At 39.8% G+C, this 72,089-nt stretch overlaps 2 protein-coding genes across 2 annotated transcripts; one reads left to right on the forward strand and one right to left on the reverse strand.

Moving 5' to 3' along the window:
• The first annotated feature begins 7,155 nt into the window (after nucleotides 1–7,155).
• On the forward strand, nucleotides 7,156–32,349 carry LOC141321976 (uncharacterized). Its single transcript, XM_073833404.1, has 5 exons — nucleotides 7,156–8,681; nucleotides 8,718–9,321; nucleotides 23,792–23,906; nucleotides 24,365–24,555; nucleotides 31,271–32,349. Exons 1-5 carry the CDS (start codon nucleotides 7,686–7,688, stop codon nucleotides 32,098–32,100), a joined length of 2,736 nt encoding a protein of 911 aa, XP_073689505.1. The 5' UTR covers nucleotides 7,156–7,685; the 3' UTR covers nucleotides 32,101–32,349.
• On the reverse strand, nucleotides 19,729–23,047 carry LOC141340389 (uncharacterized). Its single transcript, XM_073845342.1, has 2 exons — nucleotides 22,549–23,047; nucleotides 19,729–21,201 (listed from the first exon to the last, which is right to left on the reverse strand). The coding sequence occupies exons 1-2, from the start codon at nucleotides 22,634–22,636 to the stop codon at nucleotides 20,264–20,266; spliced, it is 1,026 nt and encodes a 341-aa protein (XP_073701443.1). The 5' UTR covers nucleotides 22,637–23,047; the 3' UTR covers nucleotides 19,729–20,263.
• Nucleotides 32,350–72,089: the final 39,740 nt, after the last annotated feature.

Here is a 72,089-nt window from a genome sequence, read left to right on the forward strand (position 1 = left end):
TTCCTAGGCAATAATTTAATTTCAACCAATATAATTTTGTCTTTAACAGTAATGATTGTCACACCTATGGACTGTCCTTGTGTTTGTTTTTGTTTCCATGAGCTCCTTGTCCTTGTTTTTCCTGATGTTCTCTAATGCCCATATTTGGTTTTCCTGTTCCTGTTTCCATTGATTTCAGGAGTGTCTTGTCTTTCCTTTCGTTTAGTTGAGTATTTAAGAGTGATCTGTTTGTGGTTTTCTCCTCTGATGTCTTACGTCCTTCAAGTGAATGTCTTTTAAGTTTTAAGTTCACTCCTGAATTTCCTCATCTCCTCGTTTACCGCTCCGTAGAGTTGTGAAATATGACAATGATAATGAAATGATAATAAATAGTAAATATCCAATCATAAATTTGGAAAAGAGGATTTTGAGTGCCTTACCAAATTGCTTAATGTACCTGTGTTAAAAAGTAAATATTTATTTTTTGAAAGTACAAATAGTGATTATATAAACTTAATTCTTCAAGATTCTTTACACATAAAGGCAAATGTATACGCCTTTATTTATACCCAAACTTAGTCAACTGTGAGTAGTACTTCATTACTATTTATGAAAAATATGAATTGCACATGTATTTGCACATGTTTATTAAATCTTGATATTCTACATTATTTGGATTTTCATGATTTCCAAGTTACAAGTTGTGTAAAATCATTAGAGTCAGGAGTGAAGGGTCAGTAAAGCAGACTCAGTGCTATGAATGGACTTAAAACCTGACTGAAATTTTCCAGAAGTACTTAGAAAATACCAAACACAAACTGTTCTAGTACCTTAGGTTAAAGAATTTTAAAATAAATATATTTAGCTTTAGGAGTGTGTGAACATGAATGTGAAATCATGGTAAGTGTCATCTTTTGTCTTTATTGGCTGTTGATGTTTCTGCCTCATTTCTTTAATTGGTGTCTTTGTTTCTGATCAATATCTGAGTTAAATATAAATGCAGAGGCTGAAGGTGAGACTTTCCCTGATCTCTGTGATAATGAGTCTATAGTTCTGCTGATTGGATTAGAGTCGCTGAAAATCTGGGCAAATTCCTGTAACTGCTTACATCCTTTGCATATTTTATCTTCTAATGACGATCCTGAAATCTGTCTAAAACTCCAGTGATTGAGTGTTTAGTAAGTCTGGATGACTGCAGCATCACACAGTAACATCTTGTCTCCTGATCTTCTCTTCTGAGTTTACTACAGGTCTGACTGGATGTTGCAGGTATTTTGGTTTCAAAACTTTTAACTTCACTAAAATCATAACTCTAATATAACATGAATGCACTTCTAGAGAGCAGGTATTGTATCTTGTATTTATTAACTGAACTGTTCACTGTTAAAAGGGAAGATGAGTAACAGCTGAATATGTCGATATGGTTTTTGCCAATTAAAGATGCAGAAAAGGTCATAATCAAATTTAATAAAGGAATGGCAGAGAGGATGGCAAAAGGAAATCAAGGGTAGACACATTTTTGTTCAATCTAAAGTTAGAAACAATTGTTTTTGTACTTGTCCATCCTGTAGGGACTCAGTTTAACTAGATTGAGGTTGGGGCATTGTGGGATAAATACTTTTTTGTATATTGTATGTAGTATTTCAGCGAGAATCAGACAATTTAGGAGACTCGATCAGAAGTTAAAACACTTTTACATCTACACACTCAAATTCCACAAGAGGCCTCCGTCATAAATCTGACGTTTCATAGCCTGACGCCAGAACGCCAGCCTGAAGCAGACCTAACTAACCAAGAACTTGCAAAATTAACACAAAGACACTTCTTCATAATCAAATCCTTCGAATAAGGAGATTGTCAAATTTGGAGCAAGTAACCAAGATTAATGGTCAAAGAGATGCACATTTTGAACATCACATGATTAAAGTCATTAGCGATATGGTTGGTTTTCCCCCACACACAGGACACAACGGAAATTCCTTCCCTAAACTTTTGACCTCCCAGCTTAGAGAACAGACCCTCACAGAAGGGCACAGAAAACTGTCTATTGATGTACATATGCACCCAAAATTATGCTTAAAGGACTCATGAGCAACTCATCATTTCTCTGCATAATTTCCTATTCATATATGTAACCCATACATTTGTCTATTATGTTTTAATCACTCATTGTGTATGTCCCTTTTGATAACTCTTGAATAGTTTAATGGTTTATATTGATGTTTGATATGTCTGAGTTGGAAATCGCATTCTCAAAATGTTCCTGTAATTCAATTCTTTGCGAAATGTATTATAGTCTTGTTATAGAAATCATGTCCAAATTTATCTCTGCAAAGAGCGGGAATTTGGGATCACGGGACTAATAAGATAACATTGTGATTTGTGGTTTGGAAGGTGGAACCAGCAGCCCACCGGAGTTCAGCCAATGTTCTAATTGGTCAAGACATCATTTTGGGAGGTGTCCAAAAGCTGAGTTTAAATACCAAGGACACCCTCAAATCTCGCTCTTATCTCTTGCAACTTTTCTTACTCCTTACAACGCTCTTCACGTGCTTCGCGCCGCCGCGTCTCGACGCCGCCTGGCCTGCATGCCAGCCTCCTCATCTAAAGGAAACATGAGGAGATCATTCCACTTCTGTTTTTTTCTTTAATCCTTTTTATTTCTTTCCGTTGAGAGTTTCGTTTCTAGTTAAGTTTGTGCAAGCCGCGACCGACCTAAACGTCTCCGCTGACCTCAACTTCAACAGCACGCAACTCTCATATCCAGCCAACGCCCAAGAAGACATCACATTGACCGAACCCCAACCAATCAGCAACCTCGGGAAAACCCTTTCTGGAACGAGCGACGAAAGGAATTCCCTTCACAGACAAAGGCAACGCAAGTAACTTCCAGGTTCTAACTGAACTGGTGCATTTGATAAAGTTTAATAACCTCTTTGAGAGACTCAATACGAGGGTTAATTAAGTGATTGATGGTTGTTCAGGTCTAAGCAATTGCACATTGCTATAACTTGGGATTTCATATGTTCATTCCTTTAAACTCATTCTTTCCTCACTTTCTCTTTCTGCAACCTGTGTGAATGCGTGTGTTTATGTTAGATTAGTTTGTATGTGTTAGGTTTATCCAATAAATTCATATTTTTATTAAGTATCTTGTGTTTCGTGCTTACAAGTTATTGCCTTAAACTGCTGATTTTGCTACTGTGCTTATATATAGTGTTTTCACTATATTCTGGATAGTAATATCCATTGCAGAGTTTCTGTTAGACGACTTGTGAATGAATCGCGCGTCGACTCTGAAACAGCCGTAAAACAGCGATTCTGTTCAAATTCCCTATTGAATCATATTCGATTCCCTTTGAGCTAAATTATAAATTATTATGTAATTAATCCCTATTACAATCTTACATAACGATGAAATTAACGTGAGAATGTGCGTTGATCCACGCCAACTCCATGTCTGGCGTACGTGTATTTTTTGTGCGTGTGTTTGTTTTATTTCCCTTGGCGACTCCTAGAGGCAATTATTTTAAATTGCACACTACAAAGTATCGCACCAACACATGTGGAAAACATTGTTATTAATTTATAATTGATAAAATGGGTTAATTGAGACAATTACCAATTATGTGATTTAGAACAGTGGTTCTCAATCCTGGTCCTGGGGGACCCCTGCTCTGCACATTTTGCATGTCTCCCTTATTTAACAAACCTGATTGAAATCATCAGCTCATTAGTTCAGTTTATGGATCTCTCTCCTAATGAGCTGATTATCTCAACAGGTGTGTTGAATAAGAGAGACATGCAAAATGTGCAGAGCAGGGGTCCCCCAGGACCAGGATTGAGAACCACTGATTTAGAACATATAAAAGCATTTGCAAATGTATACATCCCTTAGTCTATGGCAATGGCAGTGTTGGCCTTATTGGAGGACATTGTCAATGGCCAAATCCGAAGGGAACGCTTTTTTAGGGATCACAGTGATTTTCTGGCCCACGATGATGACTGGCTTATAAACTGCTTCAGATTTCCAAGAGCTATCCACTTGGAGCTCTTTGCTGAGTTGGGTCCAAATTTGGAGACAGCGAGGAGCCACGCATTACCCGTTCCCTTGCAGGTGCTGATAACGCTTGGTTTCCTGGCAAATTGTTCTTTCCAAAGGGAACTGGCAGATCGCTCGTGGTTAAGCCAGTCGTCTTTGAGCCGTGCAATGCCAGCTGTATGGGACGGGATCATCCGCATGTCTAGCAGGTATATAAGATTTCCATACCATGCAGTTGACCAGCCAAACAAAGCGCAATTTGCAGCAATCACCGGTTATCCTAATGTAAGCGTAAGCGATCGACTGCACGGACATTGCTATAAAGGCGCCATCTGAAGAACAATTTGGATACGTGAATCGGAAACAGCTAAGTTTTACATTATTTTATTTTATTGAGCGTAATTATTTAACTGCATATCAGGAGACCGCGGTTATCCATTAAAGATGTGGCTGTTAACCCCCCCCTCAACAACCCACAAACTGACCAAGAGCGCAGATACAATGATGCCCATTCTCGCACTTGTAGAGTGGGCGATTGGGCAGCTGAAATGCCGGTGGCACCAGAGCCGTGCACAGACCTTTTGAGGGGCATGTGCTGAAACTGAAAAAAAGGGCACCCCCCCAACCCCTCCACCACCAAAAAAAACACACAATAATATTCTTATTTTATATTTAATTAGTATTAATAACTTTTATACAGATAATATACATATATATTATATCTATAGGGTATGTAAATATCTTATATATATATATATATATATATATATATATATATATATATTATGTAAACTAATTCAAACAACACTGCGATCCACTGGGATGTCCCTCTCAATGGCTATATAGGCTATATAATATGATGAAATGTTAATAAATTACATCATGTAATTTACAAGCATCAGCAAATTCAGCAGATAACCATAAAATCAAAATAGAAATTTCTTATAAAATATTTTACCTAGCTGACAAGGATCACTCGGTTGCTTTGTGTCAAACTAAATCACATTATGTCAACATCACACCGTGTGGTGATGCATTATATGAACCTTTATAGACATAGGCCTACTATTGTTTATTTCATAAAGACAACGTTGCACTTATTCAAACAAGATATTTTACCGTTACAAGACAACGATGTTCATCTGCTTGCGCTCTATGACTCTGACTGATGCGCTGAAACGTAGGCTAAGTCGCCGATGTTCTCCACCCGCACCTTTACATCGGACCATTTCTTTTTTAATTCGTTCACAGTGCGATGTTCAAACCCCACTGCGTTAACCGCGTCAGCTAAACTCTCCCACTATTTTTTTTATTTTTTTTACAAACTTGCAAATAACAGTTTTTCTCCGGTCTAGCGGTGAGGAGCACCTTCAAATCACATTCTGTTAAGTTTCTCTTGCTTGCTTTTTCGTTTGGTTTTGCCAAAGTGGAGTCATTACCATATTAATACGGGGGAGGAGGCAGGGAGGGGTTTTGCGCTCGTGCATGTGCGCTCAATTTCACGTTAATTCAGATGTACAAAGAGATATGCGTGGAATTCCGCGTACGCAGTGTTTCATACATCTGATTTTTTTACTGCGTACGCACATTTACAGCTTTGTCCGTACGCTATGTTTTAGTATGAATTCAACGCAAGTCTTTGTACATGAGGCCCCAGGTTAAGACGATAATCAAATCAACACAGAAGGGCTATGGGAGAATGCAAAGTTAACAGAATGACAGGGGGAGACAATGGGAGAAACCAAATCAGAAACAGTGCAAAGACAGGGTAGACAAGGATACATGTAACATTACACCCCCCTCCCAGTTGGTCAACAATACTACCGGGGAGAGAGGTTGGGCGTCCTGGAGGCTGCTATGGGACAGGAACGTGGTAGTCTGAGAAAGCCTCGAGGGCGGATCAGGGAGCTATGGCGGATCTGGGAGTTCAGGAGGCCATGGCCGGGCAGCCATTTCATGAGGCCATGGCCGGGCAGCCATTTCAGAAGGCTATGGCAGATGGGGGAGTTCAGGAGGCCATGGCTGGACAGACAGTTCTGGAGGCCATGGCGGATCAGGGAGTTTAGGAGGCCATGACCGGGCAAAACAGTTCATGAGACCATGGCGGATCTGGGTTTTTTCTGGAGGCCATGGCCGGGCAAACGGTTCATGAGGCCATGGCAGATCGGGGAGTTCAGGAGGCCATGGCCGGGCAAACGGTTCATGAGACCATGGCAGATCTGGGAGTTCAGAAGGCCATGGCTGGACAGACAGTTATGGAGGCCATGGCGGATCAGGGAGTTCAGGAGGCCATGGCTGGACAGACAGTTCTGGAGGCCATGGCGGATCGGAGAGATCAGGAGGCCATGGCCGAATAGACAGTTCAGGAGGCCATGGTGGGTCAGCCTCCACGGCCTTGGCCTCAGCATTCGGCCCGGCCCCTACTGCTGTAAACCTATGCCCCCCTCCATTAAAAATTTCTTGGGGGAATTTAGTGGCTCAGAAGGGCCTTCTAGCAAAGCGGGCTCTGGAGGAGCGAACACTGGAGGGAGCTCGGGAGGTAGTTCTGGAGGGAGCTCGGGAGGTAGCCATCTTGTCCGTGTACTTTGTTGAGGCTGCCATCTTGGCCGGAAACTCAGGTGCGACCGCCATCTTGGGTGCAGACTTTGATGTGGTGGCCATCTTGTGAGCAGCTGGCGGTACTGGGGTGAGGTTGGCAAAGGAGCTTTGGATGATGTTGGGGTGTTCGGGGCGTGGCAGGCAGTCTGAGCTGTTGGTGCGGTAAGTGGAGGTTCTTGGCTTTGGGGGGGGGACTGACTATCATCCTCTATTTGTTCGATCTCGAAGTTAGAGCCGATTAAGTTAAGAATGATGTTGATCAATTCAATCAAAGGGAAATTGTGAACAGGGAGATCGCAACAAATTGAATATTTAGGCGTGAGGCGTCGGGCCAGTTCACCTGATGGTACAGCTCAATAAAATCCGCCACATACCGTTCCAACCTCTGACCGCCCTGCCACATTCTCCACAGCCGTTCCTCAGCAGTCATTGTTTCGGTGTCTTCTTCTGTGAGGGTTGCTGGTTGTGAAGTGCCAGATTGAAACTCGAGGAGTCCAGAATAAATCAAACAATGTACTTATTAACTCCAAAAGCTGGATTCAAAGGAACGCACAACCAAACATAATGTTAATATTAAGAAGACACAAAGAGACTGAGGGACTATGAATGTTTCATCTGAAGGTTGAGTGGGGAGTTTGTACTTTTTACTATTTTTTTTAGTTTGGTCTCTCTTACATTTGTTGCATTTGATCCCCTAGGAGATTGAGATCAGTCTGTATCTAGGTTTCCTTAACAATTAGATTGAATAAATTGTATAGCAGCCAGCTTAAACTCTATAGGAGACCAGGCGACAATGATCAGGTTTGGACGCCATGATATGAGATCTAGCATTCATGCATTACATAACTATGTTTTGGTGTTACCTGCTTTGTGGCATTAACTTTTATTTCCTTGTTTTCCCACCTTAGGCCCAACAGCACTGAAAGAGGAGAGGGAAGTACTGATTGGAACTGAAGAGAAAGATCAGTATGAGAATCTCCATGATTTCATAACTGGAGAAAAATCATTTTGTTCCTTACAGTCAGAAAATACTTCTACACAAAAAAGAGCTCCAAAGACAAAAACTATGGGTTTTTTCACTTGCTTTCAGTGTGGAAAGAGTTTCAGTGAACAAGGAGAATTTACAGTCCACAAGGAAACTCACACTGGAGAGAAGCCTTTTATCTGCCAACAGTGTGGAAAGAGTTTCAGTGCAAATAAAAAACTTAAATTCCATATGAGAATTCACACAAGAGGGAAGCCTTTCACCTGCCAACAGTGTGGAAAGAGTTTTGTTCAAAAAGGAAACCTTGAACTTCACATGAAAATTCACACTGGAGAAAAGCCTTTCATCTGCCAACAGTGTGGAAAGAGTTTCACTCGAAAGGGAACCCTTAAAAGGCACACGAGAGTTCACACAGGAGAGAAGCCTTTCACCTGCCAACAGTGTGGAAAGAGTTTCATTCAAAAAGGTAACCTTGAACTCCACATGAAAATTCACACTGGAGAGAAGCCTTTCATCTGCCAACAGTGTGGAAAGAGTTTCACTCGAAAGGGAGCACTTAACAGGCACATGACAGTTCACACAGGAGAGAAGCCTTTCATCTGCCAACAGTGTGGAAAGAGTTTCATTCAAAAAGGAAACCTTGAAGTACACATGATAATTCATACTGGAGAGAAGCCTTTCATCTGCCAACAGTGTGGAAAGAGTTTCACTGCAAATAAAAACCTTAAATTCCATATGAGAATTCACACAAGAGGGAAGCCTTTCACCTGCCAACAGTGTGGAAAGAGTTTCAGTCAAAAAGGAAACCTTGAACTTCACATGAAAATTCACACTGGAGAGAAGCCTTTCATCTGCCAACAGTGTGGAAAGAGGTTCAGTGAAAATAAAAACCTTAAATTCCATATGAGAATTCACACAAGAGGGAAGCCTTTCACCTGCCAACAGTGTGGAAAGAGTTTCAGTCAAAAAGGAAACCTTCAACTTCACATGAAAATTCACACTGGAGAGAAGCCTTTCATCTGCCAACAGTGTGGAAAGAGTTTCACTCGAAAGGGAACCCTTAAAAGGCACATGAGAGTTCATACAGGAGAGAAGTCTTTCAACTACCAATAGTTCGGAAAGAGTTTCATTCAAAAAGGAAACCTTGAATTTCACATGAAAATTCATACTGTAGAGAAGCCTTTCATCTGCCAACAGTGTGGAAAGAGTTTCAGTGAAAATAAAAACCTTAAATTCCATATGAGAATTCACACAAGAGAGAAGCCTTTCATCTGCCAACAGTGTGGAAAGAGTTTCAGTGAAAATAAAAACCTTAAATTCCATATGAGAATTCACACAAGAGGGAAGCCTTTCACCTGCCAACAGTGTGGAAAGAGTTTCAGTCAAAAAGGAAACCTTCAACTTCACATGAAAATTCACACTGGAGAGAAGCCTTTCATCTGCCAACAGTGTGGAAAGAGTTTCAGTGAAAATAAAAACCTTAAATTCCATATGAGAATTCACACAAGAGAGAAGCCTTTCATCTGCCAACAGTGTGGAAAGAGTTTCAGTGAAAATAAAAACCTTAAATTCCATATGAGAATTCACACAAGAGGGAAGCCTTTCACCTGCCAACAGTGTGGAAAGAGTTTCAGTCAAAAAGGAAACCTTCAACTTCACATGACAATTCACACTGGAGAGAAGCCTTTCATCTGCCAACAGTGTGGAAAGAGTTTCAGTGAAAATAAAAGCCTTAAATTCCACATGAGAATTCAGACAGGAGAGAAGCCTTTCACCTGCCAACAGTGTGGAAAGAACACGGAAAGGGTTTCACTCGAAAGGGAACCCTTAAAAGGCACATGAGAGTTCACACAGGAGAGAAGCCTTTCAACTACCAATAGTGTGGAAAGAGTTTCATTCAAAAAGGAAACCTTGAATTTCACATGAAAATTCACACTGGAGAGAAGCATTTCATCTGCCAAAAGTGTGGAAAGAGTTTCATGCATAATGGAAACCTTGAATTTCACATGAAAATTCACACTGGAGAGCAGCCTTTCATCTGCCAACAGTGAGGAAAGAGTTTCACTCGAAAGGGAAACCTAAGAAGGTTAAGATGTTAAGATGCCTTAAGATGCCTTAACATTCACATGAGAATTCACACTGGAGAGAAGCCTAACACGTGCAAACAGTGTGGAAAGAGTTTCAGTCAACGAGGAAGCTTTGACAAGCACATGAAGATCCACAATGGAGAGAAGGCTGACAGATCTCCTCAGAGTGGAAAGAGTTTTGATCAAAGTGGAAACTTTGACGTCCACCAGAAAATTCACATTATAGAGAGCCTTTTTACCTGCCAACAGTGAGGAAAGAGTTTCACTTTAAAAAGAAATCTCAACAGGCACATGGAAATTCACAATAGCGAGAAGGCTGCCAGATACCCTCAGTGTGGAAAGAGTTTCAACCAAAATGTATCAAATGGACTGTCCTTGATTCTGATTGGTTGAGACACATCTGAAGCTGTTGTAAATTGTAAATTACTCTACAAATGTCATTCTTTGTTGCCTATGTGCTGCTCGGAAAAAAATCCAGACCAATCAGACACACAGTTCACCAAATAATAAATTCTTCATTAGATTGACAAATGATCACAAACCCCCTTCACCCAATCCACAACACTGGCTGCCGTGATGTCTACAAATAGTCTTACTATGGCATCCAGGACTCCTCTGCCAGACCAGATAATCTTTACGACTCAAAATTATTTAAAAAAGAATTTTCCCCAACTAATACTCTAAAAAAAGGACACATACTGCCATAGGAACTGACATCTTTCATTAATTCTTCAAAACACTTTTCTGTGAACAAACACATATTCTCAGATCGTTGTGTAAGTTACTACTGTAAATTTATTTTGTCTTTTGTATTGTGCAATGTTTTTATGCATGTGTTATAATAGATCACTAAGTAATATAATCACACATATAACATGATTAGTCTGGTTGAATTAGTTGATGATCTAAAAGATGGTGTCATATCTTTTGATACCTATGCAACATTATTAATGTTTTAAGAATCTTTAGTAGTTTTTACATGAAATTCCAATCCCAGTACATATGCAAATACCATGCTTACAGACAAAGACCGTAAACTTTCTCTCCAAAAGCAAAAGTCACCATTGGCTCTCTCGCATCTCAATGATCAATTAACCTGGCCTCCCAATTACCTTTATATCCTAACTGCGACCCCCATAGGAGATAAAGGCTTCACACAGTGACTTGCCTCAATTCTCCAGGGTTTTCTCGGTTCTTTTAGTCCTGTGTCTCATCACCTTGCCATCTTCTGGTTGATATGTCCCAGAGTCGATGCTTCTGCACCTGGGAGGCCTTAAACTCCTAGGAAGATGAGGAAAATGAGCTAGAACTCTTCAGAACCCTAAGCCTGTGCCAGGCCCTGCAGCCTTGTCTTTTCATTCACATCACAGGATTTCAGCTGGGTCTCTCTCTCTCTCTCTCTCTCTTTTTTTTTTTTTTTGTGGCCAAGAAAATATCATTGCTTAGAGTTGCTGTGAAATTAACCTGAATTATCGCTGGGCGAACAGATTAGTCCATGGCGATATTTAATTCTGCTAAAGTAAAAACTGGCAGCTGATATAAATAATTGTAATCATAATTAGTCATAAATTAATTATTTATATACATTTCCCTCTTGAGCTAATTCACAACTGATTGTGAGGAACTACAGATAAAGTCAACAGTTTATATTTCCTTTTCAGAATCTGCAAAATATTCCCTTGTAAACAAAAAAAAAACAAAGGATTCTAATTAGAATTTCTATCATGTTTTGGAAACGTTCCTTGGATTCCATTAGGAATTGTCTTATAGGACAAGACATAAATGTCCTGTAGGATCATTTCTACATGATTTTAATGGGATTCAATTTGATCTTGAATCTTAAAAAAAAAAATGAAGAATACTACTTTTTCAATGTATCTACCACTAAGTAATAGTTTTTGCAGTTTACTTAAACTCACCTTGATGTACTTTGTTCAATTGCAAAACTTACATTAGTGCACAGCATTAGTGCAAACATTTCTAAGGAACTGATAAGATTGATAAAAAAATAAATACATTTAAAAGTATTTTAACTCTTTCCCTGGCAGCATTTTTTTTAAGTTGGCAGAAACTCCCAACATTTTCGACAGGACCGTATTTTAGAATCGCACAATATGTAGGATTTTATTTCATATTTGCTGGGTTTTTGAGAATTGTACACCCTGAAAGTGAGGTACCCACGCCACAGAAGTATCCTCTCATCAATGAATATTGATGCATTAGGCTGATACGGTTCACGGAATTTGGACAAGAGGTAATTTAAGACAGGACAGCCTGTCAGTGTCATTGGCTGGCCTTGCTGTATTATCATTAAAGTGAAGAAAATGTGTGCTGACAGTTCATTTCATGCCACTCATGAAGAGGTTCAGGATCTTCAGCTGGATGGCTCACAGTGGACCATGTTGACATGGTTCACAAGTCCGACCTCTGCATTGTTGCTGTGTTCTACCTGTAAATAATTATATGAATCATATGTGTATTGGTCACCCCCATACTACAACATTTCACTTGAACACCTGACAACTGGACAATCTTTTTGTTTATTAGTGTATTTACTGATTCAGGAATGAATGTCATTGAAGGCATGTCAGAACTGCCTAGAAACCTTGTTATTTACTCCGTTATGCTAATACTTTTTAGAATTTAATACATTGATGAAAAACTATTAGTAGCTAAGTTTGACTGTAATGCATGGTTGTCTGTTGTTGCTTTGGTGGTTGTCACATCCACTGCTGCTCTGAGCTCTGTATCGGCTGCTGTCCGTGGTGCTGAAGCTCCAAAGCTTCACAAATCAAGAATTAAGCCAGACCTGCAGCTTCCTTGACAGGGATAGGAACGAAGATTTCTTAGCCTGATCACTGTCTGGTGATTTTCAAGTAGGCTGTTTTGCAGAGATATGTACTATTTTCTCTGGGTTTTTGTGCAGCAAAGTCACAAGTCAAAAGTCAACAATGATTATGGTTATCCCAAATCCAGCTAATCATATAAAATCTGAGATTAACAAAAATTAACAACAAAACGTATAATTTTGCGAGAGATACAGATATACAAATAATAATACATACACCGCGTTCCAAATTATTATGCAAATGATATCTTTCTCTGGTTTTCATAATTAGTCAATGCAAATGACAGTCAGTATAATTTTTAAGTCATCAACCATTAGGGTATAATTCGAATTTTATTAAACAAACCTCCTAATGATAACAGTATTTATTTCAAAAATAAAAAACTGAAAATGCACTGTTCCACATTATTATGCACAACAGAGTTAAAACATTGTATAGGTTGTAGGGTTGGGCATCTAAGGTATAATGCCGATCCGATACGCATCTCGATACAAAGTATCCGATCCGATATATTAACGATACATTTGTGACATATTGCGATGCAATACGATACGATTCACACCCATATCACGATACGATGCGATAATTCAGCACTAACTAATTAGATCAAGTTTATGTGATGATGTGAAAGAGGATGCGGTGCCAGTGAATGAGTCTGATTATTTATTAACCAAGTAAAACCAAGACTTTTTGATTATGTATGTATATATATATATATATATTAGACAGATTTAAAGCTCCTGCATTCTTTTATTCAGACATTCTAAACAACTACAGAGTACTTTTTCTAAAGTAAGTGAACCTGCCAAACAGAACAACAGGGAGATGCCAAAACACTAAAAACAGATGCCACTCACTAAACCTGTCCATTTGAACTGGACTGACCGAATATCTTCTGTTTGTATCCATCATAAAATGAACATACAAATGAAAAATACAGGAAATACATACTATATCTGTTGATGCTGGTGCTCATATGTGCATAAACACCACTGACCCTTACAAGATCCACCTCTATGGGTGAGCATCCATTATAAAACACTCACAAGACATTCATTTTGACAACTATGCAAATATTTTGAAATTTCACACAAAAATACTATGGATCGGAGCCCCGAAAGCATGACTAGTTCATGAATCAATAGCGGACTTATGCGTGCCTAGACTCCGATATGCAAGAGTGTCATTGTTACTATTACTCTGATCGTCTTTACTTTTACTTTAGTGCGAGGGTTTGTTTCATGCAGTCAAGAGATGAAGTAGAGACCCGTTTTTCCGCGGGGGTATAGGTTACTTTTATGTGGGCTTTTGCTGGTGGGAGTGGGACAAAATAACATACATTTCTGCAGGAGCGTGCAGGAGTGGGACTAAAAAATCAGTCCCTTGCAGGTCTCTGATGATGTTTGGGTGCCGCGGTTGAAAGTTTTGAGCCGCCGTTCAGTCTGTATGCGATGAGGCTTGCTGCGACAAGTCCAAAGCAATCAATCACAGAACACAAAAGAGGCCGTGCTTTGACCATTTTAGAATAAAATTTAAGTTAATTTTAAGCCATCGCGCGGGCCACCGGTTGAGAATCCCTGCTCTATGTGACTTTCTGGACACGCCCCGGTCTCTGTAGTGTTGTGATAGTCTACGTCATTCACGCAGCAGTGAAGGGAGACGTGCTTGCGAAACAGGGGAGAAAACAATCTAACAATATTTTCCACTTTCTAAATAATAAAAGTATGTCTACTAATAAAAGTATGTATGTCTACTAATAATTATAAAGAAATAAATCAGGATTTACCGATGCAGATATGTTAGAAATGATGCATCGCGATACAAATGCCAATTTGTATCCGATGCACACTTTTTAAACCGATGCATCGCATCGTTAACGTTTTAAACCGATGCACCGAGTGAATCGGGGAATGTTCCCATCCCTAATAGGTTGTAAAGAACTGAAAATGGGCATTTGCTGAATTTGCAGCATTAGGTGGTCATATTTACTGGAATCTAAATCTATTTCAATCAAAAACATCCTAACTGGGCAAGTTACATCTTACCATAGGACCCCTTCTTTGATATCGCTATCACAATTCTTGCATCCATTGAATTTGTGAGTTTTTGGAGAGTTTCTGATTGAATTTGTTTGCAGGATGCCAGAATAGCCTCCCAGAGCTGCTGTTTTGATGTGAACTGCCTCCCACCCTCATAGATCTTTTGCTTGAGGATGCCCCAAAGGTTCTCAATCTGGTTGAGGATGATTTTGCTACGGAAGGCACAGTTTTTCTTTTTGTACCATGAAAGAAAGTGGTAAGTCAAAAACTCGACATACTTTGCCGAGGTCATTTTAATACCTTTAGGGATCCTAAAGGGGCCAACCAGCTCTCTCCCTATGATTCCGGCCAAAAACGCCACCTCCTTGTTGTGGTCGCAGCCTTGTTGGGACATGTTCCATCCACTACTCCATCCATCTGGACCATCCAAAGATGCACAACACTCATCAGTAAACAAGACTGTTTGAAAATGAGTCTTCATGTATGTCTGGGCCCACTGCAACCGTTTCTGCTTGTGAGCATTAGTTTGGAGTGGCTGAATAGTAGGTTTATGCACAACTGCAAGCCTCTGGAGGATCCTACACCTTGATGTTCGCGGGACTCAAGAGGCACCAGCAGCTTCAAAAACCTGTTTGCTACTTTGTAATGGCATTTTAGTAGCTGCTCTCTTAATCTGATGAATTTGTCTGGCAGAAACCTTCCTCATTCTGCCTTTACCTGCACGAACCTGTCTGTGCTCTGAATCAGCCTCAAATCTCTTCACAGTACAATGATCAAGCTTACGTTTTCGTGAAATATCTAATGTTTTCATACCTTGTCCAAAGCATTGCACTATTTGACGCTTTTCGGCAGCAGAGAGACCTTTTTTCATTCCCATAATTGTTTGAAACCTGTGGCCTGCTTAATAATCACAGGTGTCTGAGATTAATTTCAGTGATCCAAAGAGCCATGAGACACAATACCATCCATGAGTTTAATTGAAAAACAAAAAACTGTGTGTTTATGACACTTACATACAATTTGCATAATAATTTGGAACGCGGTGTAATTCACAAACTGGCAAACACTGATTGATTACAGACATTGTCGGTAGCTGGAGACTGATGCAGAGAAAAACACAGAGAAGATAACACAAGGACAGCTAGTGAATGAAAACCAAAGATACGGACAATGAGAGACGGGTAGTTTATAGGTAAATGTAAGACTAACATATTCATACTAAAAGCATGATGTAGTGTGTTTAGTTTGTGGATTTTGCTCTGTGTTCCTGCTTGTACCCATCCAGAAGTCATTAAGCATTATAATGTTGGACTTTAAACTACATGTTACATTTCAGGCATTCTCTTTGTACAGAATTTCTGTGGAATTAATGGTAGATGATGCCTAAGAGTCTTGTTTGTGTTTTAATTATTGCACTTTATTTTCATGCTGGGAAAGTTTTTTTTTTAAAAATAAGATATTTAATAAAAAATACTAATTATAGAAGTTGTACTTATTACTTATTCAAAAGTTAGTCAAAGGATTAAACAGCTAATTTAAAAAAAAATAATATTTTCATGAACCGGAAATAAAAACAATCAACAGATTAGTTGACTAATCTAAAAATTAAGCGATAGACTAATCTACAGACAAAGTAGTCGTTAGCTGCAGCTCTAATTCAAACTAGTAACAAAGGCTTGGGCTTAGCTGCAAACTGTGATTTGAAGTAGTTCTGCACAAAAGAGGGGTTTTAAAGACACTCTAATGTTGTTTCTTAAGTATTTACACACTTGTGCCATCAAACCGTTGTTTAAACACAATATCACACTCGTAGACGAGAGATATGGCTGTATATTGGCACAATGTGATTACCTTCGGCCGAATGTGATGTTGCTCATATATATATATATATGTGTGTGTGTGTGTGTGTGTGTGTGTGTGTGTGTGTGTGTGTGTGTGTGTGTGTGTGTGTGTGTGTGTGTGTGTGTGTGTGTGTGATATCAAGTGCTGGTGTGTACAGGGTTAAAAGCTCAGAGAGATTATGAGGTGCCAGATCATGCAAAACCTTATAAGCAAAAGCATTAGGATTTTATTGAAGGTGAAGCACCTTGTAAAATTGGGGCCCGACCAGAAAGACCCCCTCGAACCTGGCGTAGGCCTGGGTCACTGTCTTCGCCGTGAGGTCATCTGTGTGTGCCACGTACCTGTATTTTTATGACAGAAGATAATACAGTTACTTTAAACATGGCTTTTCGATGCTCTTCTTAGTGTGTGTGTGTGTGTGTGTGTGTGTTTTTCTTAGTGTTAAATTTTTTTCGAATGTTTCACTATCACATTTGATCACGATAACTCTCTCTCCGTTACTCTCTAATGCAGGTGTAGTTTTATAAACACATGTGTTCTTGTGCATGGATGCCCGACTTACCGGTCCGCTAAAGCGTTGATCGTCCTCCGGTGTCGCTCATTGTGCATGTCGCACATGGTCACGACGCGGCTCACCGGGTGCTTCGCCGTGGCCGGCATGTGGCAATGGGGCGTGAGTCCATGGGCAGGTGGTCGAGGTTACTCTGAAAGTTCGCCATCTCAGTCATGGAATAAGAGGAGAACAGGGTCCCCCGCTGACCCACCACCTCCTGCAGCCCACAGCGTGACCACAGGAGGTTGACGGTCCCGTCGCTAGAGGGGTGGATGTTGACGGCCACGTGATATGAGATGTCGGCGACTCCCCGCGTGTCGGCAAGACGCCTCAGGTCGAACCACCCTCTGTCCTTCTGCCCGAACTTGGTGAGTGTCAGGTATATGCCCATGTCCACGTCGACGTTCACATCTTTGACTGAGCTCATGAAGAGGTCAAGCAGGAACCTCTGGTCGCCGGCCAGGACGTTCATCTTCGTAAGGTTGCCAAGGTCATTCTTCGTGATGCTGGCTCTGGCCAAGTCGCGCGCCGGCAGGCCCTTCAGCCGGGCGGTGAAGTTACTGTAGACGGCGTTGATCATGCCAATGGCGTGCGTCTTCGCCATAATATCGCTCCGGAACATGGGGGCAGTGTTGTTCGGGTCGACCGGCACGAAACTTAAATTTAGAAAGTAGCCACCGTCAAAATGCTGCCCATCGACCTGAGGAAGGACATGACACCCTCCGCAGTGTAGGCGGTCAAGTCCAGGTGCTTCCTGAGAATGTGCCAGTGGTTGATCACCTTCGATGGGTCAACTTTGCCCACGAAGAGGTAGTGGAGCCCAGCTTTCAGGCAGCTCACATCCTCTGGGTGGATGACGACCCCGTCGAAATCATATGAGTACCTCACTACCTCGCAGGCTTCGTCTAATACAGTGGCAAAGATGGGGATCCGTGGGGAATCCGTACTTAAAAACTCCGACACACTCTGGAATTTTTGGAACTCGGTAACAAGGCCGCGTGTGTTCTCTGCACATGTCACATCGAACGGCTCAAAATCCTCACTGAATAAACCCAAGAAAAAAAGCCAATAAACTACATGGTTTGACACACACTAACTATTACACGTCAAAGATTAAACATATATAAACACTCACATGTCCATTTTTCAAACTTTTCGTCTCTGAGGAGATGGATGATAAAGGGTGCAGTTACAGACCCTATGTGCAGACCCTTTCTCCTTTCTCCCAATCGCTAGGTCACACATTTATCAGGGTCTCTTTGTCAAAACTATCCACACAGTGAGCACAGCAGAAACTTGTTTTGGGCTAAACTGTGGACCATTTATCAGTGCTATGTCACAAAATGCATTAGATGACGACATCTTTCGATTTTTACATGAATTATTTTTGCACTTAGACATCAAAACTTTACGTTCCACACTGGCCAAGCTGCACAGGCGTACACACTGCTGTCAAAACTGTTAAACTTTTTGTTTGAACAAAAATGTTTTGTTCAAAACAAAAACATTTTGCAAAATTGAACGAGACATTAATTTGCTACATCTCCACAGTGATGTTGTAATGAAATATATGATGTGCTTTTGAGGTCGGTGCTTTCTGATTAATAAAAAGTGTGTTTGTTGAACTAAATAAAAAAATAAAATAAAAACTTTGCAAGGGTTCTGGAAGAGTTGAGTAGATTTGAAACATGAATCAATTCTTTTGGTAGATTTGGTGCATTTAGAGTCTGTTAAGTGAACTGCTGTGCCAAGATGAAATGTCGGTGGGGAGAGCTTTGTGAAGAGTTCTGCAGAAGTGACCCAAGCATGGGGAAATGTGTCAGAGCAAATTAAACCTAACTGTACATACCTAAATGTAAACATGGTGTAGTAAGCAATCTACTGTTTATGTCTTACTGAAACTTACAGTTTCCTCGTCCAGAGTCAGTGCTATATTGAAATTGCCAGCGTCTTTCTGGTGACTCCGGAGGACCACTCTGCTCCTGTGGGTGACACGGCCCACCCAATCTGCATCCTGGAAAACATCAAAGGTGTCATTAAAAAAAACATCGAAGGTGTCATTAAAAAGGAGTGAGTGAGTGAGTGAGTGAGTGAGTGAGTGAGTGAGTGAGTGAGTGAGTGAGTGAGTGAGTGAGTGCGTGGGTGGGTGGTTGTTTGGCTGGGTGGGTGAGTTTGTGAGTGAGTTTTTGCATGAGCGAGCGTGTGTGCTTGTTTTTGTGATTCATGAGGACACAATTTGTATAATGGCACGACCATTACGACGTAAACCTGACATTGCGTGGGTCCTCATTTTTGAAATAGCTTTAAAAACAAATTCAAAATGTAAAAATGCACAATGTTTACTGTCATGGGTAGGTTTAGAGTAGGTGCAGTGTAAGGCCGATATACAGTTTGTACAGTATAAAAACCATTACGCTCATGGAATGTCCTCACTTGGATAGCAAAACAAACCTCAGTGAGTGAGTGAGCGAGCGAGTGTGCGCATGTGTGTGTGTGTGTGTGTGTGTGTGTTGGAAGGAAAGGAAAGGAGGTGAAGTGAGGCCAAGTATGGTGACCCATACTAGGAATTTGTGCTCTGCATTTAACCCATCCAAGTGCACACACACAGTAGTGAACACACACACACACAGTAGTGAACACACACCCGGAGCAGTGGGCAGCCATGGCTGCCCACTGCTCCGGGTGTGTGTTCACAGTGTGTGTGTGTTCACTACTGTGTGTGTGCACTTGGATGGGTTAAATGCAGAGCACAAATTCCTAGTATGGGTCACCATACTTGGCCTCATTTCACCTCCTTTCCTAACACATACAGGAAGGGCTTCCATAAAGCATTTTTGGCTCTAGAAAAAAATACTAGAGGATGTAATGTTGATAGATCATTACAATTAATGACAATGAGTGCTTGTGGTGTGGTGTGAACTGCTTTATTGTTTTGACGTGCTACTCAATTTATCTAGAAATTATAAAATGGTGCCCTCATTGTCTCGTTATCCAGTTAAAACCAAACCACAAAACAAAAAAAGTAAACAAAAACAAAAACTAAAGCAAAATTGGTTCAAATCTTTTGTAAACAAGATAAGATCAAAATATTGCTAGCCCTAAACTGCAACTTTGCACTTTACTAAAACGTGTCAAATTAAGTAGGAAAGACAAGTCCAAGAAAGATTATAATACTGGATCTGGCAACATGGAGACACTCATATGAGGAGTTTTAAACAGCTAATTTGTCATTCAGAGAAATTTTTTTTCTGAACATAAAACATTTAGAGAGGACAAAACCTCTGTGACCTCATAGTTGGCTAAGGCCAGAGCATTTCTTTCCATAGGTTTGCAAATGAAGTTTCAGGTCTCTTTTATATGTGAAACTCTTCTCACACTGAAGACATTTGAATGGTTTCTCTCCAGTATGAATCCTCATGTGAGTCCTAAGGTTTCCTTTAACGGTGAAACTCTTCCCACACTGAGGACAACAGAAAGGTTTCTCTCCGGTGTGAGCTGGCAGGTGAACCTCGAGGACGGCGTTGTGTGAGCAAGTTCTTCCACAGTGGAGGCACATGCAAGCATTTTCTCCAATGTGAGATTTGACATGATTCCTAAGCAAATTCTTGTCTGTGAAACTCTCTCCACACTGCTGACATCTCAAACAGTTTTCTCTTAAATGCATCTTCATGTGTTTACTAAGGGTTATTTTACATCTGAAACTATGTCCACACTGACCACAAATATACGGTTTCTCTCCTGTGTGGATTCTCATGTGATTCTTAAAGCTGTCTTTGCGTGAGAAGCTCTTTCCACACTGTTGGCAGGTGAACGGACTCTCTCCAGAATGACATCGCACATGAGTATTTAGGTTTCCTTTATGTATAAAACCCTGTCCGCAGTGAGGGCAAGTGTAAGGCCTCTCTCCAGTGTGAGTTCTCCTGTGGACTGTAAGGCCTTCTTTCTTAGAGAATGTTTTTCCACACTGTTGGCAGATGTAAGGCTTCTCTCCAGTGTGAATTTTCATGTGGACGTTAAGGGTTCGAGTTTGGTCAAATGTCTTGCCACACTCTTGGCAAGTGAAACCCTTTTTAGTTCCATTCTCTTGAGCTCTTTTTCGTGAGGGAGACTTTTTAGTCTGTGAGGAAGTAGAAGTTTCTCCAGTTATGAAATCGTCATGTTCCTCATAGTAATATTTATCCTCCATTTTATTCAGTTCTTCACTCTCCTCTTTCAGCCCCATCAGGTCTAAGGGAAAAAGAGTCAAATACAAGTTAACACCAGTTTCATGGCACAAAACAGCTGGTTTCTGCACCCACTAAGTCAGACCGAGCTGTATTGCCAAGTATGTTTGCTCAGCTCTTTTTCAGCTAAATGCTGTTTTTTTTTTTCTTTGTAAAAGAATCAAAGAATACTGAAAAAATAATGGTACACAACTGTTTTTAACACTGATGAAGTCTGAAATGTTTCTTAAACAGCAAATCAGCATATTGATTCCTGAATGATCTGGAAGACTGGAATAATAATGTAAATTCAGCTTTGCCATTATAAATTACATTTTACATTTTTATTCAAATAAATTATTATCACAAATGGTTAAAATATTCAATAATATTACTGTTCTTATTCACTAATTCAGCCTTGGTGACTTTACAAGTCTTACTGATCCCAATGTTGTTGTTTTTTAGAAGTCATCAAGACTGCTTTAATTTAATCAAAAATACAGAAAAAAACTATGATACAGCAAAATGTTATTACAATATTTTTGTGATACAAAGCTGAATTTTCAGCAGCTGTTACTCCAGTCGTAAGTAGCATAATTTTTCATTAGAATTATAAATATTTTTTGGAACCTGTGATTCTTTTTTTCAGGATTCTTTGATGAATAAAAAGTTAAAAAGAACAGCATTTAGTCAAAATATAAATCTTTTCTAACAATATAAATTTATGCTATCACTTTTTATTCATTCAATATATCCTTGGTGAATGAAAGCATTAACTTCTTTCAAATAAAGAACAAATAAAAATTTACTGACTAAAATCTCAGGTTCCAAAAAAAAAAACATAACTTTCCAGCACTGATAATAAAGCAGTATATTCTGTATATATATATATATATATAATATATAGTGATTTCTAAAGGATCATGTCACACTGACTGAACACTGGAGTAATGATGTTGAAAAATTCAGCTTTGATCAGAAATAAATTCAATTTTTTAATGTCTATTAAAATAGAAGAAAGCTGTTTTACATCATAATACTATGTCACAATATAACATCTGTCTGATGGGAAACAAAGTTGTGTTTACAAGTCCCTGTTACTAATAAAAAAAAATCAGAGGAAAAAGTAAATTATGATCAATACATGTAAAGTTAATCACATTTTACAGTTTGTTTTATGGAGAGAAAGATTGTGTCTGTCTGTTACATAAATAACTTTTTAATTGTTTCTCCTTCTATTCAAATGTAGATACCAGGTTTAATATTAATAATTGTTAATAATCCAGGATTTTCTCAGCTGCACATGAAGGCAGTATTAGTATTTGTCTGATCATGTGATCTCTGTCTGTCCTTCTTAGAAAATGAAACCAACCTGTTTGTTCCTCGGTATCTTCTTGTTTCAGACTGAATACTTCTTCAATCTTGATGTCTTCACTCTCCTCTTTAATAAACTCCATCATTATAATAGTGGATCTCAGTTTGCTTAACTGGGAGTTTTGATTCAGTTTGGACAATCTGTTTAAGAAGAGAATAATTAACAGAAATAAAAAATAAATCTAAACTGTCTGTGTGCAACTCAGTGTAATGGAGTCAGTCAGTTAAGGCCTTAAATGAAATAAACTACTCAAACACTGAATTCAGGTAAACTGAATACAGATTAAAATAACGGATCAATATAAATAGGTTTTCATTATTTAGATTTTGGTATTTATTGATTTGTAGGTTTTAATATTTAAATAATGTAAAATGAAACTTGAAACTCAATGATAATTTATTAATTTTACAACGCGTGTAAAAGGCATAAAACAGCGTGAATGGACATCAAATCGAACGCTTTAAATGTTTTTAAACACCAGCCTTCCTTCAGCCGAATCGAGCAGCGCACACCGGTGACGTCACGTCGTCTCGTCATAATAAAAGTCCTGTATCTTGCATACAGAAAACACATATATACAACAAAAAACACTTCAGTTCTTATTGAATTGATTTTAATGTATTAAATTATTTTATCTTCCTCCAAAGTAAGTATGTGTTGCTTGAGGTCTTTTCCAGTCTTTTTCAGACATTTCAGACATGAATATATCTTAACATTTGTCTTTCACATTGCTATGGGCTACATAGAATTTTTTTTTTTTTTGAGCTCTAATGCCAACATATGACAAAAAAATCAGACAAACCATTTGATTTATTAACAATATACAACAGAGACATAAATAGAAAGCCAAATTACTAATGGAAACCTTGCATTTGATTATTTTCTTAACATTTAATATTTCATAAATTGTTAATTATCCTCTTTAGCAATAAACATCTGACAAATTACACATTTTGTTTAGTAGTAAAATATTTATGCCTGTAATACAAGTGTAGTGTGTGAGTTACACTCCTGCATTAAAAAACTTGTTTTTAAGATTTTCTTTTATTTCATTGGTTCAAACAAAACAATTAAGCTAGCCCAATATTGTAAATATTACAATTTGTATATATTTGCCAAATAATATTTTTCTAATTTCATTCCTTATATTAATATGTATTTCGCCAAGAAAAAAAAAAAACTCTTAATAGCATTGACATAAGTCTTATTGTTCATATGTGTTTCCCTGTAAATATCTTAGCAGTTTTGGTTTGTAGACAGAAGCGCGTGAACAGGACTTTTATTTTGATCTGGTACTCTGACGTCATAGGGCTGCGGCGCGCTCCTGCATCTGTGTTTGCTTTCAGTTCAGGAAGGTCTGTAGTTTTAATCATTTAAAGTGTTTAAATTCCTACCATGCGTTCAGTCTGTTTTATATGTTTTACAAGCGATTTAAACTAATTATTGCGTGTAACATTGTAATATTGTATCTAATGATGAACGTTATTTATTGTGAGTAAAGCGTATCCACAGATCAGTCTGATTTCTCTCTCTGTTAGTGATTCAGATCAAAACAGTGAAAATACAAAGAGAACAAACTCAAACATGAGAAATGACAACTTTGACAAACAACTGCAAATTGTTTATTTTTTTGTAATGACAATCTTAAAATACAATAGTTTTTTTTTCAAATATGCCTCGATTAAATGTAATATTAATCATTAAATGGTAATCAAAACTGAATAGTAAGTTGAAGTTTTGAGTGTTTGTCAAATCAGATCATTTAAGATCAGTGCACTGATTACTGAACTAGGGCTGACTGAGATTCACACAGATTTTTTTTTTGTATTATTATAATTGTCATCTTAAACAGGACAAAGTTTCCAACCACAGAAAAAAAAACCTTCTGGTTTGGCTTCGGAGATACACGTGACATAAAGATGGCGATTATTAAAGAGGAGAGTGAAGACGTGAAGATTGAAGAAACATTCAGAGTCAAACATGAAGATACTGAGGAACAAACAGGTTGGTTTTCATTCTCAAAGCTGAACTATCCTTTGAACTGTAACGGTGGCATATACCTAAACACAAATATTTTTTTTCTAGTTCGGGCGCCAGACGGGGATATAGCCGTCAAAAATTTAATTTGAAATAAACCCAGATAAGCTCAAATTTAGAACCACCGGTTACACATACACATAATTTAAACTTTTAAATCAAAAGATATAAATTCACAAAGGGAAAAAACAAAAATGCAATACAAGGTTATAGTTGTCGTTCCAGTTATATTTTCACAATTACAAAAAGCCAAAATGTCCAGCACATTTTCATTTCGTAACACAAAAACGAAACCAACAAAAAAAACAGTTGAGATCAGATCGCGAATATGAGATCCACATCCAAACTCGGTTTCCCCGTTCAAATCAGCATTTTCAAGTGTCCAAACCAGAATGCAAAAAGTAATACAAAAAAAAACAAAGGGGAAAAGTGTCAAACATAATTAATTCAGCACATTTATAAAGTCATTTCCAAAAATGAAAACAAAGAGAGAGGAAAAAAAAAAGAATGCTATACTCACACGCCAACTGGCGATAGGGGTGAATGAGAGCGCGTGGCGAAAGTGTTGCGGTGTGTTTGTAATGTGTGTTTGTGGGTCCAGCTGCGCCGCTACTCAGGCTAACAACACGGAAGAGAGTCTAGGGTGGCGTATCGGAGTTGGATACTACCGGGAAAACAGGGACAACAAAGTATCCGGTCAAGCATGACACTCCTTTCTGCACAAGTGGTCCTCAGGGCAGAGCTCAGTTTCCCCCCCCGGGAACGCTTCAGCACCCCACCAACATACAACATAGAGTGCGCAAGCAGCTGATTAAGGCTGTGCGTTAGACCATCCTAATACTCGCATTCCAACGTCTTCCCGCTTCACCTCCTTGCCTGCTCCTACTCTCCCTCCATGGCATTTTGAAAAGGTATTTAACCAAATTACATCACTTCCTGCGCAATTGTTTCCATTCATTCATTGGTTGGGCTGGCGGCAGCATAGGAACGCACGTTAGTTTCGTTTTTACGCCACAGAACACTCCTCTACATTTTATCAATTCATTTTTCTTTGGCAGGTGTTTTTCTACACTGTTTGCCTTTCAGCTTTCTTTTTGAAAGGATTTCAGCTTCATTTTTTTCTTAGAGTTCTCTTAGAGTGATTTAAACACAGACTTGTGTCTGATCAAATATTTAAATGTTAATATTCACTGCTAGGATTGAGTAATATTTTTAAATGAAATAGGTAAATAAGGGCTGTGTGCACGTGGTCTAACTTGCTCTGATGTAATGATGACGTATGTGAAATAAAGTCTGGTCGTCTGCTGCCTTAATAGTTTACTAAATGTTAGTTTATGAGAAGAGTCCACTTATATTTTTTAGATGGTCAGTCACAGAAAAAAATGTGTCCATGTCAAAAACATTAAACAGATTGTTAACATCTAGGTCTAATTCCAGTATATCAGGCAGGAAATAAAAACATTCGCTTATCATTCATCAAGCTCATATATGGCTTATCATTTGAAAGTGAAGCATGTATATAAGCAGCGGACCGCTTCATCTGGTGACTCACGCTGGACTGAGACACACACCAGTTTATCATCCACCACAGTATTTAAGCTGCTTTTTCTAACATTTCTAACATCTTCACCTCGCTGGTCAAATGCTGGGGTTGTGTGATGTTTGTTTCAGAGAGGCATGTTAGAGGTGGGTTTTACATTAGTGCTGGTCTGACAGAGGAAATGCTGCTTGATTTTGAAAAAAAAAAATTTGAGATGCCACCTTTGGTTTGAGGTGCAAAACAGTTGACCCTGTCCAGCTCATTGTTAGCCCTGGAACACACTGACCCTAAAGGCGGCCGTACACGGTGCGAATTCGGACAGTCGGAAGACCGTATAGTCACGCACACGTCACGAGTGACTTTTTTTACGGACGCAGTGGTACACGGCACGATTTTAAAACCTGCCGATTTCCGAGGCAATCACATTCTGAGAGGAAGGCTGTGTATAATATACTGTGTATGTACTGTTCAATACAACTGCTCTCTGTCTATCTCATAATTGCATATAAAAAATATGAGCTGTGACACTTTGCTACACATGCAGGAACCGTGTGATCACCATTGCGTGTGTACACTCGTTGCAAACTAGACAGAACTTCACCTCTACAGCAGTGCTAACAAGCATATGCATTAAAGACACTGGAACTGCAATGCTACAGCACTAGCATTGTAATGTATGTTTTAACGTAGTATTATGCACGTCGAGGGGGCTAGTTGGCCACCACTATAGCTAGCAATAGCTGAAGCAAACAATAGGTGCTCGATCACCGATCGATACCTCATACAGCGCTCGCTGTTCTTGCCAAAGTTCAGCGAGTTTCACCTGTGGCGCTGTCATGTTCATCTTCTTCTGTGGTTTTCTTTTCTTTAGCTTCTGATTGGTCATTTGCAGTTTGCTCAACAAATCAGCTTGTTCAACAGCACACATGTCACGTCTTCAATCCGACAGCTCCCGAAGTTTTTTGACATGTTTAAAAATGATCGTGAGGTCGTGAAGTGCTCGTAAGGCACTCTGCTCGTCTCGTAAGTTGTCATACACCATACGAGCCCCGACCATACGAGAAGAGACGATTCCCTCCGATAACCACAAAAATCGCATGCGAGCTCGTACGACCTCAAAAATCGCACCGTGTACGCCCGCCTTAACTGGCTATTGTCAACATGAGTGTTAAAGGAACACTGAACTTTTTTTTGGAAATAGGCTCATTTTCCAACTCCCTCTGAGTTAATAAGTTGAGTTTTACGGTTTTGAAACCCATTCAGCCGTTCTCCTGTTCTGGCGATATCACTAAGCATAGATTTAAAAAGTAAAGATGCGATTTTCTAGGCCGATAAGATTAGGAACTACACTCCCATTCCGATGTAATAGTCAAGGAAGTTTGCTCCCATAATATGGGCACAGCAGGCGCAGTAAAATCACGCAGCACAACGTGACCAACTGCATAGCTGGGAACTAATTTCAGGCGCTGCTTGATATTACGTCCATATTACAGCAGCAAACTTCCGTGACTATTACACCAGAATGGGAGGTTAGTTCCTAATTATATTGGCCTAGAAAATCACATCTTTATATTTTCCGCCAGTCTTAGTACACGATACAACTTCAGAAGAGTCAAGTTTTAAATAGGACAAAAAAAATCGTAACTTGTTGGTCATTTTTGAACGCGATGCTATTGGTCTAATAGGATTCAATGATCTATGCTAAGCTATGCTAAAAGTGATGTGGCCTGAACAGGAGAACGGCTGAATGGATTTCGAAACGGTAAAACTCAACTTATTAACTCGTGGGGAGTTGAAGAATGAGCCTTGGGGTAGAGTGTTCCTTTAAAGTCCCCAGGATAAGAGTTTTCTCAAACTTGAGGTACATCAGACAGCAGATCTGCAAATTCAGGCATGCAATCTTCATTTGTTTTAGGAGGTCTATAGACTGTTACAGTGGCAGTAGTGATGGTTGCAGAGACACTCAGAACAAGACAAGATAATAACAGTGAAGTAAAATGGGGAACGACTCTTCCACTGGGATCTGGGGATTCAAATAATCCAAAGCCAGTGGGAGTAAAAATTGCTTTTGCGGTTTAAAAGTTATTAGCATATACTTGACTGCAAATTGTCCTTTAGTTTCACAACTTTCCTGTAAGCGGTTCCACGGTCTCCCATAGAGTCGAGCGAATGAAGAAGAACACCAATGATTACAATAGGTGCCTGCCTTCGGTGCTAGGCCCCCTTAATTAGATCTTCTAGGTCAAGCTGATTTTATTATTATTTATTATTATTTTAAATAGAGGGTTTAAATGCCAGCTTGATAGTAGAAAGATCCTAAATAAGTGAAGAGTTTTGCAAATAACATGGAACACCTCTTACAGCTGCTTAGTACAGCAGTCCTCACATCCCACCGCTCTGCAAATTTTGTGTCTATCTCTGATCACGTACAACATTTGTTCTATTCGAATGGAAGTGCCCTGCAACGTGGACATCATAGGATATCCTGCCATGATTCCAGTTCAAAGCACGTGTACGTGTTTCATTTAAAGATCATTTAAGTGTGCAAGACATTGTAGAAATTGTTTTTATTTACAGATGTCACACTTCACATGTCTCTAGTAAGATTTGTCTGTGTGTGAAGACGCTGCAGGCGGTGGCGTAGTGCAAATTAGTGAATAAATGTTCCGAAGTGAAGTAAACTTCAACGGGTTTCCAGTGCTTAGGGAACAATGAATACTGTGTAGGGACCATATCAGTTAGTACACAGTTCATGCACAGAGCTCAACTGACCAAATGCACGGAGCGTTCTTTAGAAAGATAAGCCAGCTCGTAATCTTCAGCTGAAGCTAATTTTATATGTGATATAGGTGGAGACTCTTGAGACTCATCCACTACCTCGTTCTTATCAGAAACTAAGAAAAATAATAATCGCAACGTCCTAAATAATAATAGCGGTAACACTTTATAATAACTATCCGTTATAACTAGTTAATAGACCATTAATAAACTGTTAGTTAATGAGTAATAAATGACTTGTTAAATAACAGTTAATAGTTTGTTAATTATTTATAACTGTGCCTTATAGATAGCCAATAGATAGCTTACAAGCTGTTAGTTAACAAGTTATAAATTACTTGTTAACTGTATTTTAATGATTTATAACTATACCTAATAAATTAGTAATAGATCATGAACAAGCTGTTAGTAAATTACTTACTAAAGACTTGTTAAGTATCATTTAATAGTTTATATATGTTATTGGGACGTTATTCTAAAGTTGCAACTATTCTTCATTTATTAACTGTTAGTAAATGAGGAATAGTTGCAACTTTAGAATAACGTCCCACTAACATACATAAGCTAATAACTAACACTTAACTAATACATTAACTCACACTTTACAGATCAGTTGTTCATAGTTAACCATCTACTAATACCAGTGACTTTGTACTTTGTAGAACAGCAAATGGATGGAACAAGTTCAAGCTACAGAAATTTGATGTGATATTTAAAATACACAATTTTTGTACCTCAACCTTGTTCCACCCATAGGCTTTTCTGAGGTTTGGGCACTTTTTGTGCTAAACATGAAAACAAAATAAATAAAAATCTAGCCATTGGCATTATTGATATGAAGATGTTTTATCACACCTTGGACCCTCTATACTGAGTGAACCAGCGGCGATCCATTTGCTGTTCTACCATGTTTCACTTTTATTAGTAGGTGGTTAAACTATGAACAACTGATCTGTAAAGTGTGAGTTAATGTATTAGTTAAGTGTTCGTTATTAGCTTATGTATGTTAGTGGGACGTTATTCTAAAGTTGCAACTATTCCTCATTTACTAACAGTTAATAAATGAAGAATAGTTACAACTTTAGAATAACGTCCCAATAACATATACAAACTATTAAATGATACTTAACAAGTCTTTAGTAAGTAATTTACTAACAGCTTGTTCATGATCTATTACTAATTTATTAGGTATAGTTATAAATCATTAAAATACAGTTAACAAGTCATTTATAACTTGTTAACTAACAGCTTGTAAGTTATCTATTGGCTATCTATAAGGCACAGTTATAAATAATTAACAAACTATTAACTGTTATTTAACAAGTCATTTATTACTCATTAACGAACAGTTTATTAATGGTCTATTAACTAGTTATAATAGATAGTTATAAATAATTAACAAACTATTAACTGTTATTTAACAAGTCATTTATAACCCATTAACTAACAGTTTATTAATGATCTATTAACTAGTTATAACGGATAGTTATTATAAAGTGTTACCATAATAGCTGCATGAAAATTCATATTTTAAAGTTTAAATTTTAAAGTTTCATATTTTTTTTACAATTTATCATTTAAACGGGAGCCTGGCAATCCCAGGAGCCTACCTGCATAGTTGTACATTTAAATGCTGCCAGCTAAACACTAACATAAGATGTTTAAGCTAACGTTAGCTAGCTAGCGATACTTCTCTTCAAGGACATCTTAATGGTATTATCAAGAATGTTATAATCAGTAACTTGCCTTTATAGTCATGAACACATTTTTAAAATCTTACAATATTTTAAAGCCTTTATTATTTTCCAGCTCTACAGCTGTGAAATAAAATTCACTTAAAGGACTTTAAGGAAATTATATCGAATTACCCATATAACCAAAAGATGGCAGCAGAGGATTAATTATTATACAGCTGCCATTTCAACTCCCTATACTTTTTAAGATGTCTTGCTTTTCAATTTATTATAAAATTACTAGTATAATAACTTTTGTCGTGAAATGCTATACAGGGAAGTTTGGTCCTCTTAGACAAACAACACTTTTCTTTGATTGCGAATGTGAAAACGAGCAAAGTACGCTCATATTACGGCACAGTACAGTTGACCAGAAATGGCTTGTCTTAACAAGGAAGTAATCCGTGCCTATGGTCAATTCTAATGAGCTGATTATCAGATTCAGGTGTGTTAATTAAGAGAGGCATGAAAAATATGCAGAGCAGGTGGGGCATGAGGACTGCAATTGAGAATATGGGCATATAGGATGTAGTTGTGTGTTAGTTTTGACAATTTACATGTTTGAATGTTTTGATGCTTTTTTGTGTCATTAAACTGGGGTTAACTTTTACTTGTCTTTTTTTCACCCTAGATCTGATGCCACTGAAAGAGGAGAGTCGAGTACTGAATGAAATGGAAGAGAAAGATCATGATTTCATAAATGGAGAAAAATCTTTTAGTTGGTCACAGACTAAAATTACTTCCTCAAGAAAAAAAACTGGAAAGACAGGAAGAGGTTATTTCACCTGTCAACAGTGTGGAAAATCTTTCAATCAAAGAGATAGTCTTAAAAGACACGTGAGAATTCACACAGGAGAGAAACCTTACACCTGCCAACAGTGTGGAAAGAGTTTCACTCAACCTGGACACCTTGGAGTCCACATGAGAATTCACATTGGAGAGAAACCGTATGTCTGCGAACAGTGTGGAAAGAGTTTCAATCAACCAGGACACCTTGGAGTCCACATGAGAATTCACACTGGAGAGAAACCGTATGTCTGCGAACAGTGTGGGAAGAGTTTCACTCAACCCGGACACCTTGGAGTCCACATGAGAATTCACACAGGAGAGAAACCTTATGCCTGCGAACAGTGTGGAAAGAGTTTCACTGAATCTGGACAGCTTAGAGTCCACATGCGAGTTCACACTGGAGAGAAACCTTATGCCTGCGAACAGTGTGGAAAGCATTTCAATCATAGACTGAATCTTGAAAGACATGTTTCAATTCACACTGGAGAAAAGCCTTTCACCTGCCAACAGTGTGGAAAGAGTTACACTCTAAAAGGAAGCCTTACGAGACACATGAGAATTCACAAACAGCCTTATGAGTGTGATCAGTGTGGAAAGAGCTTTGATCAACATGAAAACTTTGAAGTTCATAAGAGAGCTCATAAAGGAAGTCCTTACTCATGCTCCGAGTAGAGGATGGATACCCGAGCCGAGCCCGACGGTACCCGAACGGAACCCGATGGGCCGGGCCGGGTTCGGACAGATATTTAGAAAGGATGCTCTGGTTCGGGTCGGGCTCGGTCACATCAGCGCAGTAGTGCGCCTGTGTTATAACAGCGCTTTTTGCCCAGTGTGCACTGATGCTCTCATCTGTTGACATTTCCGAACGCTTTCCTACAGTTGCTTAATAAAAGCGGGCTATCCACACAAAAAAGTGCATGTGTCATTAGTATGAGAAAAAAAAAGAGATTTTAACTGTGTCGGGCTCGGGGCGGGTTCGGTTACTGCTCTGTCGAACGCGGGCCGGGCTCAGACAGAAAAATGCGGCCACACAATGTGGAAGAAGTTTCAACCAAAAAGGAAACCTTAACAGCCACATGAGAGTTCACTCTGGAGAAATGTCATTTATATGTGATCACTCCTTACGAGCTGCGTCAAGCGATATGGGGAACGCCACGCTCTGAATATTGTGTGTAACCGATCCGAAGGAGGGAGTGACGTCACATGCGGGGTGACGTAAGCGACCAGGAAGTATAAAAGCACGTGTGAGGGGGCCGACGTCAGCATTCAGGAATACAGCAAGAGCTCCAGGGACACGCACCGGGGGGGAGACGGGCACCATGTAATGCGGTGAGACCCGAGAGGGGCTGCCCTCAATGACCCTGATGCACAACCGTCCAGGAGGAAGACCCTGTTTTGCTTTTTCATATCAGACAGGGTTGACCATAAGTGTCTCTCCGTTGCTACAAGGGCTGCCATAGACCGCCCGGGCCGTCTCCTTAGTAGCGCAGAGAGCCAATTTAGCGGTACGACGGAGTTCTAACACGTCAACTTCCTCGCCGCCATTAAGCTCCTTTAGCATCATCCTTGTGGCATCATCTTATATCCGTTCTCGTCAAGCCCCACCACATTACCATAGTAATCTGAGGCAGGAATAAACAGACGGAACGAGAACGGTCTTCCTCAAGATCTCGAGATCTCAGCGTGGAATGCTAGTGAAGGCTCCTTTCTCAAAAAGAGCTTTCCGGGAGCGAAGCACGCAAACAGGAAGCAGATGGCAGTGCTGACAGCCGGCCCCCTCAAGAGTCGACACAGCGTGCTCCGCTCCAAAGCAAACCACACATAAGCTGTGTGTATCCCCGCCAGTGATGTAGCATTGGCAGGGAGGAACACACCGCTTAAAGTGTGATTCGCTATCGCTCACTTTTTCTTTTTTGCCCCTACTTGCAGACATTATCACTCAAAATAAAAGTAGTGCTAACTTGCACAAAAAAGGAGTGATATCCAAGACACAAACACACAGAGCGCTTCGCTGAAATTACGAAAGCTGACGCCGGCTCCATCGCATGTGCTTTTATACTTCCTGGTCGCTTACGTCACCCCGCCTGTGACGTCACTCCCTCCTTCGGATTGGTTACACACAATATTCAGAGCGTGGTTCGCCAATGGTGTTCCTCATAGCGCTTGACGCAGCTTGAGGTTCGCGGAAGGGAACTATAGTTTTTGAAGTAAAACCATAGTAACTACAAAATAACAACCATAGTTTTACCACAGTATTGACAGTAAAACCATAGCAATGATGAAATTAGCTAGGGATGCACAATATGAAAAATTGTAACCGATACCGATTGTAGCAGGGATAACTTCATATAATTTATAATTTAGCTCAAAGGGAATCGAATATGATTCAATAGGGAATTTGAACAGAATCGCTGTTTTACGGCTGTTCCAGAGTCGACCCGCGATTCATTCACAAGCCGTGTAACAGAAATTCTGCAATGGATATTACTATCCAGAATATAGTGAAAACACTATATATTAGCACAGTAGCAAAATCAGCAGTTTAAGACATTAACTTGTAAGCACAAAACACAAGATACCTAACTTTTCTAATAAAGATATGATTTTATTGGATAAACCTAACACATACAAACTAATCTAACATAAACACACACATTCACACAGGTTGCAGAAAGAGAAAGTGAGGAAAGAATGAGTTTAAAGGAATGAACATATGAAGTCCCAAGTTAGCAATATGTGCAATTGCTTAGACCTGAACAACCATCAATCACTTAATTAACCCTCTTAACCCTCGTATTGAGTCTCTCAAAGAGGTTATTAAACTTTATATCAAAATGCACCAGTTCAGTAAAATTCTGGAGGTTACTTGCGCGTTGCCTTTGGGAATTCCTTTGGTTGCGTCGCTTCAGAAAGGGGCCTTCCCGAGGTTGCTGATTGGTTGGTTCTGTGGTCCTTTGTGAAGACTTGGGCGTTGGCTGGATATGTGAGTTTGTGCGCTGTTAAAGTTCAGGTCCGCGAAGACATTTGGGTTAGTCGCGGCTTGCACAAAACTTAACTTGAACACGAAACTCTCAACGGAAAGAAATAAAAGAATTAAAGTAAAAGACAGGAGTGTGATGATCTCCTCATGTTTCCTTTAGAGGAGCGTCTGGCATGCGGGCCAGGCAGCGTCGAGACGCGACGTGAGAGAGATAAGAGAGCTAAGAGTGTAAAAGAGATAACAGAAAAAAAGAGAAAGATTTTAGAGTGTCCTGGGATTTTAAACTCAGCTTTTGGACACATCCCAAAATGATGTCTTGACCAATTAAAACAATGTCCTAACTAGGTTGCTGTTAGTTTCCCCTCCCAAACCATAAATCACAATGTCATCTGATTAGTCCCGTGATCCCAAATTCCCGCTCTTTGCAGAGATAAATTTGGACATGATTTCTATAACAAGACTATAATACATTTTGCAAAGAATTGAATTACAGGAACATTTCGAGAATGCGATTTCAAACTCAGGCATATCACACACAAGTATAAACCATCAAACTATTCAATAGTTATCAAAAAGGGACATACACAATAAGTGATTAAAACATAATAGGCAAATGTGTGGGTTACATATATGAATAGGAAATTATGCATAGAAATGATGAGTTGCTCATGAGTCCTTTTTAGCATAATTTTGGGTGCATATACATTAGGGATGGGCAGTTTCCTGTGCCATTCTGTGGACGTAAGGATGTATTCTGTGAGGAACAAAAGGTCAAGAGGGTATAGAAAGAATTTCAGTGTCCTGTGTCCTCAGTGGGGGAGACAACCAACAGAAATCTCTAATGATTCTCGTATGATGTTCAAGATGTGCATCTCTTTGACAATTAATCTTGGTTACTTGCTCCAAATTTGACAATCAACAAGGGTCCTCTTGTGTTAATGTTGCAAGTCCCTATTTTAAGCTTGTAGTTACTTGGTTGCTTCAAGCTAGCTGGCTCTAGAGTGTCAAATTACCACTTTTACGACAGGGGTCTGGTCTTGCTGGAATTTGATGCTTTAGAAGTGTTTTTACTTCTAATCGAATCTCCCAAATTGTTTGATTCGCGCTGATATCCTACATATCCGATAGCCGATATTTAAGTCCTTCTTGTGGCCGATGCCGATACAGATACCCAATACTTTCATATTTTTTATGATAATTTTGTCGATTCTCCGATTTTAATCGATCTTCAGTTTAACGCAACGATATCGATTCGGGAAATCCCCGAATCGATTCTTAATGCACGTGCTTCACGTAAGAGGATATGAATATTCCCCTCTCGTCCTGAAGGTGTCACTAGTGTTCCTGCTGAGAGAGTTTTCTCAACCGCTGGTGATCTAATCACAGCACAAAGGAGCTGCCTTAGATCAGATCAGAACATGTTGATCAGCTGCTTTTTTTGCAGAAAAATCTGGTGATCAAAAATGATTAGGCTGTAGTTAAGAACTGTTAGTTTTATGGACAGTTAGAATGTTTTGTATACGCAGACAAGGGCTTTATGATGGGCCTGTTTTGAATTTTTTGAATTTAGAAAAATGTTTTATTTCTTAAACATGTTTGAAGTTCTTAATAGATTTCACTGTTGCACATTTACAGTCTTTTTATTATTTTTTTACAGTAATGTGCATTTTGCAGTTTGTTTACATGGTGTACAATGGATGCACATATTTATGACTTCTTGTTACAGTGTTCATATAAAATAAAAGTTGTTTAAAATAAACAACTGTGTGCACCCTATTATTAATGTAGAAGTGTATTTCAGTAATAAACTTAAGTAAGAGAGTTTCAGTTACCAGCATTTATATCAAAATATGGATCCCATGTCTGCAAAACTAACATTTTAAATGAAATATTGATAGCTAATCGATATCGAATCGAATCGAAATCGGAATCGAATCGAAAACATAAAAATAAGAATCGAATCGAATTGCCAAATTGGTCACAATACCCAGCCCTAGTATTTACTAGTTGCCATAGCAACACTGCAGAGAAAAGAATTAAACAAATCATCTACAGTCATGCATAAAGTGTTGTCTCCATCTAAAGATGCCACACTTTCTTCTGGCTCTGGGGTGCTACACCATTTGGTGTCACCACCCTTTGTGTTTAAAAAAAGCTCCAGGTGCACTTGTGCATAGGTTTTCAATCAGGTAGGTTTCTTGAAGTATGGTTCTGGATTTTGTCTGTCTCAGTTTGATCTGTTTCTTCATGTCATTCTAGACAGACTGGACGATGATGTGATCAGATCTCTGTGTGAAGCACTGGCTTTTGTCAGACAAAAATCTCACTGGATAATTACTATTAATTGCAAAATGAATGTTTGGAAATGTAAAGTTACTTAGAGGTTGTTCTCAATTCTTGTTCTGGGGTACCCCTGCTCTGTACATTTTACATGTCTTCCTTATTTTTACACTCCTGATTGAGATCATCAGCCCATTAGTTCAGTTCATTCATCTCTTCTCCTAACTGATGATCTTCAATCAGGTATAGATATGCATATAAACAGAGCAGAATGATCATTACCGGTAGTAATATATGCAAATGTAAAATAAAACCAAACTGGAGACAAGAACAGCTGTTACTTCTTGCCCAATGTGTTAATGGAAGCAAGGATATAATGAAAAGTTGGTATAACCACCAAAACAAAAAAAGATGCATGGAAAAACATGTGCAAATAAATGCAACGTATTTCTAAAATGTTTACATTCTGATGCAGAGTGCTCTGACACCATTTATGATTTGGAGTGTCCAGGAGTGTTAAATAAGGGAGACATACAAAATGTGCAGATCAGTGGTGCCTCCAGGACAGCTTGGAAAACCACTGGGTGAACCAGTCAAAATGAGCAACCCTATTCTGAATTTCTGTGTCAGGGATGCCCAGACTCGGTCATGGTGGGCCAGTGTCCTGTAGAATTTAGCTCCATCTTCAATTAGACACACCAGCTAGTCAAGCTCTTACTAGGCATACTAGAAACTTCCCAGCTGGTGTTTTGGCAAGTTGGAGCTAAACTCTGCAGGACACCTTCCCTCCAGGACTGAGTTTGGGCATCTCTGATCTGTATGGATGTGATGTGCAGCATAAATTGTGTACCTTGACAGTTGTGTAGTTAGATGAGACAAATTTATGTTTGCCGTTCGGTGTTATGGTGGACTTAAGGTGGGTGACTCCACCAAGTCCCCAACATAGAGTTCACGTAAGGCCTCTTCTCTCCACAGTGCGATGTCAAACAGCGTGGACCCGCATCTCATACGAAGGTCCATGATGGGTACCTGTGCTCGGGTCAACCTGGCCGCTACTGAAAAATGACACACGGGTGAGGACAATGCAGGTAAGAAGTTTTTTTCACAATGCATCCTAATGTTTATACTCTTTGTCCTAAATAGTATGTAAAATTACAATAATTGAGTCCCAAAGTATAGTATGATGAAAAGGGTATGCCAAAATCCCAGGATGGTCTACTACTTCAGGTCCATTTTTTGGAAGTGTGGATAATATTGCCCACAATCCATTGCTCTTCGGTAAAGGACTCGGTCCAGAACTACAAACACAAATAAAACGCATTTAAGAAACTACAAGCATGGCGGTTGTGCATGACCGGCAGTTAAGTAGAGATGTTTAGAAAAAGGGGTTTAAGTTACTAATAATCAACATTTAACATGGTAAAAAATATTTAATATTTTTCTCCAATACTGTAGGATGTTAAATTAAATTAAATGTGGAGGATGTTAACTGTGTCAAGACAATTGACAGGCCAGTTTAAGACACAGTTGTGTGACGTGATGGTATGTCCCAAAGCTTGCTTGCTCTTCTACTTCTACTTTTACACTTTTGAGTGTGTACTTTTTCTTCACCAAATGAGTACATACTTATAGGGTGTAGTGTAAGTAGGGCATCAATCCTGGTCTGGCAATCCCTTAACACTAAATATTTTGTGTATTACTTCTAATGTATTCCCATTCAAGATTAATTCATCTAAATTGTGTATGTCAGATAAGGTTGTTAGCAGACTTCATTATCATGATTGAGAAACTCAAGGACAATAGGGGCTTTTGCACTGGGTAGTTATGGGAGCTCGGTTATAAGTTATAAGTTAGTTTACATCTTTTAAAACATGTTGAAATACTGTGTTGGTGTTTCTTATGGCATGCAATAGGTTTAGACCTTGTTCTGACCCTTAAATTATCCTCTGTTCTTGCGGGTTGAACATGCTAAACAGTAAGTATGCCCACCAATAGTTAAGGGAACCATGAACCTGTCCCTCCAGTGGAAAGCCCCTTATAGCTTACAGTTGCCTATAGTAAGTAAATCAGGATTACTGTGTTAGATATTCAATTATGCTTTTAAAGTCACTCACTTTTTCTATCTGCCCCTGGAGACTCAGGTAGCTCCTGTTTGTGAAGATGTCCTCTTCTTCACCAGTCTTGCGTGGGGAAGGTGGGTAGAGGGCCTCTTTCGCTGCTCTTCTGGCCTCCTCAGAAATGGGCAGTGGAGCTGTACTGAATATAATAGTTGCTTGATTGACGAACAACCATATTTGTGCGAGAGGGTGAAGTTTTTTACCACGTCTTACCACATATTATATATGTATGTGTGCGTGTGCGTGTGCGTGTGCGTGTGCGTGTGCTTGTGCGTGTGCGTGTGTGTGTGTGTGTGTGTGTGTGTGAAAGGAGTGTTGGTAAAAAGAACATTACTTTGTGCATTTGGTGTAATGCTGTGTTCATATGTTTGAAGTTCAAAAAACATTATTTTCGACATACTGAACATTATTGTTGCTCCTCTTTGCTGTGGTGTAGTGTTGTTAAAAAGTATAAGATAAGTATGTTAATGCAGTAGTAAAAATCACAAATTTATGTATAAAAAGAGCACCAAGTCACTTGTTTCAATGTAAAAAACTTTTAGCTAACAGTACGTTTATTTATAAAATAAATAAATAAAATAGAGAAATTCATACAACTGTTCAATCTGTTTCTCAAATCTGATTGTGTCTCTTTTTGAGTCACCGAATGTAGTTAAGAGGTTTCCAACGAGAATGTACTTATTTATAGTTCAAATATGCAGTTTGTTAAAAAAGATAAAGTCTAATTGACGTATAAATGTGCTTTGTTGTTTTTGGACATGGTCACCTGGAGTTCTGCACTCATCAATCCGCTCGAGAGCGCTCTCACCGTGGACAGATCTTCTGGAATTTACCACTGGCTCTGATGTCTCTGTAGTGGTTACACACGAGATATAATTAGTTATGGGTAAATCTAAGCTAGTCTTTGGTCTCATTAATCCATTATTTGTTTCAGAGAAGAAGATAGTTTTGGCAAATTAGCATGTTTATGTAAATTCAATGCAGTATATCAGAACTCTAACTTTACTCTTGAATTAATTGTCTAGCAGCTTTTTAATGGCTGTTTTTGTTGTTTATTTAATTTTATTCAACAAATAAAAATGTAAATAATCAAGAGTTTAAACAATGTATTTAATAATAGGGTTTAGTATTGAGAAAAGTGTATGTATTCACGATGGTGATTTTAGTTAATATTACATTGTTCCGCCATTAGATGGCGACAAGAGACTTTATGAGTGAGGAGTAAAACGTAACTGGGAATTTTAAACTGAAAAGTTACGCAGAAGTTATTTTCAGCTTCTTCAACAGTTTGACACAGCAAATAAATGCACTGAACAGCCTTAACAAATGAAAGGATAATAACGCTTTCTTTAATAAACATTTCAATTAATATCATATCATGGTGAAATATGAATAATGAATGCTCTATCAGATGCAGGTACGTTAATGACTCACTCAGATACAGTGAGGTTCTAATGCAGTTATACAGTGGCTTTCAATAAAGCAACTCAACGTTAGTTCGTTACTAGGTCTAAACCCAGCAAGCAATTTTTGGTCTATTAGCCGTGAAAACACAGCCCATACGTCTAGGCTAAAACAAGTTTGTATTTGGGCTGTCAGCGAAAATTTAATAGACCTCTAAACATATCCCAATATTAGACTAGTTATCAATAAAAAAATTAAACAATAAAACCCTGTAAATGCTGAGTTAGCCTACAGAATGGAATATCACACATCTAACTAGTTATTTTGCCAAAAAAGTGGCATGCAACAAAATTCAAGGTTATTTGGGCTGGAAGTGGGTTACACATAGCCGAACTATATTGGGTTTATTGTTAACCCAGATGGTGAAATGACGACTATTGCTTGCTGGGAAGTGACCTTTTGGAATTAGTAATGGAGCTTATGATCATCAGCTGACCAACAATCACACTTTGATTTGAATCCGTGGCAGAAGAAAGTAGTTGGCTGTGGTATAGTTAAGAGTAAGAAAGGAAGAGGCCAGGTGAGCATTAGAGATACTCAAGCTCTATTCAGTACTTTCAAACAAAACAATAAATTGCGCTCCTGGTGCCTTCAAAACAATTCACTTTTTTCTCACCATAACGTTCTCAGAGCGCTTCTCTCTCAGCCTGACGAGGCGCCCAAAGTCTCTCTCGCTGGTCTCTCTCTCCTATGATCCATTGTTTTTCTTTTAAACCAGTCTCTCCAGGCCAATTTACTGCAATCAGACACAGGTGTTACTTATTTGCACTTGACCTACTTACTCATCGCTTGTCTCCTAACCTTCTCTCCCGCTGCAGGCTCCGTCGAACCACGCCCACCACATTTGCATAAAAGAGGGCTTTTAAAGACATGGTTATTTTGTTTATGTACAGTGGTGTGAAAAGTGTTGGCCCCCTTCCTGATTTTTTTTTTTTTTGCATGTTTGTCACACTTTAATGTTTCAGATCATCTACCAAATAAAAATATTAATCAAAGATACCACAAGTAAGCAACAAGCAGTTTTTGAATGAAGTTGTTTATTATGAAGCGAAAACAAAATTCAAACCCACATGGCCCTGTGTGAAAAAGTATTTTCTCCCTAAACTTAATAACTGGTTAGCCAACCTTAGCAGAAAAAACTGCAATCAAGCATTTGCGATAACTTGCGATGAGTCTGTTACGGTGCTGTGGAATTTTGGCCCACTCATCTTGGCAGCATTTTTGTAATTCAGCCACATTGGAGGATTTTTCCAGCATGAACCGCCTTTTTGAAGGTCATGACACGGGCATCTTAATAGGATTCAGGAGTGACTAGGCCACTCCAAAGTCTTCATTTTGTTTTTCTTCAGCCATTCAGAGGTGTATTTGCGATCATTGTCCTGCTGCAGAACCCAAGTTCGCTTCAGCTTGAGGTCACAAACAGTTGGTCGGACATTGTCCTTCAGGATTTTTTGGTAGACAGCAAAATTCATGTTTCCATTTATCACAGCAAGTCTTCCAGGTCCAGAAGCAGCAAAACAGCCCATCACACTATCACCACCATATTTTACTGTTGCTATGATGTTCTTTTTCTGAAATTCGGTTACTTTTATGCCAGATGTAATGGGACACACACCATCCAAAAAGTTTAACTTCTCGACAGTCCACAGAGTATTTTCCCAAAAGTCTTGGGGATCATCAAGATGTGTTCTGGCAAAACTGAGACAAGCCTTTATGTTCTTTTTGTTCAGCAGCAGTTTTCGTCTTGGAACTCTGCCATGCAGGCCATTAGATGGTGACAAGAGACCGTTTTTATGAGTGAGCATTAAAACGTGACTTTGGGAATTCTAAACTGAAAAGTTAAGCGGAAGTTATTTTCAGCTTCTTCAACAGATTTTTTCATGCACTGAACAGCAAAATCACCCTTAAGAGATGAAAGGATATTAACGCCTTCTTTAGTAAACATTAAAATTAATGTCATATCATGGCAAAATTACCTAATCATTACCATTAATTATCTAATTAGTTAACAAGCAGAATCACCAAAAATCTAAGTAAGAAAAGCATTTTTTTGCAGTGCAGAGGTTGAATGGATTCCAAGTTGAGACAGAACAATTTTGTGGCAATGTAAAGGTTGATGCTGCCCAAGTGTGTGGAGACAATCGTGCCCTAAACATCTCTTCTTGGTTTCACTGATAGTTTTGCAGGAAATAGTGTCTGTCGTTAATTAAAAATTAACAAACCAGGCCTTCATACCCAGACAGCAGAGGATCCAGATTTGCTGCGTAATGCAGTGAAGTACCACCAGGGTTTACAGACCAATAATCCTGCAGAAACTGGCCTTAAACAAAGATTTGTCCTAGATGAGCTTGTGTTCTTCAGTGTTGTTCAGAAAGTCACACCAGATATCATGCATGATATTTTAGAGGGTGTTTGCCCACTAGAGGTGAAACTTGTGCTGTCAAAACTTATAGCTGAAGGTCACATTAGCCTTGATACTCTCAACTATAGTCTCACAAGCTTTGATTATGGTTTTGTTGATAGGTGCACCATCAGTCCTGTCAAGCCAAGTGTGCCTGTTATGATTCTTTCTTCTTATGATAGGTGATTTAATATGACAACAAGCACTGGGAATTGCTGATTCTACTGTTGTCTTTTATGGAAATTATATTTTCCCCGTCCTTGAATCCAGAGGCCACAATATACCTCAGATGCCTTATTCAAAACCATGATACACTCTTCCAAGAGGTGTTCCCTCATTAGCATTTAAAGCCGAAACACCATTTCATGGTTCATTATCCGCCTACGTCCAGAAAGATAGGCCCCCTTGTCAACTTTTGAACAATATGATATAAGGCTACACTCAGCTTTTTTAAAAGACTAAGCCGTATCACATGTAATTTAAAAAATGTCACAAAATCTGTGGCATACAGGCACCAAATGATGCTGTGCTTTCAGCGGTTGACAGGCAGGTTGTTCACAAAGGAAACTGAGATTGGTCCACGTCAAAAATCTGTTCTTAAGTCGGTCAAGAATGTCCAAGATGTTACTAGCTTGGAAGATTTTCCCTTTTCCAGTGATATTTATATCCCAGCATGGACACAGTATACAGACCAGAGATGTTTGGTCGTTTTGAAAAAATTGTCACTCTCAATGACAATGTGAAGCTATTAGTAGTATAGTTCAGAGATGGATAACAATTTCCTGAAATTTCCGTCCACCACCATGTCAGTTGCTCCCTGATTCACCTGTGGAAACACAACAACCCTGCAGATAAAAAAACCCAGCTAAAACCAGCCTAGGACAGTTATCCAGAACACAAGCATTGACACTCTTCACAAGGAGGGTTAGCCACAAACATCCATTGCCAAAGAAGCCGGCTGTATCCAAGCATGTTAACAGATAGTTGCGTGAAAGAAAAAGTGTGGAAGAAAAAGATGCACAATCAACTGAAAGAACCACAGCCTTGAGAGGCTTGTCAAGCCAAATCGATTCAAGAATTTGGGTGAACTTCACAAGGGCTAAGGAGAAGAAGAAATGGACTGTTGCCCGGTGGTCCAAAATCCTCTTTTCAGATGAGAGCAAGTTGTGTATTTCATTTGACTGTATTTCAAATTTCTGATTAATTTGTCGGAAATTGATAATTTACAACATGTGTCTATAGAGAACTTTATTGTTATGTAGACAGTTATGGATTATCTTTAAGATGTTTGTGATGGGCAATGTATGTACATTTGATGTTTATCATATGTGTCACGATCTGGGCTGTGGGGTTTTCCCTCAGCCACCTGAGGTCGCTGTTCCCTGCACTGCACTTCCTAATTGTTATCACCTGTCTAGATGTCATTTTCACTCGTTACACTTAACACCTGCTCACTATTAAGGACTATAAGAACTCTCATTCCCCACTACTCATTCTGTCTGCATTGTCTTCTGTCCTGTCATGTCAACTCTGTTCCTGAACCCAAGCTCTAGATAGTGTTCTCTGTTCTGTTTATTTTGTGTTCCAGTTTTGTGCCGCGCTTGGCTTTTTGTTGCGTTTTTGTTTATTTAATAAAATCATCTCTTATCTGCACCTGGACCCAGACCTCATTTTCTATTCCGAGACAAAATGCAGACAGCTACAGTGGGTCCAGCAGGGGAGATATCTTTTGAGGCGGCGTCTGACGCTCGCTTTCAGACGATTTATGCCTGTCTAGCGGCGATGGACGCCTATAGTGCTGAGGCTGCGCGGCAGCGCCCCTACTTTGCAGCGAGGGAGGAGGCACTCTTCCCCGGGATCGCGGCCGCACGGAAGCGCACTTGGTGGACTCCCGAGGTGGCGGTGTCCGCTTGCTCTGTCCCCGAGGAGGTGGCGACTCCTCTCTCTGTTCCTGACGCAGCAGAGACCGCTCATTCTGTTCTGGACGCGGCGGTGACCGCTCATTCTGTTCCGGACGCGGCGGTGACCGCGCTCTCTGTTCCGGACGCGGCGGTACCCTCTGACGTTCCTCTGGCGGCGGTACCTTCTGACGTTCCTCTGGCGGAGAGGCCAGCTCATGATCCTGGCCCGCCATCCTTCCCCCTGAATCACCTTCCCCTGTTCCTCCTCCCTCCGGACTGTTTTTGGCCTCAGGGAACGTCTGGAAGCTGTTCTGTAGGGGAGGGGTGGTGTCACGATCTGGGCTGTGGGGTTTTCCCTCAGCCACCTGAGGTCACTGTTCCCTGCACTGCACTTCCTAATTGTTATCACCTGTCTAGCTGTCATTATCACTCGTTACACTTAACACCTGCTCACTATTAAGGACTATAAGAACTCTCATTCCCCACTACTCATTCTGTCTGCATTGTCTTCTGTCCTGTTATGTCAACTCTGTGTTCCTGAACCCAAGCTCTAATTCGTGTTCTGTTTATTTTGTGTTCCAGTTTTGTGCCGTGCTTGGCTTTTTGTTGCGTTTTTGTTTATTTAATAAAATCATCTCTTATCTGCACCTGGACCCAGACCTCATTTTCTATTCCGTGACAATATGTAAACGAAAAAATGCTTAACGTTCATCCTAGTGTGGAAATCCCTCCACCTGGAAGACAGAATGCAGAAGAGACACTTTATTACCTTCCTTGCCTTTGACAGTCTGTAATTTAAGATTCTTCTCCAGTGTGGAATTCTGTTCCCTGGAAAATGTCTTATCAAATTAGTTTTTAATGGAAATGCAGCATCACCCAGCATGGTGTATGGCATTGGGCCTTGTACACCAGATACTGGAAAAGGACAGGCTCTTCTGAGAGCAGAACAACTGTAAACTCCACCATTACATGTTCTGCCAAAGTCTCCATCCTGGACAAATGTAAATCTGTAAGTCTAGAAGGACTACAGAAAAACTCTGCTTGTATTTAAAAAACAAGATGAGCAGGTGGCACAATGGTAAAGTTACCTTGCTTGTGTTTGTTTTCCAGCTGTTTAGCCAAATTATCCTGGTTCATCTTCCTCGGGATGCCCACCATGACCTTCACAGCTTCTTCTGGTAAGTAAGTGCTAAAACTACTAGATATCAGCACTGCTTTCCACAGTCAATCATAACATTCTTCTAGAGAGACTGGAAAACTGGGTCTGGGTTTCTGGGATGTCTTCTAATGTTTCAGTTCATACATAAAAAGAAGAGATTATTATGTGAGTTTAGAAAAGCATAAGTCTAAGTGGACGTCCATGAAATGTGGAGTCCCACAAGGCTCAATTCGTGCACCACTCTTGTTCAGCCTGTATAGGCTCCCACTGAGTCACATAATGAGAAAGAACCAAATTGCATATCATAGCTATGCAGATGATACCCAGATTTACCTAGCCCCATTGACTCCCTCTGCCAATGCATTGATGAAATTAACAGTTGGATGTGCCAAAACCTTCTTCAGTTAAACTTCTAAAGAAAACTGAAGTCATTGCATTTGGAAACAAAGATGAAGTTATTACCTTGACTCTTGGGGCCAAACAACTAAACATCAAGTCAAGAATCTTATCAGTTTCAGTAGCCATGTCAAAGCAGTAACTAAATCAGCATACTAAATGTTTAGTTTGCTGTCAAGACTTGGAGAAACTTGTTCATGCATCTTCCCAAAAAGACCATTAGACAGCTGCAGCTCATCCAGAACGCTGCTGAATGAGCTGAACACCTTCTTCGCTCGCTTTGAAGTGCAAAACAGCACCACAGCACAGAAGACCCCACCCCCTCATGGTGACCAGGTAATGACTTTGTCCCCGGACAGTGTGAAGAGATCCCTCAGCAGGATCAACGCTCGCAAAGCTCTGGGTCCTGATAACATTCCTGGTCGTGTACTGAGAGACTGTGCAGTGGAACTCACTGATGTCTTCACTGACATCTTTAACATCTCAGGCTGTCGTCCCCACCTGTTTCAAAGCAACCACGATTATTCCGGTGCCAAAAAAGTCATCTCCTTCCTGTTTTAACTCCTATAGGACGGCTGTATTGCCGGCGATACCGGCTCATTATTTTTTTTGATCAGCGCAAAAGACACTAAAAGTGATCTGTCGGTCATACAAATTAGAGATATACATCATTGGAAATTGTAAAGTGTGTACTTTTATTTGTGCACACTCACAAGAACAGCAGAAAGTTGTGCTTTTTTATTTAGAATAAAGAAAACAAACAGGGTGATTTCTGTTTTCTCTGTCTCCGCGAACTGCTTTTAGAAATGCGTCACTTAAATCATTCAAACTCGGTGAATACTCAGCACACAAACAGAAAAGTGGTATCTACTGAAAGCTTGAGATTTATGCTTTTAAACGAAGTAAGTTTTATCAAAAACAAATAATCTGTGATAAATTCATCTATATGAAACCAAGGAGATGTCAAGTCTATCGAGTTCCAACTAATTATCTCTAATGTGACCGCGCCCACTAGCGAAAATTTCTTTTGCCATGCAAATTAGCCATGTGCTGCAATCGTGGCAAGGACCGGAGTATCTGTACGCGAGGAAACTCCCACATCACCGCAACAAAGCAACATGACTTCAAGTTCATCTTGGTTACAGTTTGTTTCTGAATCAAGATAGCCTGGCTATCACCAGACCACGTTATGACTTCGTCATGATTCGTGGTCTGGGAACCACATGTTCATTTTCTCGTATTTGAGGCGTGGTTTACGAATGCCCAGAGCCTTTTATTGGGCGATACGAATGTCTATCAAATGCGCCTGTGCGTAGCTCATAGCCAATCGTTTCAATTATACCGGATGACGTATGTAGAGCGAACGCCAAAAGTTGCTCTTTATTCAAAATAAACTTGCGTTCTAAACAACTTAGAAAACTATACACCGTGTCTACACCGGACGCGACAGTTGCCGTGCCGCAACAGCTAAAGTATAATAGCTCAAAATCGTTCTAAGGCCCAGCATATTAGCGTTAGCCGCTTATGCTAACGATTAACTACATTACAATCCGATATTCAAATTAAAATATGCAATGTTCTTAACAGAAGCTCTAAATATGAAATTAAATTGAAACATACCTTACTTGAACTCTTTCATTTGATCCCGCAGTCATTCTACACTGGACACGACAAGGCGACCGTTGCAAATCATTTAAACTTTGTGTGACCACGTCATAAATAGAATGCGGCAGCAGATCACTGTCGGGGATTTGCCGCTCCGCGCTGCATCCAGTGTAGACAGCATAATAGGTTCTAACGTCATTTGTCGCGTCGCATCGCGCCACTCGCGTCCGGTGTAGACAAGGTGTAAGGCTGCGTCGAAAGATAACTTCGCGTCTGCTGCCATGCTGGATCCATAGTTAATAACCAACTGCTAAGGTGAGTCGCATAGAAGGCGTCATCGTCTTGCTGCTCCCTCCCCGTTCTGTGATTGGTTCCCTATCTTAGGTGAAAATTAGGTCCATGGTTTCGAAGCGTGAATAAAATCGCGCTGCGCAAGGCAGTATGGGAACACCCAGGCTAGAATGAAGATATGCTGTGAGGAAAAAGACTTATATTTACCACGATCATAAGAAGGACGCGATGCGACACAAACCCAGCAGGTGGAGACATTTACATGAGTAAGTCTTACTTTCATTTTCCTACTAGCTTTCGCTGTTATTTCCTTTGGCAAAACATGTACACATTTTACTAGTTAGACTTATTCCAAACTAAAATTCCTGACTTAATCAAATGAAACATTATGAAGTACGTTTGATTGCATCTCACACAATGGCAGGATATTTATAATGTTCTAGAAAAACGATGTGATTATGACTGTGAGATGCATTTATGACGATATCTTTATTACTGTAGAATCATACTTATGAATTTATTTATTTTATTGTATAACAGTAGGGTGAAATATAATATATAATATAATATGAGTGCTTGCACTGAATGTGTGTTATCATGTAACAAATGCTAGAGTATAGACTGTATTCTGACAAATGATCCTGATATGATTTTTGGTTTGTTTTGTTTTTGTAGTGATCTCAAACCTGCTCAAAAGATGAATCCTGCCCTCTTTTCCTTGAGTCCCTTCAAACTGTTTTCCTCTGAGAGCACTAGAATCTTGAGATGTTAAACTACACTGATATTCTAGTGTAAAACCAGTTTTTGACTTTTTTTGTGTGCATTTTTTTGTAATTGTTCCATTTGTTGAACAGAATTCAGAAGAAGTTTTCAGAAATGCCACAAAGTCTGTGCACATCTGTGTGGTTAGGAGAGGGAGCTCAATAATGTGTCTTTGACCTTCATTATGTATGTTTTGTTTATACAGTGTAGTAAATAAAATAAAAATAATCTAAAACTCCATTCTCTGAATCTTCTCACATTGTTTCCTTACCTGCTATAGTCAAGTCAGTCATTGATGGGGCCATTAGGGAGGGCTCTTTGTCTCCCGGGTGTGAACTGCTAAATATTCATGGGTCATTGCCACACCTATGAATAATCCCTTTCGATCACAAAACATGTTTTATAAAATTTAAATCAATATATTGTTTTCTCTGAACGAGTGAACGAGATGATTTTCACATCATTTGGTTGAAAAAAATTCTAGCCTACGACATCCAATTATCTAAAGTCTTGTAAAGAAATGTCCTATAAGTTGTTCATGGCCTTATTTCAGTGACTTCAAAACTTTAGATTTTCAATAACCACGCATAAACATAGGTTTCTCAAAAACACAAACATGCACATTAATGTTGCTTGCATATTATTGTAGCCCAATATGTGCTGATTACAATGTAATCTGACTTTAACCATTCATATGTTTTTAAGATACTGAAAAAAGCACAAATGTCAGGGCATGTCAAAACTTCTTCAGGGCCCCAAAACACCTCAGACCCCAGAGGGTTAATGACTACCGTCCAGTTGCACTTACTCCCATCCTCATGAAGTGCTTTGAACGGCTAGTCATGCAGCACATTAAATCTGTCCTTCCCCCCTCACTGGACCCCTTCCAGTTTGCATATCGGCCCAACCGCTCGACAGATGACACCATCTCCACTGCACTCTGCACTCACACACCTGGACAAAAAAGACTCATATGTCCGAATGCTGTTCATAGACTTCAGTTCAGCATTTAACACTATAATCCCACAACAGCTCATACAAAAACTGATCCAGCTGGGGCTCAACACCTCACTGTGTAACTGGCTGTTGGATTTCCTCACAGGAAGACCACAAGCAGTACGGGTCGGCAGTAACACATCCAGCACTATCATTCTGAACACGGGGGCACCTCAGGGATGTGTGCTGAGCCCCCTCCTCTTCACTCTGCTGACCCACGACTGCACTCCGTCACACAGCTCCAACCTCTTTATTAAGTTTGCGGATGACACGACTGTGGTGGGTCTCATTAGCAACAGGGATGAGACAAACTACAGAAGCGAGGTGAGCCGCCTGGCCACGTGGTGCGGAGACAACAATCTCTCTCTGAATGTGGCGAAGACGAAAGAGATTGTTGTTGACCTCAGGAGAGTGCACACTCCGCGTGCTCCTCTGACCATCAACGGTGCGTCTGTGGAGAGAGTCAGCAGCACCAAGTTCCTGGGTGTGCACATCACTGAGGATCTCTCCTGGACAAACAACACCACTGCACTGGGCAAGAAAGCACAGCAGCGTCTCTACTTCCTTAGCAAACTGAGAAGAGCTAGGGCACCAGCCCCCATCATGTACACATTCTACCGAGGAACCATCGAGAGCATCCTGTCTAGCTGCATCACTGTGTGGTTTGGAGCCTGCAATGCGTCCTGCCAAAAAACTCTCCAACGCATAGTCAGAGCAGCTGAGAGGATCATTGGTGTCCCTCTCCCCTCCCTCCAAGACATCTACAGCACACGTCTCACCAAAAAAGCCCTCTGCATAGCAGCCAATCCCACCCACCCAATGCAAAGCTGCTTCAGCCTGCTACCATCAGGGAGGAGACTGCGGAGTCTCCAGGCCAGGACCAGCAGACTGAAGGACAGCTTCATCCATCAGTCTGTCAGGAAGCTCAACTCTCTCCCGGCTCTGCCCTCAATCCCCTCTTCTGCCCCACAACTTTCTGAACTCTGACACACACACACACACACACACACACACACACACACACACACACACACACACACACACACACACTGACTTGCACCAGTCACTTTGTGCAGCACTGGTCTGCCAACTACCTCACACTATTCATAGACAGTAACAAGACTGCTCTGACACTTTTACACTTTACAAGCTCTGTTGCACTACATTGTTTACATTTGTGGGATTACAAATTTAAGAATCTGTTAAAGAGTTGTTGATCCTACATTGTATTTAGCATTTGTGGTAAATATGAGGAAATCAGACAAATTACTCTATCAAGCAAAGTTTGTAGCCAGAGGTTCCTGCCAGCTCCTGTTCTCTTACAGTTCTCAAAGTACAGCTATGCCTTTGTCTCTATGATACTGTGAAGGTATGGGCAATACTGTCAGACTGATTGAATTAGCACATATGCCTTTGTCTCTATGATAATGTGAAGGTATGGGCAATACTGTCAGACTGATTGGATTAGCACCTATGCCTCTGAATGACACTGTTATGATAATGAGATCAGGGCTTGGGAACTCTGGTAAGGGGCTGATTCCTGTTCTGCATTTGCATGCTTTGTTTAGATTGACTCCACCTCTATGTTTTCCTCCCCCTGGAAAGGTATATAAACTGTAATGTATATGCCTTGGTAGACGACTTTTGATGACTGCAGCGAACGAACAGCTAGGATCTCAATAAAGAGAAACTTCTGCTTCAAGATATCCAAAACGTCTCCTGGTCTCTGAGAAAAGTTCACAAGAGTTTTGGTGCCGTGACCCGGATAGAGCTTCTTACCAGACATCGTTCCCGACTGAAATCCAGAACCTTTTTTCAGCTCAACAACGATTTCGTGAGTATAACTCTATCCAAAAGAACCACTAAAGACCAGTACATATAGTAATCCTCTGCGCCGCCAGAGAAGTGTTAACAAACAAGCTGCAGGGTTTGGTTAGCAAACTAGTTTATCCTCTGTTTATTCAGGGAAGGTTAACTACAGCTATTACAGTTTAGTTAACTAAGTTACCCTCTAAAGTTGTTCTTTTAGAGAAGAGTTGTTTATCCTCTGTTCACCCAGGGAAGTTTAGCATTACGTGCTAAATCTGTTATCCTCTGTTTTAAGCAGGGAAGTTTAGCCTTAAAATGCTAAAATTTGTTATCCTCTGTTTTGGCAGAGAAGTTTAGCATTAAGTGCTAGTAGTTTGTGTTGTCCTCTGTTAATTCAGGGAAGGTTAACAATAGTTGATCTGTGTTAACAAGCGTACCCTCTGTTGATCAGAGAAGTTTTAGTGTTGTTATTGTGTGGTAGCAAAGAAACTTGAAAAATGGTTAGAAAGAATGCTAGGCTAATTCCAACCACAGAGAAAGGTGGACTAGCTATGCCATTATGGACAGACGATGAGTTTAAATCATTGTTAGGAGAGCATATGGACTCAATAGTGACTGAGTCAGTAAAATTTGATTTGACAAAGAAATTTGGTATTGATCCAGATAAAGTTTGGTCAATTGAAGAGTGCAAAAAGGTACTCGGAACATGTATCCGAAAGAAAAACCTAAAAGGCATTATCTGCTGCCACAGAGAATTTACAATATCATTAGCACAAGAACAAGCTCAGTGTATCACTAAGTTGAAAGAACAAAACCAACAGCTGCACAATAGATTGTCCCGTTTCACTAAAAAGGTGGGCTATAACCAGGCCTCAACCAAAAGTGATTCAAAAGACCAACAGTCAGATGAAAGCTATCCTGACTTACAGTCTTCATGTAGACCAGAAGACAGTGGCAATACTGGAACAATGGAGAAAGATGCAGTGAATTCAGTGAAGGTATGTGGTGCTAGGAGAAGATCTCAGGGAATTGAGAAAATTGAAGGTGTTTCTCCAAACTCTTCTGTTGTTCCAGTACAAATGGTTGCCAAAGCGCTAAGACCTAAAGACATAGAGAGATTGTCCCAGAGCTTACCTTCAGCACGCACACATTTTTCAGAATTTAGAAGAACATTGAACAGCAAAATGCTTCTTTATGGCATGTCGTTAACAGAAGTCACACAGGTGATGTCACAAATTCTAACTGAATCGGAATTCAACAGTTTTGAGTCTGCTGTTACTTCTGAAAGGTTGTATCAGCGATTTCTAGCCTAAAACATAAAGTGTCAATTTCAGCTTACCTTTCTTCACGATCCGCTCGCTGCCTGCCCCATAAATTGTCTGTGAAAAAAATGCGTCTCTCTGGTCAGCCTAGGGTCCGAGATATGCCAAAAAAACAATCGGCACTACCAACCTTTCCACACAAAAACAAACAGTGTTCCAACCAATCAGCGTCAGGGGTTTGGTGTTGTGGACTTTCGCTCCGCCTCCCTCACGTCCCAGCACCAGTAGGAAAGTCCACAACACCAAACCCCTGAGGCTGATTGGTTGGAACACTGTTTGGTTATCTGTGGTGTGTTGATAGCGCCGATTGTTTTTTTGGCATATCTCGGACCCTAGGCTGACCAGAGAGACGCGTTTTTTTCACAGACAATTTATGGGGCAGGCAGCGAGCGGATCGTGAAGAAAGGTAAGCTGAAATCGACACTTTATGTTTTAGGCTAGAAATCGCTGATACAACCTTGAACTACAACATGCCAATAAAGGCAATTTGAGAGAAGGTGTTTTAAAAATTCTAAAGAATATCATAGGACCCAAAACAGACTGGTCCAGAATCACTAACTGTGTGCAAAAGAAGGATGAAACTGTAAGTGAGTACACTGAAAGGTTTTGTCAGTCAGCTGCAGCATACAGTGGAATAGCTGACACTCCAGAGAAGGTGCTAGATGATAAAGGACCACTAGCTCGTACATGGTTTGATGGCCTTTTAATTGAATATAGAAATGCACTGCCTTTCTTAGATCTCACATGGTCCAATAGAACCCTGCAAAGCAACTTGGACAGGTTAGCTATTTGGGAAAGAAACTCTGATGTTAAAGCCAGAGTAAAGATTGCAGCAGCTTCCTTTAAGTTGAAAACAGAGAACCGACAGGAAAGTAAATGTCCTAAGAGAGAGGGTAGTTGTCATTACTGTGGCAAACCTGGACACAGGATGAAAGAATGCAGGAAAAACAAAAAATACGTAAAAGAAATGAACAATGTAAATCAGCTTTTACACAGTCTGCTAGCAATGCTAAAACAGCACCTCCCCACTACACCAAACTCACTGGGCAGCTTGCTAAGGTGCTAACCGTTAAGGCTGTGAATTCTTAATTACCCCAGTAATCTACAACAAAGATGAAAGACTCTTTGTTAACAGAACAAAGGGAAGTTGAATATCACTCCCCCCAAACTTGGGGACACTTGGTTAACAACACTCACAGCCATACCAGAATATTTTATTCAGTAACCCATCCTCTGTTATGATGTCTACCAGGACTGATGTTTAATTAGAGGACTGAAATGTAGTGATTGCATTGTTTTGGAAATACATGTATTTTTGTTCTGCATTAGGAACTTATGTCTCACACTATACAGTGTGCACAACACTTAAAGGGACAGATTAGGACACACAAACCAGTGAGGAGCCCAGGAAAGAACCGAAGTGCAATAGGCCTCGGGGGCCAATCCTGCAGTGAACATTTCCTCATAGGTTTTTCCCCATTAGTACTTTCAATCCCCACCTCACTGGTCTATTAGGTGTCAAATTAAGATAAGGTTAAGAAAAAAAAAACACTATACGATCACTAGAATTTTAATGTAATAAATAAAACCACTATACGATCAACAGAAGTCTAAAAATGTCTATGCATGAATACTGCTGGTCTGCTGTTTCTTTGTTTTCTTGGGTTTCAGATGTGTATGCCAAGTCATCTTCATAAGAGAAACCCTGGTGTGAAGCATCACTTCAGACATCCATGAACAAGCTTCATGAGGACAAAGAGTCATCTGAGTGAATCTACGTGGGAAACGGACTACAGAAAACAGACAGCTTCACACCTATTCAGGCGCCATAGACTTCAAGACTTCCACTCTTACGCTACATGATTTTCTGTGACATCATGTAGTTTGTACGACATTTCACCATCCCTTGTCGTATGTGTCAACAGTTATGGTTCTGAAAAGAACTATTACACCTACGTAAATCTAGGACAAGACCCAGAATAAGTTGTATGTGCCTGTAACTTTTTCAAGTTACATGACTGCAAGATGGGGCTTATGTTAACCAACGTAGGCTATAGAATGGACTTATGAAAGTTTCAGAGAATCACATGAGAGAACTTCAGTCATCCATCAACACGATCAAGATTGCCATTCTAGTAATCACCATGAACATTGCAACAGAATCCAACAAGACATTCTTGATCTTTCAGCAAAATTACACCAGATGACTGAAGATAGTTCTTCATGGTTTGGAAACTTGTTAGGGAAACCCTGGCTGTGGATCAAGGACATAGCAGTTCTGCTATTGATTCTCCTACTGGTGTACTATCTATGCGTCCACAGTATCAAGTGTTTCATTTAGCAAATGACCCACGACCATCACAAGGAAATGACTGGTCCAACCAGAAAAGACTATTACCCGTAAGAACTTAACGGGCCCTAGCTGCAAGTTTGTTTCTATGTCAACATGCCGTTACAAACAATCACCACAGAGCAAGTACTATGTGCCTGTAACAATCAAAGGTTACAAGAACGAACTTTTAAATGTTTAAATTTGTATTATGTGAGAGTTATTCAAACTCTCAAAGGGGGAACTGTGGGATTACAAATTTAAGAATCTGTTAAAGAGTTGTTGATCCTACATTGTATTTAGCATTTGTGGTAAATATGAGGAAATCGGACAAATTACTCTATCAAGCAAAGTTTGTAGCCAGAGGTTCCTGCCAGCTCCTGTTCTCTTACAGTTCTCAAAGTACAGCTATGACTTTGTCTCTATGATACTGTGAAGGTATGGGCAATACTGTCAGACTGATTGAATTAGCACATATGCCTTTGTCTCTATGATAATGTGAAGGTATGGGCAATACTGTCAGACTGATTGGATTAGCACCTATGCCTCTGAATGACACTGTTATGATAATGAGATCAGGGCTTGGGAACTCTGGTAAGGGGCTGATTCCTGTTCTGCATTTGCATGCTTTGTTTAGATTGACTCCACCTCTATGTTTTCCTCCCCCTGGAAAGGTATATAAACTGTAATGTATATGCCTTGGTAGACGACTTTTGATGACTGCATGTAACGAACAGCTAGGATCTCAATAAAGAGAAACTTCTGCTTCAAGATATCCAAAACGTCTCCTGGTCTCTGAGAAAAGTTCACAACACATTGTTTACGTGGTTTGCACTCTCTACCATGTGCCCTTACTTGTATATTGTGTTTTTAATTTTATATATATGTTTATTTGTATTTATTCATTTTTTTTATTCTACATTTGTATATAATGTTACTGTTTGTATTTAATGTTACTGTTTATATTTAATGTTACTTGTATGCACCATGGGTCTGAGAGTAACGCAATTTCAATTCTCTGTATGTCCTGTACATGTGGCAGAATTGACAATAAAGTTGACTTTGACTTTTGACTTTGACTGCTGCCAGGATTCTGACTAGAACAAGAAAATCAGAGCATATCACAGCAGTCCTCAGGTCCTTACACTGGCTTCCAGTTACATATAGGAATGACTTTTAAGTATTATTACTCATTTATAAATCACTCAATGGCCTAGGACCTAAATACATTGCGTAAGTGCTCACTGAATATACGGAGATATATATGCTATATAAATAAACTTGTCCTGCCTTGCCTTGCCTTGTTCCTCTTCTTCCAGTTGCCAACAGACCACCTGTTCTTCTTCCAGCTGTTACCAGACCAAATGTTTCTCCTTGTACTGTCCCCAGACCTAACTTTAGCATAGTAGCCCATTAACTGGTCCAGGTTATACGGTTAAATATGACCAACTCATATGATTTTGGAAGTTCTTGGACTTCCAGTGAAATATTTCAACAACAGCTGGATCGATTACAATGAAGCATTGCTCACATATCCATTGCTTTACCTTTTATCTTGTATCATCATGAGGTTCACATCAGAATTTTTGAGCGGAAACTATTTGATGGATTACACTAGAATGATATATACTGTACAGGTATTTGCGCAGTTGTGGCCTCATGAATCTGCTGCAGGATGGGCCAGATATGGAGGAGCATCTGTTGGAGTCTGGTGCTCTGATTCTCCACATTGAAAACAACAATGTGGTTGGGATGGTCAAGATATCAGAGGAAACTCCATCTACGTCTAAGGAGTCCACATTGGAATCTTCTAACAATATTGTATTTCAGGTCACCTGTTTTGGACTGCAAGGCAGTCTGAAGGGTAAAATAAACTGTCTTGATGATTATGTCATTGACAAATCAACTGGCGTGGCGTCAATGGGAAGAATGGCTTTGAAATTAGATATGAAACCATCAGGAACCATTTAGACTCCAGCGCCACCGTTTTAAAGAACTCCAACCTATCTGGAGTCTCCAGAAGTGCAATGGGTCAGGTTCTCAGAGACTTTGCTTGGGCAAAAAAATCTTGAAAAACGATCCTCAATTAATAAGAATAACATTCTGAAATGTTGTGAAATACATGGAGACTCTTTCAAAAATATATCATGTAATTTGTGCACAAGACTTTATTAAGGACTGACACGTAACTAATCTAAACTAACAAACATACAATCACTCATACATGGAGAAAGGGCAAGTCAGATTGGATGAATGGGGGGGGGGCGCTGTTGCGCGTTAAGCATGTAAGACGTGTTTTCGAACGCTCCCAGGGAAGGCAACATATTTGTTCACTTATTTAACAGTACAGCTCATTTTTTCCAGTAAAACTTTTAAAAACTAGCTTCAGAGACTCTACGTGTACGCTTGTATTAGTCATAAGTGTAAACATGGCGACGTCTCGCTCCAAAGCCGACACGGGTAGGGGAGGCCGCAACAAAGCCCCGGTCTCTACAGGCGATACTAACGGATCCCCGGGAAAAGAATGCGCCGCGGATAACTCATCCGGGAATATCACTAGTCTTCAGATGATGCTGGACTCTGTCAAGAATGAGATCTGTCAGAAAATAGATTCATTATCTACTGACTTACGCTCGGAGATTGTCACAGTGCGATCAGACGTCAAAGGCTGGTTGGAACCCTTGCAGCAGATGGTCGAATCCAATACTAGTACCATCAAAGAATTAGAGCGCTCTTCTTCTGATCATAGCGATCGCATAACAGAACTGGAGAATTTGTTTTCGACTTTCAACGATCGCTTAACTCATCTTGATGCTAAGTGCGAAGATTTGGAGGGCCGTTCCAGGAGGAATAATATTCGCCTAGTGGGTCTCCCTGAAGGCAACGAGGGCTCTCGTCCAACTGAATATGTGGCCCAACTTCTGCAAGAGGTATTACAACTACGGGATAAGCCCCTATTGGATCACGCGCACCGTACACTACGCGAAAAACCGAAGAAAGGGCAGCCTCCTCGTCCACTCGTCATTAGAGTGCATTACTTTCATGCTCGTACTGACATTCTTCAAAGGACTGCAGAACTCTCTCCTCTTAATTACGACGGTAAGAGACTGTCAATCTTCGCTGACTACACTACGGCGGTGGCCAAGAAGCGGTCTGCATTCAGAGATGTCAAACGTGTGCTCCACTCGTGTCCTGGAATCAAGTTTGGCTTACTTTTCCCCGCGGTGCTGAGGATCACTACAGCTGATGGAGTTTCACATAAGTTTGTGGAACCGTCCGAGGCACTGGACTTCATTCGCAAAAACCTGAAATCTACAGAAACTGTAGGTAATGACACATAGTTCATAGACTGGTCAGACCTAAATACCTTTACTGGACATCATTATGCCTATTTGTAGTACTGACCTTATATTATAGGTAATTCACAAAGGCTGTCAAGTGTATTCTGAGGTTTAACCTCTTTTTTTTCTTTTGCCTTTTATTTGTATTAATGGTCCTTTTATTGTGATTAAAGTAAAATATTTTATATTGAGGTTGGACCAGGCTAGACATAGTTTCACAAGTGCTGTTCTGTGTAGCTCCCTATTTTATTTCAAATACCGTTGCCTTCTCTGAGGCGACAAGTTGCGAGTTAGAGTTAAAACTTGCGTTGCCTCAGTAGGTTCAGTAAGAAAGTTAACGTTAAGGAAGGGTCATGCATGTATCTCGTTTGGGGAGATGCTTATTTTCTTTTTTTTCTTTTTCCTTTTTTTTTTCTTTTTCTTTTTTCTTTTTCTTTTTTTCTTTTTTTTTCTTATTATGGATGTGCCAACTACAGTTTTCTTGGGTGTCAGAATCTTTTATCAGTAGTTTATTATATTTTATTCTATAATTATCCTTTCTGTACATTTGATTTTACACGATCATTATAAATATGGCTCAGCCTAAGGTGGCATTTAAGCCGGGGGGTAGTAACCTAAGATTTGTAAGTTGGAACTGTAAGGGGGTAAACGAACCAGTGAAACGGAGCAAGGTGTTACATCATCTTCAACACTTAGGTGCACATATTGTCTACCTCCAGGAGACTCATCTTAAAGCTAAAGACCATTTATTATTAAAAAGAAGATGGGTTGGTCAAGTTTACCATTCCTCATTTCAGGGCAAAGCTAGAGGGACAGCAATCCTTATACACAAATCAGTGAAATTTGTATGTTCAGATGTTAAAACAGATCCAAATGGCAGGTATGTCATTGTCTCGGGGAGAATTGGAAATACTGAACTTCTCTTGGTCAATATTTATGCTCCTAATTGGGATGATGACAAATTCTTTAGACATTTATTTTCCTCACTGCCAGATATATCTTTAAGTTTTCTTATTTTAGGAGGGGATTTCAATTGTTGGCTTAACCCAAATCTTGATCGTTCGTCTCTCAAACGTAATTCACCCTCAAAATCTGCTCGTGTAATTCAATCTTTTATGGACGAGTTTTCAGTTTCAGATCCCTGGCGTTTTTTTTAATCCACTAATCCGCATTCTCTTTTTTTTCCCATGTGCACCAAACATTCACACGCATTGATTACTTTATAATAGATAATAAACTTATTCAGTCAGTAGAATCATGTGATTATAATGCTATTTTAATATCAGACCATGCACCAGTAACCATGAATATTTACTTTGAGGGGCCTGATGGCACACGTCCATTGTGGCGGTTGAATACTCGTATGCTATTAGACCAAAGCTTTGTAGAGTTTGTCTCTAATAAAATAGACTTTTTTATATCCACGAATAGCAGTCCAGAGATATCTGCATCTCTTTTGTGGGAGACTTTGAAGGCATTCCTTAGGGGAGAAATCATTTCATATATTAGTCACAGGACAAAGTTAAACAAAAAGAGACGTTCTGAGATAACACAAAAAATTATTCAGTTAGATAATATATATGCGGTTACCCCATCTTCAGATATATATAAGGAACGCCAGTCATTACAGGCAGAGTTTGATATTCTCTCAACAAGTCATGCAGAGAATTTATTACTTAGAACTAAGTCTAGGTATTATGAAGAGGGTGACAAAGCAGGTAGGCTACTAGCCCTACAACTAAGGCATGAATCAACTTCCCACCTTATCCCCCAAATCCGAATGCCTACAGGAATAACAACAGATCCCATATTAATCAATAATCAGTTTAAAGACTATTATACTTCACTTTATGCTTCTGAGCAAACTGCTAATTCATCTGATTTTGATAATTTTTTCAGTGCCTTTAAAATCCCAACAGTTAATTCTAACTCAGTTGAACAACTTGAAGCACCCATTAGTATAGAAGAACTTACCCAAGCTGCTACCTCTTTACAGTGTGGCAAATGTCCTGGACCCGATGGGTATCCAGTAGAATTTTATAAGAAGTTTATGAGTAAATTGGCTCCCATATTAATAGAAATGTATAACGAATCATTTAAGTCACTTAAACTTCCTCAAACACTTAATCAAGCCTCAATCTCCCTGATCCTTAAAAAGGATAAAGACCCTTTGGAATGTTCCTCATATCGGCCTGTCAGTTTACTTAATGTAGACTTCAAGTTGTTATCAAAACTGTTATCAATGCGACTGGAATCTATATTGCCATCAATTATATCTCCAGATCAGACCGGTTTTATAAAGAGTAGACATTCTTTTTTTAATGTTAGACGGTTATGTAATGTGGTATATAATTCTTCTTCCCGTTCTACCCCGGAAGCTGTAATATCATTAGATGCTGAAAAAGCATTTGACCGGGTGGAATGGGGATATCTTTTTTACACTTTAAAAAAAATTCGGTTTTGGTGAAAGATTCATCTCATGGGTAAAACTGTTGTATTCAGCTCCCCAAGCCTCAGTTAGAACTAATAATACTCGTTCTGAATACTTTAACCTCCATAGATCCACTCGTCAGGGATGCCCCTTAAGCCCACTTCTTTTTGCTATTGCCATCGAACCCCTATCTACTGCTTTGAAAGTTAACCCATTAATAAAAGGAATAACAAGAATAGGTATAGAGCAGAGGGTCTCGCTATATGCAGACGATCTTCTTCTTTATATTTCAGATTTTACTGTGTCAGTTCCGGCAGTTATTAATACTTTGCAATCTTTTGGTTCTATTTCGGGCTATAAACTAAATTTAGCCAAAAGTGAATTTTTCCCACTAAATCCAGCTGCCAAAAAATATCCCATACATACTTTGCCATTTAAAATGGCACAGGGTAAATTTAAATACCTTGGGGTTTGGATAACCAATAGATTTCAAGATCTTTCAAAGTTTAACTTTGATAATTTAATGTCCCAAGTTCAGAAAGACTTTGAGAGATGGTCAGTGCTTCCTTTGTCCTTGGCAGGCAGAATTAATACTGTGAAAATGAATACCCTCCCAAAATTCTCATATCTGTTTCAGTGTATCCCCGTTTTTCTCCCTCAGTCCTTTTTCCGAAGACTTGACGGTTTAGTACAGAGTTTATATGGAATAAAAAGACTGCTAGAATCCGTAAAGCACTTCTTCAACGCCCTAAGTCTCTTGGAGGTATGGCCTTGCCCAACTTTCAGTACTACTATTGGGCTGCTAACTTTAGAGTCTTTCAGTACTGGCTAAACCAGCCTCAGTGTTCACCTATGTGTGTCACGTGAGATAACAGGGAGGTCTGGGTCCAAATGCAGGTGAAGAAATGATTTTAATATAATTAAACACAAATAAACAAACAAAAGGCCAACACGGCACACTAAGAACTAAAACACAAAATAAACAAGATCTAGAACATAAACTTAAGTCAAGAAATTCAAGAACATGGAAACAAACATGACACGAGACAATGCAGACATGAATGCAGAGTGAGTGGAGATGATACTTATAGTCCTGATAGTAATTGTGAACAGGTGTGAGTGAATCAGTGTAAATGACAAAACAGACGTGAATACTTGGGAGTGCTGTGCAGGGAAGGGAAAACAGTGACCTCAGGTGGCTGAGGGAAGCCCCACAGCCCCGATCATGACAGTACCCCCTCCCCACGGAACGGCTCCCAGACGTTCCCTAAGTCTGGAGGGAGGAGGCACGGAGGAAGGCAAGTCAGGGGGAGGGATGGCGGGCCAGGCCCGTGTAACGGCGCGTCAGGCCCAATAGCGGACGTCGCCGCGTCAGGCACGGAGATAGCGGACGTCGCCGCGTCGGGCACGGAGATAGCGGACGTCGCCACGTCAGGCAAGGAGATAGCGGACACCGCCGCGTCAGGCACGGAGACATCGGACGCCGCCGCGTCAGGCACGGAGACATCGGACGCCGCCGCGTCAGGCACGGAGATAGCGGACGCCGCCGCGTCAGGCACGGAGATAGCGGACGCCGCCGCGTCAGGCACGGAGATAGCGGACGTCGCCGCGTCGGGCACGGAGATAGCGGACGTCGCCACGTCAGGCAAGGAGATAGCGGACACCGCCGCGTCAGGCACGGAGACATCGGACGCCGCCGCGTCAGGCACGGAGACATCGGACGCCGCCGCGTCAGGCACGGAGATAGCGGACGCCGCCGCGTCAGGCACGGAGATAGCGGACGCCGCCGCGTCAGGCACGGAGATAGCGGACGCCGCCGCGTCAGGCACGGAGATAGCGGACGCCGCCGCGTCAGGCACGGAGATAGCGGTCACAGCCGCGTCAGGCACGGAGATAGCGGTCACAGCCGCGTCCGTACCAGAGAGAGCGGTCACAGCCGCGTCCGTACCAGAGAGAGCGGTCACCGCCGCGTCCGGAACAGAGAGCGCGGTCACCGCCGCGTCCGGAACAGAGAGCGCGGTCACCGCCGCGTCCGGAACAGAGAGAGCGGTCACCGCCGCGTCCGGAACAGAGAGAGCGGTCACCGCCGCGTCCGGAACAGAGAGAGCGGTCACCGCCGCGTCCGGAGCAGAGAGAGCGGTCACCGCCGCGTCCGAAACAGAGAGAGCGGTCACCGCCGCGTCCGAAACAGAGAGAGCGGTCGTCGCCACCTCCCCGCGAAAGAGCGTCTCCACCCCCTCCTCAAAGCAGGGGCGCGACCGTGCAGCCTCGGTGCTGCAGGCGTCCATCACCGCCAAGCAGGCGTAGATGAACTCAAACCTAGCAGCCGACGCCGCCTCAAAAGACATCCCTGCAGTGTCCGGAACAGATCGGGTTGTCGCCGCCTCCTCAAAAAAAATCCTCCCCGCTGGACCCATCTTGGATGTCTGCATTCTGTCACGTGAGATAACAGGGAGGTCTGGGTCCAAATGCAGGTGAAGAAATGATTTTAATATAATTAAACACAAATAAACAAACAAAAGGCCAACACGGCACACTAAGAACTAAAACACAAAATAAACAAGATCTAGAACATAAACTTAAGTCAAGAAATTCAAGAACATGGAAACAAACATGACACGAGACAATGCAGACATGAATGCAGAGTGAGTGGAGATGATACTTATAGTCCTGATAGTAATTGTGAACAGGTGTGAGTGAATCAGTGTAAATGACAAAACAGACGTGAATACTTGGGAGTGCTGTGCAGGGAAGGGAAAACAGTGACCTCAGGTGGCTGAGGGAAGCCCCACAGCCCCGATCATGACAATGTGGCTTGCTATGGAAGTAAACTCTTGTCTGCCCACTACATTAACAGCCCTGTTACATTCCCCTATTAAAAGTTCATACTCTCTCTTTACTAAAAATGTAATTGTAAAAAATTAATTGCGAATCTGGAGACAGTTTAGACGCCATAATGGATTACAAGCTTTCCCTATGTCGGCCCCCATAGCATCAAACTTTGTTTTCCCTCCATCCATGATGGATAGGACTTTTTCCCAATGGGCAACTTACGGCTTATCTGTGTTTAGAGATTTATATATAGATGATATCTTTGCATCTTTTCAGCAGCTTTCAGATAAGTTTTCAATGCCCAAAAACAATTTTTTTCGGTATTTACAGGTTCGCAGTTTTATTCGTGATATGCATCCTCAATTTCCTAGTCTTCCAGTTACAACTCCCTTGGACTCATTCCTCGAACCAAGGTCTATTGGGAAAGGGATGATTTCCTATATTTATGATAAAATATGTTCCCTGCATAGTAGTTCACTGACATCTTTAAAAACACAGTGGGAAGAAGACCTATCAGAAGAGATTCCAGATGAATTATGGGAAAGTGTTTTGAATAGGGTACATTCTTCATCTCTATGTGCCAATCATGGGTGGATCCAATGCAAAATACTCCATCGTATTCACTGGACTAAGGTCAGGCTCTCCAAAATTTACTCTGATGTTGATCCTATCTGTGACCGCTGTCATCAGGGTCCAGCAACCCTGACAAATATGTTCTGGTCCTGCCCAAGTTTACATGGATATTGGGTCCAAATATTTGAAACAATATCTCACGTAGTTGGGACAGCAATCAAACCTGTAGCGATAACAGCACTCTTCGGTGTACTTCCCTTACCAGTTCATCACCTAGGTTACAAGGCAGACTTTGTGGCCTTTGTATCCCTCCTGGCTAGACGTTTGATTCTAATGCAATGGAAATCATCTGACTCACCTACCCACTCAAGGTGGATTAAAGAAATCTTTCACTTTATCAAACTGGAAAAAATTAGGCATGCACTTAGGGGATCTTCCAAGAGCTTCTATAAGATTTGGGGCTCTTTTCTTGAGTACATGGAAACATATACTCCCCTGCTTAGTTAAAAATAATGTCTATTTTGTCTATTTTCCCAGTGGAGGACTTATATTGATATGTATGTTTGATTCAATTGTTAAATGCTCTAAATTGTTTTTGGCACAAGTGTAGATTTATTTATTTATTTATTTACATTTTTTTTATTTTATGCCCTTTTTATTTTTTATTTTATTTATTTATTTATTTATTTATTTATTTTTTTTCTTGGGAGGAGGGAGGAGGCTTGGGGGGGGGCAGTCACAATAATAGTTCTTTATTACTAGGGTGTTATTGATTGTATCTTATTTTGATAATTCCTCATTTGTATCCTGACCACCTTCTCTATATATAGTCAGGGTGAAGGGTTATGTAAACTGTATTTTTGAAATGTTTTTGATCATTTTGTAATGCTAGAAAAATGTATAAATAAAGTGAGAAAAAAAAAAAAAGATTGGATGAATGGAGCCATTAGAGAAACAAGAAAAATGAGGCTATGAAAAGAGTCAGTTAACCACCTGAATGAAACCATCAGTGCCATTTTACAACGGGGTTTACAAATTAAACCTTTTAAACAAATTAAACAAATATGTTTGTTAAGTTAAATATATAGTACTTGCATTGCCTTGGTCGTTGACGAGTGTTTGGATGTAGTCTCGGAAGAAAGTCTTGATGGTTTCAAGGTTTTGGACTTGGGATCACATTTTTCTGGGTTTAAGGAGCGATGAATTCCAAAGGTGTCCTGACTCAGTGGTGATTGGGAGTTTCTTTCAAGGTGGAAAGTGAAGAAGAATGATGAGCTGAGAGAGAGAGAGAGTGAGAGAGGGAGACCCAGCTGAAATCCTGTGATCTTTGGGGAATGAAAAGACAAGGCTGCAAGGCCTGGCACAGGCTTAGGGTTCTGGAGAGTTCTAGATTATTTTCTTCATCTTCCTAGGAGTTTAAGGCCTCCCAGGTGCAGAAGCATCGACTCTGGTTCTTATCAACCAGAAGATGGCAAGGTGATGAGACACGGGACTAAAAGAACTGAGAAAAGCCTGGAGAATTTAGGCAAGTCACTGTGTGAAGCCTTTTTTCTTCTATGGGGGTCACAGTCAGGAGATAAAGGTAATTGGGAGGCCAGGTTAATTGATCATTGGGTGGCTAGAGAGCCAATGGTGACTTTTGCTTTTGGAGGGAAAGTTTACGACTCTTTGTCTGTAAGCATGATATTTGCATAAGTACTGGGATAGGTTGTTCATGTAAAAACTTTTTATAAAAAAATTATAAGACATGCATAAAAACATTAAACAATACAAAAGACAAAATAAATGAAAAGTCGTAACATACACAATGATCTGAGGATATGTGTGTTCATCAGGGCTGTAGTAGTCGAATCCGGTCTTGGACTCGAGTTCAGTCTCGAGACCATTTTTTATGGTCTCGGACTCGCTGGTATTTGGACTTGTTTCGGTCTCGGCCACTGGTCTTGCCAAATATGGCTTTTGGTCTTGACCAAGTCCAGGTGTCTTTATTATATTCCCAGTACTCACACATTTTAAACTTTTTTTTAATTTTAATTTTTTCATTTCACCCACCCGAATTTAATTAAAATATTATTTTTCGTCACGTCATCTGCCCGAACGACCCATCACTACCAATAACCAATCACAAAAACAAAAAACAAAACAAAAAAAGTAATAACCTATCACACACTAGATTATATTTGCACGGCACGCTCTGCATCTGCGTGCCCTGATAACGTTAATTTTCATTGATTCACACACACTCTAACAAACGAAAATGTCTGCCAATTCTGCCATTATCAAGTTTGCTTATAGAAATAACCAGGAATTTATCAGTGCTGCACTTAAAAAGAAACACAGGGCAGACTGCAAATTCGGCAAAGCAACAATTTCGGAAACCTGTGGGACAACGTCAAACTTCGTCAGACACCTGCAGAGGAATCATACATGGCGGTAAGTTAACTGCAGAGCTGGAGCTGCTAAGCCTTGACTATGTGTTAATGTTAACATTATCTAACATAGCAGAAGATAAAGGTAATTTTCTTGGACTTACATTTATAATAATTCATAAATGAGTGTACCTCCTCTGTAATACTGGTGACTTCTTTTCTACACTACTGTACATCTGCAGTGAAGCTACAGTCATGGACAAAATTGTTGGCACCCTTGGTAATGGGCAAACAAGGCTGTAAAAATAAATCTGCATTGTTTCTCCTTTAGCTCTTTTAGTCAGAAATTCTGCAAAATTCAAACATTTCATTAAAGTTAAACAATTTAAAGTGAGGTGGAATATAACTTTATGAAAAAATGTTTTTCTCAAATACACCCTGGCCACAATTGTTGGCACCCTTAGAAATTCTTATAGGTAAATTATCTCCTAAATATATTTCCATTGAAATTTCCAATTTCTTAGCACACCAAGGTGACCGGAAACATGATGTTGTCCATTCATGACGTCTTGGTGCACAGATAAATAAATATTAGTAACACAAAGCCCAAACCAACCTAATCATTCATCACAATGGGTAAAACCAAAGAATATACTTCTGATGTACAGCAAAATATTGTTGATCTTTACACAATACAAAGTGGCTTTAAGAAAATACTTAAAACATTAAATATTCTAATTTCCAACATCAGGGAAATAATTAAGAAGTTTTAATGGACTGGAGATGTTAAAAATCTGCTTGAAACATGATGCGTGTCAATATTGTCTTAATGTGCAGCTAAGAGAACAATTTAAGTGGCCAAATACTCTTCAAAGATCACAGATGGAAAATTGCAGAAATCAATTGAATTTTAGTGTCAGAAAAAAATAAAGGAAAACTGCACCTCCATCACAACAAGTCATTTCAGACACTGTTCAAGAAACAAATCATCTGCTCTCATGCAAAAACAAACTCCACCATATTAATTTACCATACTGGAACTTCAGCCAGGACTTTTTGGAGCTAGAACACATTAAAGGTTTTGTGTACACAGGGATAAAAAAAAGTGCCACATGGCTTGAAAACGAGAACTCGGAACTCGCAAAATCGCTAGCCCGACGTGCCGGAGCTATTGTGTTTTCCTGTCAGGCTACCAAAATGTTTAACTGGCTCCCCGATGGACTATCGTAAAGTAGAGGGCTCCTGTGGGTTCCTCAATTTAGTTGTATCAAATTTAAGGCAATAAAAAGTTTTAAATATTTTAAATAGAATAAGAAAATGCTTAATTATAATTTTGAGAGTTCTTACAGTTGGGGACGGAAAGACGAGAATGCCGCACATCTCAAAGTCAAAACGCGGCACGGATATCTTTATATGAATGTATATGAAGGGAACAGACTGTCCTAGAATCGTGTCGTACGCATTTTCATTCCGTGTCTGATAAAACAGCGCTAATTCTGCTGTGTGTACAGCCGTTACTAGGCAAACCGTGATGTTTCCGCACACCTAAAGCGCCCCCTCGTGACAAAGAATGAATTTGCAAATTTTCAGCTGTTTATAGTCAGATTATTGCAAATATCGACCCCCGTCTTTAAGCAGTAAACACAGAGTTGTAAATGGGAAACAAGTTAATGTGCTTTCTAAAAATCTAAACAATTAAAAAGGGTCATACATTGCCCTAAATTGATATTTAAAAATTCTCCAGATGCACTGTAAATAGTGAAAAAAATGAATTCCTTCATATTTGTTTGTTTGTGTATTGAAAATATTTTTGATTGACATTTAGACTCCTATCTGTTTTTCTATACTTAAAAATATTGTCTTTTTTATTTGGACTAGTTAAATAAATTTTATTATTAATTTTATAGCTTATTTTTGACTACCTTTTAGTACTTTTAGGCTGAAATGTGAAATGTATTTGTGAAAAAAAAAACTTTTTCAACACTTTTTGAACTGCAGGTTTTGGAATTTTAGTTTAGTATCATGTTTTTTTTTTTACAGTAATTTTATACCAGTCATCAATATGTTACCATAGACATTGCCCTACCCCACTCATACAGTATTACTTTTATTTGTGCAGGCCTTACTATAATACTGCAGGTACTCAGTAAATTATATTAATTAAATATTTTAAATTATAGAATTTTTATACTGTATGTTGGCTACTTATATTAGGCAGTGTTATATGCAATCCAGACAGTTGTTTTTTAATAGCAAAACATCTGTTTTAAAAAGAACTCATGTATGTGAAAATGTAATTTACCACAGTGCTGGAAAATCTTGAAAATGCTCCTTGAAAGTGCTTGAATTTTAATTTTACACATGCGCACCAAAGCTGTTTGTGAATGGTCATAACCTTGTTACACCAAAATTTGTTATTTAGTTTTCGGTCCATGCAAATTTGTTGGTTTGTTAAAAAAGAAGAGACAATTGGACTTAAAGGGACTTTTGTTGCTTTACTTGCACAAAAAAATATTGAATTTGTTTTCATGTCTCATTCAAGATATTTGAATACTTTAAAAGGTAATTTTGTTGCTCTTGTTGCACTGAAAACTGTGATTTATTTTATTCATTTTGAAGATATTTGTTGGTGAATTAAATGTGGTTCCTGTATATTTATTATGTGTTTTTTGACTTTTTTTGACTTTGTATCCATATGCAGTCTGCATTCTTTGTCATGCTTTGTAAATTAAACTTGGCATAGACTTAAACTTGCTACAGGTTTGCATAGAACTCAATAAAGAGAAGTTAAATAATTAATTTATCTGACTTTCCAATCCAGATATCAGGTTCAAGTCAATCACACATCAGCCGTTATTTCATTTTTATAGGACAATATAATACAAACAATATGCACCCTAGTGTATACACCGAATAAGAATAGCGTTCCTTGAATCCACAAAAACCATGCAAGGATGATTGCTTCAGTGTTGGCACCCCTCATAATTTTAATGCCACCCCATGAATAATTTTCTAGATCCGCCCCTGCCCTGAACACAAAATCAAGATTCTGCCATAACCATCCCAATTCCCTGACCTGAATCCTATGGAAAATGAGTGGAATAAACTGAATAAGAGTGAGCACCAACATTTAAAGGATCTGGAGAAATTCTGTATGGAGGAATAGTCTAAAATCACTTGCCATATATTCTCAAACCTCATCAGGCATGAAGGGGGAAAAATCAGAGCTGTTTTTCATGCAAATGGAAGTTGCAGAAAGTTTTGAATACAAGGGTGCCAACAATTATGGCCAGGGTGTATTAGAGAAAACCATTTATTTCATAATATTATATTACCCCCACTTATTTTTATTTTTAATGAAATGTTTGAATTTTGAAGATTTTTTTGACTAAAGATCAACAGGAGAAACAACACAGATTTATTTTTACAGCCTTCTTTGCCCATATTTACCAAGGGTGCCAACAATTTTGTCCATGACTGTACATTGTAATTTAGTTGCTTAAATGCTCAGTACTAGTACCGAGCATTGGTAATAGTAGTGGGTTGGTGTTTGTATATCAGTTCTAACACTGCTATTATGAGGTATCACCATATATGACATCATTCTGTTTTCTTTAGATTAGTAGATTATATGATATCAAGGGGAATGTCTATACTTAAAAATCATGGGTGTTGTGACACTGTTTTTGCTTTTAGATCAACAAATAATAACCCAAAATTATTGTCTTGATGATGTCATGCATTTTCCTGTCCTGGACTCTGACTCAAACTTTTTTGGACTCGGTCTTCTCTTGGACTCGAACCTCTTTGGACTCGGTCTTGACTTGGACTCGACTAGTCCTGGTCTTGGACTCGACAAAGGTGGTCACTGAAAGCAGTCAGTTCCTATGGCAGTATGTGTCCTTTTTAAAGTATTCGTTTGGGAAAAATTTTCTCTGCATACTTTTGAGTCTTTAAGATTTTCTGGTCTGGCAGAGAAGTCCTGGATGCCATAGTAAGACCATTTGTAGACATCACGGCAGCCAGTGTTGTGGATTGGGTGAAGGGGGTCTGTGATCATTTGTTAATCAAATGAAAAATTGATTATTTTGTTAATCTAATGAACAGCGGTGTCTGATTGGTCCGCACCCTACATTGTTTTTTTCCGAGCAACACATAGGCAACAAAGAATGTCGGTTTGTAGAGTAATTTACAACAGCTTCAGATGTAGCTCAACCAATCAGAATCAAGGACCAAAACTGTTTTATACATTTTGGTTGAAACTCTTTCCACACTGAGGGGATCTGTCAGCCTTCTCTCTATTATGAATTTTCATGTGCCTGTTAAGATTTCCGTTATGAGTCAAACTCTTTCCACACTGTTGGCAGGTAAAAAGGCTCCCTCTATTGTGGATATTCATGTGCTTGTCAAGGTGTTCTCGTTGACTGAAACTGTTTCCACATTGACTGCATTTGTAAGGCTTCTCTCCAGTGTGGATCTTCATGTGCCTGCCAAGGTTTCCTCGGTTACTGAAACCCTTTTCACATTGATTGCATGTGAAAGAGTCATCTCCTGTGTGAATTCTCATATGACCTGCAAGGATTACTTTTCGAGTGAAACTCTTTCCACACTGTTGGCAGATGAAAGACTTCTCTCCAGTGTGAACTTTCATGTGGACTTTAAAGTTTCCTTTGTGACTGAAACTCTTTCCACACGGTTGACACATGAAACGCCCCTCTCCAGTGTGAATTTTCTTGTGGACTTTAAATTCTCCTTGTTCATTGAAACTCTTTCCATGATGAAAGCAAGTTCTTGACAAACTCCTAGTTCTTGTCTTTTGAGCTTTTTTTTTGAATACATGTATTTTCCGACTGTAAGGAACAAAATGATTTTTCTCCAGTTATGAAAACATGAAGATTCTCAAACAGATCTTTCTCTTCAGTTTTATTCAGTACTTCTCTCTCCTCTTTCCGTGCTGTTGGGTCTAAGGTGGAAAAACAAAGAAATAAAAGTTAACCCCAGTTTAATGCCACAAAGCAGGTAACACCAAAACATGTAGATACTGTATGTAATGCATGTATGCTAGATCTCATATCATGGTGTCCAAACCTGATCATAGTTGGCTGGTGTCCTATTCGCCTTATTCACCTCGAACGTTCCATTGAGCTTGAGGGGTACACTTACCACTTCCGGGAGTTCTCACAACGCGATTTCTGCATTTCGCTCAGTGCAATGGCACTGTTTTTTTAGTTGTACTGTCATTACACTATCGTTGTCAACAAGCAATAGCAACTGTCTGGCTTTGCTAATTTGAAATAAGATAA

This window comes from Garra rufa, chromosome 1 (assembly GCF_049309525.1).
Source record: "Garra rufa chromosome 1, GarRuf1.0, whole genome shotgun sequence".
In the NCBI taxonomy this organism is placed as follows: domain Eukaryota; kingdom Metazoa; phylum Chordata; class Actinopteri; order Cypriniformes; family Cyprinidae; genus Garra; species Garra rufa.

What these genes read in the sequence shown, in the direction of transcription:
- LOC141321976 (XM_073833404.1), top strand. Translation starts at nt 7,686, where the DNA reads ATGGGTTTTTTCACTTGCTTTCAGTGTGGAAAGAGTTTCAGTGAACAA. An exon ending in TTTGCTTTCAGTTCAGGAAG is followed by an intron (nt 23,907 to 24,364) that starts GTCTGTAGTTTT and finishes AGATTCACACAG; the next exon opens with ATTTTTTTTTTGTATTATTA. An exon ending in AGATACTGAGGAACAAACAG is followed by an intron (nt 24,556 to 31,270) that starts GTTGGTTTTCAT and finishes TTTTCACCCTAG; the next exon opens with ATCTGATGCCACTGAAAGAG.
- LOC141340389 (XM_073845342.1), bottom strand. Translation starts at nt 22,636, where the DNA reads ATGATGGAGTTTATTAAAGAGGAGAGTGAAGACATCAAGATTGAAGAA. An exon ending in AGATACCGAGGAACAAACAG is followed by an intron (nt 21,202 to 22,548) that starts GTTGGTTTCATT and finishes TTTTTCCCTTAG; the next exon opens with ACCTGATGGGGCTGAAAGAG.